The sequence below is a fragment of the Salmo salar genome, chromosome ssa29, assembly GCF_905237065.1.
Source record: "Salmo salar chromosome ssa29, Ssal_v3.1, whole genome shotgun sequence".
Classification (NCBI taxonomy): domain Eukaryota; kingdom Metazoa; phylum Chordata; class Actinopteri; order Salmoniformes; family Salmonidae; genus Salmo; species Salmo salar.
In genome coordinates this window covers 24,596,745-24,668,833 of record NC_059470.1, presented here as the reverse complement: position 1 = coordinate 24,668,833, position 72,089 = coordinate 24,596,745, and the positions used below count along the sequence as shown (strand labels likewise).

The window sequence follows — 72,089 nt, the reverse complement described above, 5'->3', positions numbered from 1 at the left end:
CGGCAGTGTTGATTTACAAGCTTTTCACGTTTTCATGTAATCTTAATCAACCACAACTTCTCAAATGAATGGAATGTGTAGTCTAGGATCGCCCATCCCTCCTCCTGGAGAGCAACCCTCCTGCAAGCTTTCTTTCCAACCCTTAGCTAGCACACCTGATTCTACGGCTCATTAGTACCTAGATTAGCTGAACGAGGTGTGTTACAATGGGGTTGAATCAAAAGCATGCCTACACACTAGCCCTCCAGTAGGAGGCATGGCCAATTTGATCCTGAAGAAAACAAACCTTCTCAGCTGACTTTTGTGTTAGACAACATTTGTCTTGCTAGGCCACCGCTGGGATGAAGTATTGCAGAGAAACGTCTTCGTGCAGCAGAATCAAATGAATGATCCTCTTGTGGACAATATCTGGTGGGAATAATAGATTGCTCATCAGTGCTCACCACTGTAGCTCAGTTGGTAGTGCATGGCGCTTGCAACGCCAGGGTTGTGGGTTCGATTCCCACGGGGGGCCAGTATGTAAAAATATAATCAAAATGTATGCACTCTACTGTAAGTCGCTCTGGATAAGAGCGTCTGCTAAATGACTAAAATGTAAAATGTAAAATGATCTCAATCATGGAGTTTACAGTGGATCTTATGACACAGTCTAAGATATTTTTTCCCTCTCACACAATTCAATTCATGTCCACATCACTACTCATAATATAGTGATGAATCTGATAAAGCATCACAGAAGATGATGTAACCGTAACTCACTGGTACAGTCAAGGCTCTCTGTCTGTCATCAGATGGTATAATCCAATCTTCACCGACCCTGGTCCTAAAGAGATACATGGCGTGCAGATCTTGTGCGGCAAATATGTTACTTTAGGGTTGGAACAAAAGTCTGCATCACCTTGTGGGTCTTTGGGACCAGGGTTGGTGACGTTGAAATTAGAGGAGCTGATTGGTCAATATGGTTAATATTAGTAAAAAGTCAATGAGAGTTGACTCACTGCACATGGCCTTGCTAGGGTTGACCTGCTGGCCCATGAGGAACTGTTGCAGCTTGCGGATGTCCACGCGGGTGTGGGCCATGACCTCAGGGTCCCTGCTCTGACTGCGCCCCTGGGAACCATCGTCACCTGAGGAGGGCCAAAAGAGACGAGACTGAAATTAGTTTGTTGCCATGGCTAACATTAGGTTTTTCAAAAAGGTTTTGCTACGGTGTGCCTTAATGCACACAACACAAGTAAAGGGGATGCACCTACCCCAGGGAGGATTTCCCAGATCTTTGAAGTGGGTGGTGACAGACACCAGGTCAGTTTCAATCTTCAGGTTCATCTCTCCATTCAGGTTGGCCTCCATCACCTAGGACAGAGGGCAACGTGACTTTGTATTGAAAGCTAATAATCCAATCAACAAACAGCTCTATTTTACGTTACTTTAAAGGACATTGTGACATACCGGTGACTTCCAAACAATGTTTTACTTTTCTTTTTTCCTTTTTTATATTAAACCTACACTGAAGATATTATAACAAATATATCATAGTATGTTGGGGGCATGTGTAAAATTATCTGAGCTCATAGTAAACGGTCTCTTACCAGAAAGTTAGAGAGATTCTTCATTCGATCCACAACATTTTTCATAGTTTTCAGTGGAGGCAAATATATGCTCACCTGCAAAGCATTTAGATATAGTTATCATTACAACAAATTAAATAACAGTACACTTGAAGTTTTAAACTGGCATTACTTAGAGGACTTGCCTGGATGCCAGTCTGGTTCTGCTTTAGAGTCGGCTACGGCAGAACGAGACTGGGATTCAGGTTAGAGCGGCTCTGGTACTCACGTCAAAGTCTGGCATTCTGGGCTCTTTGAAGTCGTGCCAAAGCCTTCTGGGTATCACATCCACCGGGATGTCATGGGTGACAACACGACTGACGCTGGAAAGTGTTGGCTAACAAGGAAGAAGAAGAGGGCAGGGAAAGATAAAAATTCTGACGTATCCAAACTTATAGCCAGCCAGCTAGGCGGATGAGCTGCCTCTATGAAGTTTGGTTCCGCTCAAAGTTATTTCCTACCTGGAGAAACTTTCTTTGCCACTGTTGGGTTCTGAGAATATGAAAATAAACGTATTCATGTCACTGCTGGAGTGCTGAGGGTTAGAGGGTCTATACCAGAAGTGAATGGTTATAAGAGGAAGGTATATAGAGTGTGCTATTAAGCTTTGAATGTGTTGAGTGCAGGGAAGAGATTACATGTGGCAGGCATTGATAAGGGGAGAGAGCCATGGATTAGTGATGGAAAGGGGTTGAGGTCAGGTCAGCTTAAGGGAGAAATAAAACTTTATGGCCGTATAACTAGTGTCCTGCCTAGCAGTAAAGAACGATGTTTGTACAGATGAGTAGGAGGTTAAACGGTTAAATATCAGTGCTCGTGTGAAAATGTTTTTGTCTAATGCAGCCGTATTGGTCCTCTGGGAAGAATAAACTTGGTTAAGCTTTCATAATGTCCGTTGAGTGTTTTACTCTGAGAATTAGAACCTAACACCACGAACGTCTTGCTTTTAGGGGGGTTAAGACAGTTTCATTTATAGGTGTTAAACGTTAACCTGTTTGTTAGAAAAGTGTTATATACTGACTGACTGCTTGACATGTCAAAGTAGTCACTTACAAACATGGACAATATAGTCAACAGAATTACACATCATAATCAACACAGCCCAGTGAGTGTTGATAGTTTTCCCTTGAAGCAGACACACTGGATATAATTGCTGTAGCTCTTACCAGTTCTGCAACGAGAGTGAGACAAGGACAGTGCTTCTTGGTCAGTTTGATCTTCACACACTTGGCATTCTGAGAGGTTCTCAGAGCCCTGGAAAGGTTCTCGGGGGTCACCTCTAGGCAGATCTCATTAGCGTCGGGCGCCACACCTTCCAGCTGATACTCATCAAAGAAGTTGGCCTGGTCAAATACAAAACAAATAGAGAATGGCTTGTTGGATAAGTATAGAGCAGACACCAGTGAACACAAGTGTCTCTACAAGCCAGAATGTTGAATAAAATTATATTTAGACTTACTTTACCGGTTGTCCATGCTGTTAGTTTTGCTGTTAGGGGGTGGAGATGGGGTATCCACAGGAAAATGTATACCCGACTTTTTGCGTCGCCAGTAGGTTCTGTGGTTTGAATTTGCAATCTTCTGACATATTGCACATCATGCTCAATATGTAAACAATAGCCAAATTTAACCAAACGTAGTTGACCAAAGCACATTTCCTCGCAATCAGCTGGAAGTGGTTGAGAAATTTGCCAGCTAATTGCGTGGGACAACGTTCGGTCTATGGTTACGCTCAGCCATATTGTGCAAGTGTTTGTCACGTGCGATAAACCGATATACAGACCAGCAGGTTGATAACGCTTCCCTGTGGATATTTTGTCCCAGATTACCTCCAACATAAGGACAAAATCGTCAGACAACCGGTCAAGTAAGTTAAAATGAAGTTATCACCATTTCAACATTCTGACTTGTAATGATTGGAGAATAAACTGGATGAGCTCTGTTCAAGACTATGCTACCAACTGGATATTAAAAACTGTAATATCTTATGTTTCACCGAGTCACCTAAAACCCTCACAAACTTTTACAGATGCACAATTGAGAGCATCCTGTCGGGCTGTATCACCGCTTGGTATGGCAACTGCACCGTCCGCAACCGCAGGGCTCTCCAGAGGGTGGTGCGGTCTGCCCAACGCATCACCGGGGGCAAACTACCTGCCCTCCAGGACACCTACAGCAGCCGCTGTCACAGGAAGGCCAAAAAAATCATCAAGGACAATAACCACCCGAGCCACTGCCTGTTCACCCCGCTATCATCCAGAAGGCGAGGTCAGTACAGGCGCGGACTGAGAAACCTTGGACCGAGTGACTGAAAAACAGCTTCTATCTCAAGGCCATCAGACTGTTAAATAGCCACCACAAGCACATAGAGGCTGCTGCCTATATACATCAACTTGAAATCACTGGCCACTTTAATAAAAGGAACACTAGTCACTTTTATTATGTTTACATATCTTGCATTACTCATCTCATATGTTTATACTCTATACCACCACAAACCGATGCTGGCACTAGGACCGCACTCAACGAGCTGTATAAGTTCATTGGCAAACAAGAAAATGTTCATTCAGTGGCGGAGCTCCTAGTGGCAGGGGACATTGAGGCATGCATGAGAGCAACACCGTTGTGTGATCACGCTCTCCGTAGCTGATGTGAGTAAGACCTTTAAACAAGTCAACATTCACAAGGCGGCAGGGATTAACAGGACATGTATTCAGAGCATACGCTGACCAACTGGCAAGTGTCTTCACTGACATTTTCAACCTGTCCCTGACTGAGTCTGTAATACCTACATGTTTCAAGCAGACCACCATAGTCCCTGTGCCCAAAAACACCAAGGTAACCTGCCTAAATGACTACCGACCTGTAGCACTCACGTCTGTAACCATGAAGTGCTTTGAAAGGCTGGACATGGCTCACATCAACACCATCATCCCAGATACCCGAGACCCACTCCAATTCGCATACCGACCCAACAGATGACGCAATTTCTATTGCACTCCACACTGCCCTTTCCCACCTGGACAAAAATAACCTGTCCCTGACAGACAGTACCAGTCAAAAGTTTGGACACACCTACTCAATCAAGGGTTTTTCTTTAGTTTTATTATTTTCTACATTGTAGAATAATAGTGAAGACATCAAAACGATTAATTAACACATATGGAACCCACTTTGCCTTGATGACAGGTTTGCACACTCTTGGCATTCTCTTAACCTGCTTCATGAGGAATGCTTTTCCAACAGGCTTGAAGGAGTTCCCACATGTGCTAAGAACCTTTTGGCTGCTTTTCCTTCCCTCTGCAGTCCAACTCATCCCAAACCATCTCAATTGGGTTGAGGTCGGGTGATTGTGGAGGCCAAGTCATCTCATACAGCACCATCACTCTCCTCCTTGGTCAAATAGCCCTTACATAGGCTGGAGGTGTGTTTTGGGTCGTTGTCCTGTTAAAAAAGCAATAATAGTCCCACTAAGCGCAAACCAGCCTTGCTGGTTAAGTGTGCCTTGAATTCTAAATAAATCAGTGTCACCAGCAAAGCACCCCCACACCATCACATCTCTTCCATGCTTCACGGTGGGAACAATACAGGCGGAGATCCGTTTACCTACTCTTGAGTCTTACAACAAAAATCTAAAATTTTAACTCATCAGACCAAAGGACAGATTTCCACCGGTATAATGTCCATTGCTCGTCTCTTCCACCTAGTCTCTTCTTATTATTGGTGTCCTTCAGTAGTGGTTTCTTTGCAGCAATTCGACCATGAAGGCCTGATTCACGCAGTCTCCTCAGAACAGTTGATGTTGAGATGTATCTGTTACTTGAACTCAGTTAAGCATTTATTTGAGCTGCAATTTCTGAGGCTGGTAACTCTAATGTACTTATCCTCTGCGGCAGAGGTAACTCTGTCTTTCTTTCCTGTGGCGGTCCACATCATCGTGCTTGATGGTTTTTGCAGTGTAGACAGTGTAGACATTGTTAATGTTGTAAATGACTATTGTAGCTGGATATTTTTTATGAAATATCTACATAGGCGTACAGAAGCTCATTATCAGCAAACATCACTCCTGTGTTCCAATGGCTTGTTGTGTTAGCTAATCCAAGTTTATCATTTTAAAAGGCTAATTGATCATTAGAAAACCCTTTTGCAATTATGTTAGCACAGCTGAAAACTGTTGTTCTGATTAAAGACGCAATAAAACTGTCCTTCTTTAGACTAGTTGATTATCTGGAGCATCAGCATTTGTGGGTTCGATTACAGGCTCAAAATGGCCAGAAACAAAGAAATGTCTTCTGAAATTCGCCAGTCTATTCTTGTTCTAAGAAATTAAGGCTATTCCATGGAAGAAATTGCCAAGAAACTGAAGACCTCATACAACGCTGTGTACTACTCCCTTCACAGAACAGCGCAAACTGGCTCTAACCAGAGCAAGAGGACAAGTACATTATTGTGTCTAGTTTGAGAGACACATACCTCACAAGTCCTCAACTGGCAGCTGCATTAAATAGTACCTGCAAAACACCAGTCTCAACGTCAACAGTTAAGAGGCGACTCTGGGATGCTGGCCTTCTAGGCAGAGTTGCAAAGAAAAAGCCATATCTCAGACTGGCCAATAAAAATAAAAGATTAAGATGGGCAAAAGAACAGACACTGGACATAGGAACTCTGCCTAGAAGGCCAGCATCCAGGAGACTGAAAAGATTTGGCATGGCACCTCAGATCCTCAAAAGGTTCTACAGCTGCACCATGGAGAGCATCCTGACTGGTTGCATCACTGCCTGGTATGGCAACTGCTCGGCCTCCGACCGCAAAGCGCTAGAAAGGGTAGTGCGTACAGCCCAGTACATCACTGGGGCCAAGCTTCCTACCATCCAGGACCTCTATGCCAGACGGTGTCAGAGGAAGGCCCTAAAAAAAAGACTCCAGACACCCTAGTCATAGACTGTTCTCTCTGCTACCACACGGGAAGCGAGACCAGAGCACCAAGTCTAGGTCCAAAAGGTTTCTTAACAGCTTCTACCTCCAAGCCATAAGATTGCTGAACAGCTAATCATTAATTGCATTAATTGACCCTCTGCCCCTTTTTTACATTGCTGCTACTCGCTGTTTATTATCTATGCATGGTCATTACCCCAACCTACAAGTACAATTACCATGACTAACCTGTACCCCTGCACATTGACTTGGTACCGGTACCCCCTGTATATAGCCTTGTTATTGTTATTTTATTGTTACTCTTGTATTTATATTTTTACTTTAGTTTATTTAGTAAATACTTTCTTAACTCTTTATTTTTCTTAAAACTGTATTGTTGGTTAAGGGCTTGTAAGGAAGCATTTCACGGTAAGGTTGTATTTGGAGTATGTGACAAATACAATTTCATTTGATTGGGACTGTTCTGGAATGCCAAGCCTACATGTTAGAGACAAGACTAAGTATTTCACAGTCGGATAAGAGGTTATTTCCATATAATGGAAACAGACAGACTGGCCTCTCCCTGGAGTTTCTGTTCTGCTCCCTTCACATGCCAAATTTAAAATAGTGGGCAACAGTGTCCAATTCATAATCCATAGGCCTACATGTAACAATTGAGAGTATTAAAAACATAATTGTGTGAGCTATCGAAGTACAACTCATTGGTAGAAAGACATATTGTATTGCATGGGTATGTACCTGAGATAATTCACACCACATGCCGACTCCTCCGCTGGCTACCTTACCAGACAGTACAAAATATAGGTTGTTTGGAGTAAGTCGCAGGATGCATGTCTTCGTTAGTTTAGAGATGGTATTCACCACACCTGATGGGGAGAAATCAAAGGTAAAACGCTACCAAGTGTTGCATGTTCGACTCGCAAGGGTACAAAAAAAAAGTATGAAATGTATGCATTCACTACTGTAAGTCGCTCTGGATAAGAGCGTCTGCTAAATGACTAAAATGTAAATGTAAATGCAAGAGAAAATTCACGAGGGGTTCTGTCCATCTCTAACCCTGTCTGGACCTTAAGCATAGAAGTTGCCTGTTTACCTCTTGGTCGGTTCAGGGTTCAATTGATAAACATGCAATCTCTCGAGTCGCGAGGTCATCTTCCAAATATCGTCTCGTTGAGCAAAGGATTTTTTATTGTTGCTGCATTTAACTAATGTTAACCCTTTCCCCAACCTGAACACAATTACCCTTACCTGCTACGTTAATTCACCTAACCTACTGCATAAGTATTCTATCACGAAAAGTCCATTCTGACAAAGGCTGTATCCCATATAACCAAAACCGAGTCAGAGAAGTTTGGTCATGGTATATCCTCTTTGGCAAAGTTGTGTTCTATCAGTCACAGATAGAACGATGAGGTTTAAAGTTAGTTATACAAATCTTTGTATCAGTGTCTTTCGGCTAGTTTAGTACACACTTTGCAGACAGCACCCGCACCAACCATATATTTTCTCTTGCAAGTGAAACACGCTTGTTAGCAAGTAACAGTAGTTGGTATAATTGTTCAACTTTATGTGAAGCCTAGAGAAGGACTTTGCTCAAATTGTTAGTCTAGCTGCTAACGTTATTAGCTAGCTAGCAATGAATGCTTAATACTAGTTAGCTACACAAGAGCAACATTACAGTATTAACGTTAGACTTACGTGTGAAATGGTTGAGGCAACCAACATCAATCATTTTTGCTCGGAACTTCATGTTCAATTTTATTTTAACTGACAAAAATTTAATATTTTTTTCAGGGAGTAGCTTCGAGCAAAAAGTGTTGTTGTGACGTTCAATTTGGCCCGCGCGCCAATGGTACATCCCTGTTATACTTTCCCTGGGAAACAAGTATTTTGCCTTTTCAGTTCCTATTTCATTTGGCTGCATTGAGACGTTTCTTCTTCGATGAGGTTTAACGGCGGTTGGCATCCAATAAATGTTGCACTACTGCCATCAACTAGACTGGAGTAAGTCCCTTATACTTTGCTTGGGGAAAAAAAATAATTAAAAACCCACCACCCTACTCCACTAAATCTATCTAGTCTTATCTTAGGCCAACAGCCTGAAAGGACGGGACACCACCACTCAACATACAATGTAACTCTTCTGACGTCAAATCTCGTACACCAAAATTTTCTGCGAGTTGCAGTACAGTTGATAACCATTGCTGTAAACACTAAAAATCCAATCTTACTGAAGCATATATCACTTGTTAGCCTATCCCTCTGTACTGGTTCAGATCTACTACTCACACCACTCCTCTCAGGATCCCTCCTCCTTCACCCATCTTCCTCTACTTCGTCACTATCTCAGCATATTACAAATTCTGCACTACTCTAACCCTGGTAACCTCAACTTGCCTCTCACCAGACATTTCTGATCCCCAGCCCCTTGAGCACCCCTACAATTAGCACATGCCGCTTCTTTCCTAAATGCTACACATACAGTTGAAGTCAGAAGTTTACATACACCTTAGCCAAATACATTTAAACTCCGTTTTTCACAATTCCTGACATTTAATTGTAGCAAAAATTCCCTGTCTTAGGTCAGTTAGGATCACCACTTTATTTTAAGAATGTGAAATGTCAGAATAATAGTAGAGAGAATTATTTCTTCCAGCTTTTATTTCTTTCATCACATTCCCAGTGGGTCAGAAGTTTACATACACTCAATTACTATTTGATAGCATTGCCTTTAAATTGTTTAACTTGGGTCAAACATTTTGGGTAGCCACAAGCTTCCCATAATAAGTTGGGTGAATTTTGGGCCATTCCTCCTGACAGAGCTGGTGTAACTGAGTCAGGTTTGTAGGCCTCCTTGCTTACACACACTTTTTCAGTTCTGCCCACAAATTTTCTATAGGGTTGAGGTCAGGGCTTTGTGATGGCCACTCCAATACCTTGACTTTGTTGTCCTTAAGCCATTTTGCCACAACTTTGGAAGTATGCTTGGGGTCATTGTCCATTTGGAAGACCCATTTGCGACCAAGCTTTAACTTCCTGACTGATGTCTTGAGATGTTGGTACAATATATCCACATCATTTTCCCTCTTCATGATGCCATCTATTTTGTGAAGTGCACCAGTCCCTCCAGCAGCAAAGCACTCCCACAACATGATGCTGCCACCCCCGTGCTTCACGGTTGGGATGGTGTTCTTCATCTTGTAAGTGTAAGTGTCGGTTCCGTCCCTCTCTTCGCCCCAACCCGGGCTCGAACCAGGGACCCTTGCACACATCAACAACTGACACCCCACGAAGCATCGTTACCCATCGCGCCAAAAAAGCCGCGGCCCTTGCAACGCAAGGGGAAACCCTACTTCAAGTCTCAGAGCGAGTGACGTCACTGATTGAAACGCTATTAGTGCGCACCACCGCTAACTAACTAGCCATTTCACATCGGTTACATAAGCGTCCCCCTTTTTCCTCCAAACATAACGATGGCCTTTATGTTCAAACAGTTCTATTTTTGTTTCATCAGACCAGAGGACATTTCTCCAAAAAGTATGATCTTTGTCCTCATGTGCAGTTGCAAACTGTAGTCTGGCTTTTTTTATGGCGGTTTTGAAGCAGTGGCTTCTTCCTTGCTGAGTGGCCTTTCAGGTTATGTCGTTATAGGACTCGTTTTACTGTGGATATAGATACTTTTGTACCTGTTTCCTCCAGCATCTTCACAAGGTCCTCTGCTGTTGTTCTGGGATTGATTTGCACTTTTCTCACCAAAGTACGTTCATCTCTAGGAGACAGAACGCGTCTCCTTCCTGAGTGGTATGACGGCTGCGTGGTCCCATGGTGTTTATACTTGCGTACTATTGTTTGTACAGATGAACGTGGTACCTTCAGGCGTTTGGAATTGCTCCCAAGGATGAACCAGACTTGTGGAGGTCTACAATTTATTTCTGAGGTCTTGGCTGATTTCTTTTGAGTTTTCCATGATGTCAAGCAAAGAGGCACTGAGTTTGAAGGTATGCCTTGAAATACATCCATAGGTACACCTCCAATTGACTCAAATTATTTCAATTAGCCTATCAGAAGCTTCTAAAGCCATGACATTTCCTGGAATTTTCTAAGCTGTTTAAAGGCACAGTCAATTTAGTATGTGTAAACTTCTGACCCACTGGAATTGTGATACAATGAATTACAAGTGAAATAATCTGTCTGTAAACAATTGTTGGAAAAATGACTTGTGTCATGCAGAAAGTAGATGTCCTAACCGACTTGCCAAAACTATAGTTTGTTAACAAGAAATTTGTGGAGTGGTTGAAAACGAGTTTTAATGATTCCAACCTAAGTGTATGTAAACTTCTGACTTCAACTGTACCTTTGTCTCATGCCCTTCTGCACACTTCTCACACCTAGGAACCTCCCTCCTACACACAGCTGCCACATGCCTATAAGCTTGACACCTGTAACAACTAAATGTATTCAGTACAAAAGCTTGTACTTTTCACCTTTATTTAACTAGGCAAGTCAGTTAAGAACAAATTCTTATTTTCAATGACGGCCTAGGAACAGTGGGTTTACTGTCTTGTTCAGGGGCAGAATGACAGATTTTTTACCTTGTTAGCTCAGGGATTTGATCTTGCAACCTTTTGGTTACTAGTCCAACGCTCTAACCACTAGGCTACCTGCCGCCCCTTGATGACTTGATAACTGATATATCCTAACATCACTTTGTCGGGCAAAGACTCAACATCAGAACTCAAAAGAATAGAGAATGACCTTTTTGTTTCTCCACTCGCCACCCTGTCTATGGCGCAGGGTCGCACCAAACAACGAGCATCACAAACACCGGGAATCTTCCTCTTCATTGGTCGCTAAGCAAAATGTTGTTTTTATTTTATACTAGGCTACTTTTCCTTAGGTATAGGCTGTAATACTTATAATATAACTTTCATTTATGGACATGTATAGAAATATTAAAGCATTCAAAAACATTGCATAAGAATTAATAATGCTACATAAAATGAAATGTAATGATCTATAACGCATTTATAAAAGCTTACAATGTCTTATTCTTCAAATCAAATCAAATTGTATTCGTCACATGCTTCGTAAACAGCAGGTGTGGACTAAGAGTTAAATGCTTACTTAACCACCCTTCCCAACAATGCCGAGAAAAATCGTTATCATATCATTCATATTAAATGGTCAATTTCATGCTTTCTTGCATATGGAATGAGATAGATCGTACCCTTCCTCTCCCTTCCTCTCTCTCTCCTCTTTTCTCCCTCCCTCCTTCCCACCGTCCATCTGAAAGGATGCAAGGAAGCGCAGAAGTCATTTTAACAACGAGATGTGCAGGAAAGCCCATGTGGAGGTTTGATCAGAGGAGCCAGACTTGAGGAGGTGTTGCGGAGTTCGAAGTTTCAAACACGGGCCGACAATCTTGCGTGACGACAGACTCGTGAACTATGAAGGAACTTGCACTCGCGTGCTTTCAGTGAATTTGGATAATTATGGTTTGCCACAGACATTCCTCACCCAGCTGAGATATCATTGAATGCATCGGAATCGTGTGTGTGGGATCTTTATTCACGACGTGATGGATACAAATTCTTTGGCTGTGTTGAAACTCTTACTTGTTGGAATTTTGGGTGAGTATTCTATGGTATTTTATTAGCATATTATGTAGTCTAGGATAGTTTTCTAGATGATTAAAATAAACTATTTCTTAATGATTTAATAGTCTATTTTTTAGCATGTTGCGTCTGTTTTAAATGGGTTCATATCATGGAATAAATTAATGAAAAATGCATTATAATAATTCTCAGATCCTTTTGATTGAAATCTGCTGTCATTGTTCATTCTGTAGCCAATAAGACATTTTAGTTGCATGACCTATCATCTTTAAAAAGGCTGATAATAAATATGAAATAAAATGGATGTTGATCAATCACTTCATGAATTTCATAGAATTTCATAATATATTTGATCAAATATAGTTAATAGCCAACCTAACACCATCTGTCTCTTGACCCTGGTAGATATGTAAAAGACTGTAGGCCAATGATAAAATGCCATTAGAATTCATTAAACAATATAATAACCTCCATACCAGTATGCTGTTCAGAAAATATTTCTTTAAAGGAAAATTCCACCCAAAAATGATATTTTGGTATTTGTTTCATTAGTCCATTGTTGATATAGTCCCAAAATGTTTTGCATGTCAGCAATCAAGTTTTGAAGATATATGACTTTCATAATGCAGAAATACAGCCGGTAGGATAGATTTTGCATCAAAGGATGTTCCGTTTTACATCATATGATGCAAAATGCATCCTGCCGGCTGTATTTCTGTATTTTGAAAGTCATATATCTTGAATTTTCCTTTAACGGATGATGACGATGGATGTCGATTGAAAGGGCCTAATGCAGCCTATACGATTGTCTATAATGACAAGCAATCATTAATATCTTTCAGTTACCACAAATTCATGTTTATATTTGTAACATATGTTACAAAGATAAACTTTGTTGTCCCGGTGTTGAGATTAATTCTTCTTTGGGGAGGATTTTGTTCTGGTTCTCTCATCAGGGGGAGACTTGGACAGGAACCCACCTCCATATACCCAATAGCTTATATTCAAAGCTGAGGCCCAACGATTATGGGTCAGGGATATAGTAAAGTCCCCAAAACTGTCCAGAACTCTCCTGGATACCTGCCATGTAGACTATGTACCGCAAAACAGCCGATGTACAGTGGAAAATGCAAAGGCAGGTTTTGAGGTTTACAACCCAAATGGGACCTCTTACATGCATGCATGATATCCTCAAAAGCTGCATGAGTCCAACTGTATGGGGCACAGGGGGACTATGATTTATATGTTGTATTTATGAAAGATTATGTCATTACATCAGTGCTGCAGCACAATTAGCATTGCTCCACTGAGTAATGTCTGTTTACTTGAATTAGCAGATAATAATGGTTAGGCTATAAAGGGGCATCGAAATTCCGAAACCAAGGAAAAAGCCTTAGGCTCTTCAGTTCTGCAGGTTGTGGCTCCGGTATTTGCATGAGCAGTGTCTTCCTCCTTGAGTTGGCACTCAATCAATAGCGCTGCTCTGTTAATGGGTCACCGCCTCCGATAATGTAATAGTGCTGATGAGCGAAACCCTCAGTTGGAACCCAGGCCTTTGGCTTGGCTTCCCACTGTCACAGCAAGAGGGCAGAGTTGGAACAGTGTTGTGGCTCAGCCAAGGATAGTGTAGAATGCTCTTTGTGTGTGTGTGTGTGTGTGTGTGTGTGTGTGTGTGTGTGTGTGTGTGTGTGTGTGTGTGTGTGTGTGTGTGTGTGTGTGTATATATGTTGTGTGTGGTGTGGTGTGTGTGTATGTGTGTGTGTGTGTGTGTGTGTGTTGTGTGTGTGTGTGTGTGTGTGTGTGTGTGTGTGTGTGTGTGTGTGTGTGTGTGTGTGTGCCGTGGCTTTCTTCTCACACTCCTGAGGATAAGCAAGTAACACATAATGTCCTATCTCTCACAATAAGCCAACATGTTTAGCATTATTATTCTCTGCTTACTGGTTCAGTCAGTAGTTTGAATATGTGGGCCAGGAATAAATCCAGGTTTCGTTTGCATGTGTCTGTGTGATGTGGAAGTGGGGTACGCTCACTTGGATTGTGTGGCCGTCTGGAAGAGAGTACTCTGTGTGAATTGAAACTGAGGTGAACCCTCATTGCCATTTTTCATACCTCAATAGGGGTTTTAAGTACACTGTAAAAACAAATCCTGTTGTTTTTACAGTAACTTACTGGCAGCAAATTACCTGTAAATTACTGTAAAAAAGGTACAGCCTGTTACCATAAATTCCAAATAAATGTTGGTTTAACAGTACATTAATGTAAACTTTACAGTAATGTAAATCAAATCAAATGTTATTTGTCACATGCGCTGAAAACAACTTGTGTAGACTTTACTGTGAAATGCTCACTTACGAGTACGTGGAGTGTAAATATAGACTAGTGAGTGTGCGTAGGGTCAGTGCAAGATAAGAGTCAGTGCAGATAGTTTTGGTACCATTAATTGACTATTTAGCAGTCTGGCTATTTAGCAGTGTTATGGCTTGTGGTAGAAGGCATGTACTGTTAAATCAAAGTTTATTTGGAATTTACGGTAACATACTGTACATATTTGTACAGTAACTTACAGGTAACTGGCTGTCAGTAAGTTACCGTAAAAACAACAGGACGTTTTTTTAACAGTGTACTGAAATGGAGTGCTGTGTACGTTTTCTGTGCCTGACTCTAAATGGGGTGGCCATACCTGTGTCCTCTGTCTCACTCACTCGCACATGCATGCGCACACGCACACACACACACACACACACTTTCTTCTCTTTGTCTCCCTTCCTATCACTCTTATACACAGCAGGTCACAGAGCCACTTTGGCAATGATCATTGGCACTAAGACAGATTTTCTAAATGAGCGTGGCTGACAAAAATTGTGACTTTCCATTAATTAACTCTTGTGCTGTGACTTACTAAGGCGGACACAGATCACACCTAATCTTGGCAAGGGTCATTGGCACTAAGACAGATTTTCTAAGTGAGCATGGCTGACAAAAATGGTGATTTTCCATTAATTAACTCTTGTGCTGTGACTTACTAAGGCGGACACAGATCATGCCTAATCTTGGACTAAGAAGACATTTCGGAAGAGAGAACCGCCATTGAACTTGTTTTTTTAAGTCTAGGTCTAGGCTTAATCTGTGTCTGGAAATGAATGTGTTAGAAATAAGATTCAGTGGTGTAAAGTACTTAAGTACAAATAATTTAAAGTACAAAGTAGTTTTTTTTTACAATTCATATTTTTGACAACTTTTACTTTTACTTCACTACATTCCTAAAGAAAATAACGTTATTTTTACTCCATACATTTTCCCTGACACCCAAAAGTACTTGTTACATTTTGAATGCTTAGCAGGACAGGAAAATGGTCGCTATCACTCACTTATCAAGAGAACATCCCTGGTCATCCATACTACCTTTGATCTGGCGTACTCGCTAAACACACGTCTGAGTGTTGGCTATCCGTATAAAAAAAATCTTTAAAATGCTGCCGTCTGGTTTGCTTAATGTAAGACATTTGAAATGATTTATACTTGTGCTTTTACTTTTTACTTTTACAGTTGTATGGGGAGACAGATATCGATGCTGGTTCTCATGGAAACCATAGCCTTGCCAGTTTAACTGTTTGAAATCTCCCTAAACGACTTTCTTTTGACTTCCGGGTCCCTTGTACGTCAATACTTCTGCTGGATTTAAAGCATTGTCATTGTGTTGTGTCGCCATGCAACTGCTAGAATGCCAATGGTATTTGATTTTTTTAAATTTATTTAAGTTCATGTGCTAATAGACTGCCTTGCAATACCAGTGTTGTTTAAAAAAAGATATCTTCCAAACATATTATGTGTGGTATTTGGAGAGAACTGAAGGCAGAAGGAGGCTGGAGGATATTTTTTCCTTTTTCATGAATGGAATAGTTGACTTGAAGCAGTGACCTTCAACTAAATGCCTCAGTGACTTTTCCCCACTGTATTTTCTGTTTGGTTTTCTCTCCCCCATATTGGAATGAGTTTAAATTTCAAGGGCTTTTATTGAGTGGCTCAGAGGCTTCCGCTCGTTTACCACGTTGTCATTTTAAGATTCTTTATCTGTAACCAACAGTCTGCCTTGGTAATATTGACTGATCATGGTGATGTTGTCACACACCCATTGTATTTTCAGTTAACAAAAGGGAAGCGTTCCCATTTGGTTGTGAGATGACATTATCTAATCCTGTCTGAATATTATTGGAATGGTGTCAGGTATGATGCTCCAGAAACATCCTCAGCACGTTCAAGCAACATTTCCATGGCTTTTTGAGAATGATTGTCGCTGCAATGTTTTTTCAAATGGGACATTCTCAGAACAATTCCATCCTAGACAATTAGATGTTTGTCACGTCCTGACCAATATAAGTTGTTATTTTCTATGGTAGAGTGGTCAGGGCATGACAGGGGGTGTTTTTGTGTTTGTTCTGTTTTCTATTTCTATGTTGTAGTTCTAGTTTGTCTATTTCTAGGTTGGGGTTTATTGGGTTGACCTTCAATTGGAGGCAGCTGGTCCTCGTTGCCTCTGATTGGAGGTCATATTTAGTAGGGGTGTTTCTGCATGTTGTTTGTGGGTTATTGTCTTTTGAGTAGTGTGTTGTACTCTCTGCGTCACGGTTTGTTCGGTTGTATTTTCTAGTATTGCATTCAGTTTCACTTTTAATAAATATGTGGAACTACGGAAACGCTGCATCTCGGTCTGCTCCATCGAACAGCCATGACAACGTTAGAGGAAAATTATCATTATGTGAACCCAAACATGTTTTTAAGCTTAAACAGAGAAAATACACCTCAGATATTTGGTCAGGTATCTGTGTTTACATGTGTCCCATTGTCTACACTCCCCACAATAACTTTCCTCTCCAAACAGGAATGGGTTAATGCTATAGCCTCTCTGGAATGTCCCTCCTTGCTTGGAGTGACCATCCCTCACATGATTTTAATTCAGGCTTTCTCTTTCCCCGGCTATGCAGCGTTTATTTCGGTCCCTTTTCAACATGGCCATTCATGACAACCCCTTCCTGCTTTTGTTTGCGAAGTCCAGAGAGCCTCTCTCTGTCTTCAACATCCATGTCAATCCTCAGTCGCCTTTTCCACTCCACTTTCTCATCCAATCCCCCTGGCCCAGTATCACGATCCCACTTTGAACCTTACCCTATGACTTCGGATTGAGGCTGTGGTTGCCAATCCACAACATCCACGTAATCTTGAGCCTTTGTCCACTTAGTGGTTCATTCCCTCAGTCAAAGCAGAAGTCAGGCACAAGGTACAATGTAGGGTCCTAATTTGAGCCAGTTTGCTACAGCAGGAATATAATCTTGCAGCAACAGGAAATGGTCATTATTATGTGGATTATCAATAACTGACAAGGGTTGATACGTTTTCCGTAAGGAAAAATCTAATCAAAGTGGAAATTACAAACTTCATAAGCCTTTATAAACCTCATGCACTACAAGTTTTACATTTGCAATGCAGGAACGTTTTCCTGCAACAGGGTGATCAAATTAAGATCCTAAATCTGTAGTCTAATACTTCAGAACCTCTTGGGGCTAAATGGAAGACGTGTTAGCAATTAAGAATAATTTCATAATATGTACTTTTGTTCATTATTTAGGCGAATGACTGGGGAATTCTAGGGCATTTTGTGGTGTTAAATCATTAGATGTTATCACGTCTGCCCAGTTTCATTTAAGTAAAGTTGATTGAGTTGACTTAAAAGATCACGCCCACCATGCTCAGAGGTACATTTTCTATTTGGATTGATGCCTGTCTTCCACCAAGGCGTAGTGGCCTGATTGAAATGTGAATTATGTTGTCCAAGGGATTTGATATGTGTGATAAAAATAATCAAAGGGCTTTGATCAAAGCATTCATGATGAAGCCTGTTTATTGTGTATAAATCATCTAAGAAGATGATCATAACATCGATGTTGGTCATTAATGTTGGAAATGTATGTTTTACTGGTCATCTTGAATTAGTTATCTACTCTTTTTGCAGCAATAGGTTTTGTACCTATGTAATTAGCGGGCAAAACTGGCTGCAATGATGTCTTAAGATTTCATGGTCAGGTTGTATACTGGTTTTAAAAGGACAACCAAAATAGGATTTATTTCCTATGACATCTTGATGTCATCTTTACCTTGTCTTAACAGAGACCAGTTTGTTGTAATCTCGTTATGTGGCAAATAACCAGCACGATTTTAAAATCACAGCAGAGGTAATTTCAACGTTCTCTTACCAAGCTGAAATGATGGAATCCAGCCCTCCAATTCTCCCAAGTGCAAATCAATAAATAAGACAGGTCTGGGAACATTGCTACACTACTACGGTAGCTTATCATTCTTTTATACCATTACTGCTCTCAACAAAATAGTGTGACAATGAAAAATGTGCTTTTAAAAGTATGTGACTTTAGACACTGTGACTTTAGGCATGGAACAGGACTTAAGTCAATTGACTGCCTCTATTGGGCTGTATGGGAGCATAAGTGTCACGGTTGTCGTAAGGATTGGACCAAAATGCAGCGGGAATATGTATACTCATCTTCTTTTTATTTGAAGAAGGAGAAACAACTAAATACGTATACAAAAAAAGAACAAACCGAAACAGTCCTGTCAGGTGCAACAAACACTATACAAGGAACAACTGCCCACAAAATCCCATAGAAAAACACCCCTCTTAAATAGGACCTTCAATTAGAAGCAACTACGAGCAGCCGCTTCCAATTGAAGGTCAACCCAACAAACACCACATAGAAATACACATACTAGAACTAACATAGAAATATACTAACAAGAACATAACCCAACAAACCCCGAAACGCTCTAAACAAACACCCCTCTTAAATAAGAACATAACCTAACAAACCCCGAAACACTCTAAACAAACACGTCCTGACCAAACTACAATAACAAATAACCCCTTATACTGGTCAGGATGTGACAATAAGTTTAACTTGTGAGTAAATTATGCATAAAAAATGTCAATAGGATATTTGAGTTATGTGTGGGTATAGTATTTGGCTTAGTAAGACTGCAAAGTTGGCCACATAACAGAAGTAAAATGTATTGCAATAGCTATAGTACAGTACTAAAACATTTAATCTGGATTGATGCCATCTGCTTATTGTAATTTATTTGTTTTTCAACAAATCCCCCTTAATTTTCATCTAATGATTGAGAATAAATTGCAAGAGATATCAATCCTGGTCCACATAGAGAGTTTCTCTATCTATCCCAAATTGGCCAGCACTAAATGACAGCCTTTTTAACCTTTAGAGCACAACCTTAGTAGGAAGAGGTGTGTACTTCAATGAGTGACAGACAAGCTTCAAATAGATTGTAGAATGACATTGGGGAACCTTGGCCAGTCGAAGTTAGTATCACAACTACATCCTCCCATTGTTGCTGTGACACAGGGTGCATGCTAGTTTCTGCGCCTGTGGTGAGAGTCCATTTATTATAATCACAGTTAATGACAGCAATTTGGACAATGGCAAATTTGAGAGCAGACTATTTCAGTTACCTGCACTAATGGCCTCTTATATTTTTGATGAAGGCTTCGAGGACTGAAACGTCAATATTATCAACCAAAGTGAATCGATAAACGTCCCGGTTTGTTAAACAAGTGACAGTGGTACCTTTATCCTCTCCATTTTTGCTCTGTATTTTTTGCACCCAGACAACCTGTACTCAAATATGATCTCATTTGAAACAAACACCCCCTTTTGCAATTTGACTTCAATGAGCTCATTCTATGACATAATTTATTAATTGAGGAATTGCAAATTACCTCAGACCATCAGAGTGGTTTGAATGTAATGTAAGATGCAATGCAATGTATGATGAGAACCATGTACTTGGATTAGAACTGCATCATGAACATGACAAGTCAAACATCCCCCCTCTCAATCTCTCTCTCTCTCTCTCTCTCTCTCTCCACTATATGACACCTCCCCATGCATCCCAGCAGATCATTTGCCTTCATTGATATTTTCGTCTCCGTTGAACTGTTTGTTTCAAGTTAGCAGCCGCAGCGCTCGAGCAACTTCAAAGTACCACCTCAACTTGAAATTAATAGAAACGCCATAGGTCAACATTAGCATTGATGATGTTTAGCACCAACAGAAGCATACAGTGAGTTGAGATCAAGCCGAAGAGCTTTGCTCTCTGCAAAGAGACAGCAATACTGCCAAGGGAACAGGGACCTGTAGCGTTGTCCTTTTTTTGACAGCTAAGGCTATACTTGAGAGGCTGAGTAAGTCTCCTTGCTCCAGTTGTGAAGTGGACTCCAGTGCCCGGCGAAGCATGACGTCTTGACACCTGCAGATAGATGACCTTGGACTGCTATCGAACAGAGTACAGACTGGTTATTTTCTGATTACATTCGGTGTCTGGCCCTGTGTTAACCTCTAGCAGCCTCAAGGAAATTACTGGGAGATTAGAAGTATCACATCTGAGAAATTAGGACTTTTATTTAAGCCTGGTTCTGGGCTCCGAGAAGTTTGTCCCATTAAGCGTTCCTTGGCTAATTTCAAAGAAGCTATCAAGAAGGATATAGCACATTGGTGTCAGACATATGGCCCATGGGTAGTTTGAGTAAAAACAAAAATCTCTATGTAATAATAATCGATATACTTTAAAATGACTAAAACCAAATTGAAACTGTGTAAAAATGAGAATGGACCTACATTCTTCACTGTGTCCAGCTCGCTAATATTCACAGTAATGAAAGCTATACAGTGGATACAGGACTATGTCTTGCCAATTTTGATGGTAAGGAAACATAAAAAGGTTCAATGCGGCCCTCTGACCTCATTGAAGACCGAATGCGGCCCTCGGGGCAAAATTAGTTTGACACCACTAATGTAGTGGAACATATCATACTGACAACATGTTACCCCCCTGGAAGAGGAATGGGCCTGCCATGCCAAAACAGGAAAGGGCCTTCCCCAAACTGTTGCCACAAAGTTGGAAGCACAGAATTGTCTAGAATGTCATTGTATGCTGTAGCATTAAGATTTCCCTTCACTGGAACTACGGGGTCTTGCATGAACCATGGAAAACAGCCCTAGACCATTATTCCTCCTCCAACAAACTGTATAGTTGGCACTATGCATTGGGGCAAGTAGCGTTCTCCTGGCATCCGCCAAACCCAGATTCGTCCGCTGGACTGCCAGATAGTGAAGCGTGATTCATCACTCCAGAGAACGCGTTTCCACTGCTCCAGAGTCCAATGGCGGCGAGCTTTACACCACTCCAGCCAACGCTTGGCATTGTGCATGGTGATCTTAGGCTTGTGTGCGGCTGTTCCACCATGGAAACCCATTTTATGAAGCTCCCGACGAACAGTCCTTGTGCTGACGTTGCTTCCCGAGGCAGTTTGGACCTTGGGTGTGAGTGTTGCAACCGAGGACAGACGATTTTTACGCACCACATGCTTCAGTACTTGCCGGTCCTGTTCTGTGAGCTTGTGTGCCTACCACTTCGCAGCTGAGCCGTTGTTGCTCCTAGACATTTCCACTTCACAATAACAGCACTTACAGTTGACCGGGGCAGCTCTAGCAGGGCAGAAATTTGACGAAATGACTTGTTGGAAAGGTGGCATCCTATGACGGTGCCACGTTGAAAGTCATTGAGCTCTTCAGTAAGGCCATTCGACTGCCAATGTTTGTCTATGGAGATTTCATGGCTGTGTGCTCGATTTTATACGCCTATCAGCAACGGGTGTGGCTAAAATAGCCAAATCCAAAAATGTGAAGGGGTGTCCACATACTTTTGTATATATAGTGTATCTTGTTTACTGTCTACATTAGCCCCGCTACGTACTCCATTTTTGCAGGTAGCTACATTTTTCACCCTACTGTATCACACTCAGCGTAAAGTGTATTTCTGTGTATAGAATATTTATACAACAGACAAGTTGGCAATTCAGGAACATGGCAACGCTACAAGGTGAAGCCTTTTTGTATCTTTGTATTTCATGCTTCAGTCGACGTTCTCTACCGACAAGTTCTTAATTGTTTCAACCACAGGACTATATTAGGCATATGGAGGGGTGAGGTGGGGGCATGCGGGGAGGTGTTGACAGTCACAGCATTGTTCCCATATGAAGATAAAACCCAATGAGAAGTGTTATGCTTGATGGCCCTGCACTTGGCACAATGCTATGCTTCTATTTTTATTTTCAGAACCTAGCATGTTGGTTCTATAGCTTCCCTAATAGACTTATACAAAATGGATTATGTGGTTGCTAGGAAGCGACTAATTCAAATACTGTCTCTTCAATTTGAAACAGCATTTTCTTTTTTCTTTTTAGGCTCCAGAAGAACGTTTATTTTCGAGTCAGGATGCAAGTGAATTTCTCAGCTTTCTGAATGATATCCTTGTAGTGTGGAAGAGAGACTGACAAGGGTTTACTAGCTCCAGTCTTATAAAAGCTGTGTTTTAATTTCTCTATTTAATGGATGGATTTGGCCCTTTGACTCACTGCTGTGCAAATGTAAACCAGGAATATTACTCAAGAGACGCCTCATTGGTTAATGTGAGACTTCAGATTTCTAGTTCTCATAAACCCTGTCATCCTATTGCCAAGTGAGAGGGAACAAGGCTGTAGTAAAAATGAAGGCACCCAAAGCAGCAGCAGACAGACACCACGCTGTCTTTATCAAACTCACGCAACGGACGACAGCCTCAACTCAGATATGCATTCAGCAGGTCATAAAGCTAGTGATCCAACTGTAAACGGAAGTTAACTTTTTAGGGCTTAATGAAGCCTTCATAAACCCTTTATAAGTCCTATATAGATGTTTCAGACATCATTCATAAGCAGATATGAGATTCTATAGCTATGCAGTACAACGTGGCAAAAGGGTTATGCCACATTTGGCAAAGCACCAGACGTAAGGACCTTTTATATCACCCTTTATATAGTATGACTTGTCCTAATGATTTGTGTATCATCTATTGAGTGCTTATGAATGCTCTATAAAGACGTTATAACTTGTTCTTTTAAAGTGGCACTGTAAGAGAGGCGGCAGGTAGCCTAATGGTTAGAGCGTTGGACTAGTAACCAAACTTTTTATACTTAAGTATATTTAAAACCAAATACTTTTAGACTTTTACTCAAGTAGTATTTTACTGGTTGACTTATATTTTTACTTCAGTCGTTTTCTATTGTGTCATCAGTGTGTTATCAGTTTATCAGTTTGTCATCAGTTTGTCATCAGTGTGTTATCAGTTTGTTATCAGTTTGTCATCAGTTTGTCATAAGTGTGTTATCAGTGTGTTATCAGTTTGTTATCAGTGTGTTATCAGTTTGTTATCAGTGTGTTATCAGTTTGTCATCAGTGTGTTATCAGTGTGTTATCAGTTTGTCATCTGTGTGTTATCAGTGTGTTATCAGTTTGTCATCTGTGTGTTATCAGTGTGTTATCAGTGTGTTATCAGTGTGTTATCAGTTTGTCATCAGTGTGTTATCAGTTTGTCATCAGTGTGTCATCAGTGTGTTATCAGTTTCAGTGTGTTATCAGTTTGTCATCAGTTTGTCATCAGTTTGTCATCAGTTTGTCATCAGTGTGTTATCAGTTTGTCATCAGTGTGTTATCAGTTTGTCATCAGTTTGTCATCTGTGTGTTATCAGTTTGTCATCAGTGTGTTATCAGTTTGTCATCAGTTTGTCATCTGTGTGTTATCAGTTTGTCATCAGTGTGTTATCAGTTTGTTATCAGTTTGTCATCAGTGTGTTATCAGTTTGTCATCAGTGTGTCATCAGTTTGTTATCAGTTTGTTATCAGTGTGTTATCAGTTTGTTATCAGTTTGTCATCAGTGTGTTATCAGTTTGTTATCAGTTTGTTATCAGTTTGTCATCAGTGTGTTATCAGTTTGTCATCAGTGTGTTATCAGTTTGTCATCAGTGTGTTATCAGTTTGTTATCAGTTTGTCATCAGTGTGTTATCAGTTTGTTATCAGTTTGTCATCAGTGTGTTATAAGTTTCAGTGTGTTATCAGTGTGTTATCAGTTTGTTATCAGTTTGTCATCAGTGTGTTATAAGTTTCAGTGTGTTATCAGTGTGTTAACAGTTTCAGTTTGTTATCAGTGTGTTAAAAGTTTCAGTTTGTTATCAGTGTGTTATCAGTTTCAGTTTGTTATCCGTGTGTTATTTGTGTTTCCCTTCCAGACTTTTCATACGAGATGCAAAGGCCCCCATAGCAATTTCCAGACCCGCTGGAAACTAAAACTGTCAATTGAAACCCATAATAGCCAAACTCTTTCAGCTGGGGAGAAAGTGAGCCGTGAGCCACCTATACAATCGTGGGGGAACACTGTGTGGGTATAAGGGAAGCTGAATGCCTTTGTGTCTGGGATGTACATAGTATTGAAGGTTTGTCAGGAGAGGGGGGGACTGATTTGTGAAAACACTCATTGTGACGACCCTGTATTTGTGTCATGCCCCGATACCATTTGAACGTATCACACGTAGCGATCACAGACCCCTCTGCTTTGAACACATATCCTGCGGGAGGAAATTGCTAAATTTAACGTAGTTATCCCCCGGGTGAGACTGAACTAAACAGCATAGTTTTTGTAATCGCAGATCAAGTAAAAACAACTGTGGGTTCACTCAGAATGCTTACACTGTATTTGTGGTTTTGAGTCAATGTCCAACAATGACGAAGAGCCCCCTCGGGGTGGGGGCACAGGTTCAGCCGAGAGGACGACAGGTGTCCTAAGAGACAGAAGCCCTTAACCAACAATGCTTTAAGAAGTTAAGAAAAAATATATATATGTGTTAAGTAAAAATATATAAGTAAAACATTTCAAATAAAAGTAACAAATAATTAAACAGCAGCAGTAAAATAACAAGGGAGGCTATAAACAGGGGGTACCGGTACAGAGTCAATGTGCGGGGGCACCTGTTAGTTGAGGTAATTGAGGTGATATGTACATGTAGGTACTATGCATAGATTATAAACAGAGAGTAGCAGCAGCGTAAAAGAGGGGTCTGGGAAGCCATTTGATTAGCTGTTCAGGAGCCTTATGGCTTGGGGGTAGAAGCTGTTAAGAAGCCGTTTGGACCTAGACTTGGTGCTCCGGTACCGCTTGCCGTGTGGTAGCAGAGAGAACAGTCTATGACTAGGGTGGCTGGAGTCTTTCACAATTTTTAGGGCCTTCCTCTGACACTGCCTGATATAGAGGTCCTGGATGGCAGGAAGCTTGTCCCCAGTGATGTACTGGGATATACGCACTACCCTCTGTAGTGCCTTGTGGTCAGAGGCCGACCAGTTGCCATAGCAGGCAGTGATGCAACCAGTCAGGATGCTCTCGATGGTGCAGCTGTAGAACCTTTTGAGGATCTGAGGACCCATGCCAAATCTTTTCAGTCTCCTGAGGGGGAATAGGCTTTGTCGTGCCCTCTTCACAACTGTCTTGGTGTGTTTGGACCATGATAGTTTGTTGGTGATGTGGAGACCAAGGAACTTGAAGCTCTCAACCTGTTCCACTACAGCCCCGTCAATGAGAATGTGGGCGTGCTTGGTCCTCCTTTTCCTGTTGTCCACGATCATCTCCGTTGTCTTGATCACACTGAGGGAGAGTTTGTTGTCCTGGCACCACATGACCAGGTCTCTGACCTCCCTATAGGCTGTCTCATCGCTGTCGGTGATCAGGCCTACCACTTGATGATAGTGTTGGAGTCGTGCATGGCCATGCAGTCATGGTCCTCCCCCCTGAATTTAGTGTGCACTTGTGCATGACAACAGCAGCAGCAGCAGCAGCAGCAACAACATCCGACATCAGACAGCTTGCCATTGTTCCAGAAAACTCTTTAATGAATTTGTTCTTCTCGCCATCATTTACTCAATTAGCGATTCTCACACAACTGTTTCATAAACTGTGAATTCATGTTTCTTTATTTTTTTGTCAGCCAGGATGTGTTTAGAATGGGAAAGGTAAGGGCCAGCTGGTCAGAATTGTCAGTTTTATGTTAAAGGTTCTATATATGTTTCAGTTGTGTTTTGACAACAACGTTTAAAACTGCAATATGTAGCTTTTTCGGCAACCCGACCAAATTCATGTAGAAAATTGTGTTCTAGATCTGTCATTTTCATTGAAAGCAAGTCTAAGAAGCAGTACATCTGTTCTATTTGCACTTTTTCTATGCTTCCCATTCTTAAGTTTTGTTTTTGCATCTTTTACTTTCGGTTTTGCACACTACCTTCAAACAGCTGAAAATACAATATTTTGGGTAACTGAAAATATATTTCAGAGTGATATAGATGGTACAATGGTTCTCTACACTATACATTTAAATTAGGCAAGCTATTCGAATTTTAGTAACTAGGAAATGGCAGTGATTTCTGCATATTGCATCTTTAATGTTGGTCCCAAAAAAGTCATGATTCAATGAGACTGTTGTCATGACTACTAACACTGTTTCAAGTCTCTGTGTGATTTTGTCTTTGACAGTGAACTCTTGGATGACTAGAGGATTGTCAGGTAAGTAACCTCATCTCCTTCTGAAGACATGAAACACTGTGGAACACAGCTTACAAATGCTGTACTTTTTATGTTTTTATAAGAAGTCATTTTAACCCCGTGATAACAATAATAGTTCAAATTGACAAAATTCAGATTTCCTGACTTCTGACAAACCCTGTGCCAGAAGTATATTCACTTCTGGGTTGTGCTCATGAGACAATGGAAAGAAAACTGACTAAAACAGGGAGGGACTATCTGGACATACATTTTCGTTTTCAGTTGCAGAACTTTTTCTGTTGCTTGACCTAATGAACACGACCCTAATGTTACTGTGGAACATTGAAGGTCATGTTTCTTTCTGTAATTTGGACCTTTTTATGTCCTGCAGCCACCGAGAATATCAATGTTGAGTCTATACCACGAAGGCCTAGTGTGGCTCTGTGCAACGAGACCCAGCTGCTGTGGGAGATGGAGGTGTGTGGAGAGGGTTTCAAGCGAGAGATGGCTTATGTGGATCCCCAGAACTGGTGCAACTTAACACACTTCATCAGGTAAAAGACTCCCCTGCCATATCTTGCCCTTTCAGTCTTATCAGAACAAGCCAGTGTCCTATCAATTCACTGACCCATTTCTTAAAGGCACTCAGTATAATTTCTGAATAAATGTGTGTGAGAAGGGAAAGGTGGGATTAGTTCCAGCCAGAAAAACATGCGTAGCCCCACTCTACCTGTTGGTAAACGTTTTGCTTTTGGAGGCAGTCTAAGATTTGGATCTTAAAGCCAAAATAAAACCTATTTCCACTAAAATGATAATTTCAGCACAATAATTATTGTACAACATCTTGGGGAAGCTCAGAACAGTTTTCCTACTTAAAAAGTTGTCTTAAGAAACCTACTGTAGGATAAATCAAAGAATACTCCATTGCAGTGTAGGTAGTCTAGTAAAATAAAAAAAATGTGTCCACTCTGTGTGTGAATGCATACATCTGGCTGTTTGTGTATGAACAGGCGATTGGCATCCAAATGCTAGTTGGCATTGCAGATCCAGGGGGCTGTTTGCCTGGCTGGGCCTGCCCAGTGATAATTTCCCCCTCACCAATGAGTGGCACCTGTGCCTGCTGGCTGACCCAGTATGGTTCTCTAACACCCTTGAACCGTCCACACACACAGATAAACACACACATGGACACACACATCCACAGGCATACTCACATACCCATACAGTATTCAGACCCCCTGACCTTTTCCACATTTTGTTATGTTTACAGCCTTATTCTAAAATAGATGAAATTGTTTCCCCCCCTCATCAATCTACACACAATGCCCCATAATGACAAAACAAAAACAGGTTTTTAGACATTTTTGCAAATGTAATTTAAAAAAATACAAAAATGAAAGTGTTCAGACCCTTTACTCAGAACGTTTTTAAAGCGCCTTTGACAGCGATTACAGCCTCAAATCTTCTTGGGTATGACACTAAAAGCTTGGCACACCTGTATTTGGGGAGTTTGTCCCATTTTTCTCTGCAGATCCTCTCAAGCTCAGGTTGGATGGGTACTGTTGCTCTACAGCTATTTTCATGTCTCTCCAGAGAGCAGGTTATCATCAAGGATCTCTGTACTTTGCTCCGTTCATCTTTCCCTCGATCCTGACTAGTCTTCCAGTCCCTGACTCTGAAAAACTTCTCCACAACATGATGCTGCCACCACCATGCTTCACCGTAGGGAAACGCTGTACCAGGTTTCCTCCAGCCGTGACGCTTGGCATTCAGGCCAAAGAGTTCAATCTTGGTTTCATCAGACCAGAGAATATTGTTTTTCATGGTCTGAGAGTCTTTTAGGTGCCTTTAGGCAAACTCCAAGTGGGCTGTCATGTGCCTTTTGCTGAGGAGTGGCTTCCATCTGGCCACTCTACCATAAAGGCCTGATTGGTAGAGGGCTGCAGAGATGGTTGTCCTTCTGGAAGTTTCTCCCATTCCCACAGAGGAACTCTGGAGCTCTGTGAGAGTGACCATCGGGTTCTTGGTCACCTCCCTGACTAATTCTTCTCTGCGATTGCTCAGTTTGGCCAGGCAGCCAGCTCTAGGAAGAGTCTTGGTGGTTCCAAACTTCTTCCATTTAAGAATGCTGGAGGCCACTGTGTTCTTGGGGACCTTCAATGCTGCAGACATTTTTTGGTACCCTTCCCCAGATCTGTGCCTCAACACAATCCTGTCTTGGAGCTCTACAGGACAATGCCTTCGACCTCATGGCTTGGTTTTTGCTCTGATAAGTATTGTCAACTGTAGGACCTTATATAGACAGGTGTGTGCCTTTCCAAATCATGTCCAGTCAATTGAATTTACCACAGGTGGACTCCAATCAACTTCTAGAAATATCTCATGGATGATCAATGGAAACATACTGCACCTGAGCTCAATTTCAAGTCTCATAGCAAAGGGTCTGAATACTTATGTAAATAAGGTATTTCTGTGTTTATTTTTAATATATTTGCAAAAATGTCGAAAAACCTGTTTTCGCTTTGACATTATGGGGTATTGTGTGTAGATTGATGAGGAAAAAATGTATTTAATACGTTTTAGAATAAGGCTGTAACGTAACAAAATGTGGAAGAAGTCAAGGGGTCTGAATACTTTCTGAATGCACTGTATATGCCAAATCAACACTAGAAAAATGTCCCTCTGTGAATTTCAGTGTTTTGTAAATAAATAATTGTGCTGGGGATTCAGAGGCCTAGCATAGATTTTTTGCCCTACTGGATCCGATTAAGCCTCAATAAAACTCAGCATGAATGACAGAGAATGCAATAGGGAGTCATTCAGGGGTGTGATAACCAGCCTAATCTGATAAAGAGATGGATGATGTTGTATCAGGCCATCAAGTTGGATTAGATGCCATCATAGAATAGCCTATCTCTTTTCAAAACATAATATCAAATAGGTATCTCCTGGCATAGCTCAGAGTATAGTCTAATGAGTAATACAGTGAGGGCTTTCGAAAGATGGCCACTTGTGTTGCAATTTCAGTTGGCTACATTTATGAAAGAATTGAGCCATTGACCAAAGACAAAAACATTTATTTCTCTCCTTAATATGTGCTATTTGAGGATTCAAGACATTCATTTTTATAGTAAATATACTGCAAAAAAAATAAAGGGAACACTTAAACAACACATCCTAGATCTGAATGAAATAAATAATCTTATTAAATACTTTTTTCTTTACATAGTTGAATGTGCTGACAACAAAATCACACAAAAATAATCAATGGAAATCCAATTTATCAACCCATGGAGGTCTGGATTTGGAGTCACGCTCAAAATTAAAGTGGAAAACCACACTACAGGCTGATCCAACTTTGATGTAATGTCCTTAAAACAAGTCAAAATGAGGCTCAGTAGTGTGTGTGGCCTCCACGTGCCTGTATGACCTCCCTACAACGCCTGGGCATGCTCCTGATGAGGTGGCGGATGGTCTCCTGAGGGATCTCCTCCCAGACCTGGACTAAAGCATCCGCCAACTCCTGGACAGTCTGTGGTGCAACGTGGCGTTGGTGGATGGAGCGAGACATGATGTCCCAGATGTGCTCAATTGGATTCAGGTCTGGGGAATGGGCGGGCCAGTCCATAGCATCAATGCCTTCCTCTTGCAGGAACTGCTGACACACTCCAGCCACATGAGGTCTAGCATTGTGTTGCATTAGGAGGAACCCAGGGCCAACCGCACCAGCATATGGTCTCACAAGGGGTCTGAGGATCTCATCTCGGTTCCTAATGGCAGTCAGGCTACCTCTGGCGAGCACATGGAGGAGAAAGAAAGAAATGCCACCCCACACCATGACTGACCCACCGCCAAACCGGTCATGCTGGAGGATGTTGCAGGCAGCAGAACGTTCTCCACGGCGTCTCCAGACTCTGTCACGTCTGTCACGTGCTCAGTGTGAACCTACTTTCATCTGTGAAGAGCACAGGGCGCCAGTGGCGAATTTGCCAATCTTGGTGTTCTCTGGCAAATGCCAAACGTCCTGCACGGTGTTGGGCTGTAAGCACAACCCCCACCTGTGGACGTCGGGCCCTCATACCACCCTCATGGAGTCTGTTTCTGACCATTTGAGCAGACACATGCACATTTGTGGCCTGCTGGAGGTCATTTTGCAGGGCTCTGGCAGTGCTTCTCCTGCTCCTCCATGCACAAAGGCGGAGGTAGCGGTCCTGCTGCTGGGTTGTTGCCCTCCTACGGCATCCTCCACGTCTCCTGATGTACTGGCCGTCTCCTGGTAGCGCCTCCATGCTCTGGACACTACGCTGACAGACACAGCAAACCTTCTTACCACAGCTCGCATTGATGTGCCATCCTGGATGAGCTGCACTACCTGAGCCACTTGTGTGGGTTGTAGACTCTGTCTCATGCTACCACTAGAGTGAAAGCACCGCCAGCATTCAAAAGTGACCAAAACATCAGCCAGGAAGCATAGGAACTGAGAAGTGGTCTGTGGTCACCACCTGCAGAACCACTCCTTTATTGGGGGTGTCTTGCTAATTGCCTATAATTTCCACCTGTTGTCTATTCCATTTGCACAACAGCATGTGAAATGTATTGTCAATCAGTGTTGCTTCCTAAGTGGACAGTTTGATTTCACAGAAGTGTGATTGACTTGGAGTTACATTGTGTTGTTTAAGTGTTCCCTTTATTTTTTTGAGCAGTGTATAATATGTCCAGATATAGTACCAGTCAAAAGTTTGGACACACCTAATCATTCCAAGAGTGTGCAAAGCTGTCATCAAGACAAAGGGTGGCTACTTTGAAGACTCTCAAATATAGAATATATTTTGATTTGTTTAACACTTCTTTGGTTAATACATGATTCCATATGTGTTACTTCATAGTTTTGTTGTCTTCACTATTATTCTACAATGTAGAAAATAGTAAAAATAAAGAAAAACCCTGAAATGAGTAGGTGTGTCCAAACTTTTGACTATTACTTTAGCTTCCATCTAGGTACCTCTCTATTACCAACTGGCCAGATGTTTATGTGAGAGACAAATTATCTTTACAGGGTGTAACAGCCATTTCCACCAACCCTTCCCTCCTCCTCTGTACCTTGTACAATACCTCATATTATGTCCAGTAGCTCGTATTGTCAAGACATTGCTTAAGTTTTCTCTAATCAAGACATCCGTTACCAAACATACCAGCTTGAAAATGATATTTACAGTGCTTGTTAACTGAAACGGCTGTCGTGAGAGAGAGTAGACCAAGGTGCAGCGGAGTTAGTGTTCATCATTGAATATTTAATAGACGAAAGAACACTATACAAAAATAAGAAAACCGACAGCCAAACAGTCCTGTCAGGTGCAAAACACTAACAGAAACAATTACCCACAAAACCCCAACGGAAAAACAGGCACTTATGTGTGACTCCCAATCAGCAACAACACTCTACAGCTGTGCCTGATTGGAAGCCACACGGCCAAAATCAACAAAACAAACCAACATAGAAAAAGAGCATAGAACGCCCACCCAATGTAACACCCTGGCCTAACCAAAATAAAGAACAAAAAACCCCTCTCTATGGCCAGGGCGTTACATTAACATGTTATTCATGAGACATGTGTTCTCATGGACATCCCCAGTGAATCTGTGGCACTCTGTTTAGAGAGAGAGAAAGAAATAGAATGAGAGAAAGTGAAGGACCATGTCAGCGAGGTGTCAGTATATGTTAGATGGAACTCTTTCCAAAATGCACGGCCATCTACACATGTAAGATCTTCATTTGATCAGTTTCTCAGAGCAGTATCCTGCAGCAACAGGAAATGTGAATTATTGTGTGGATTGTAATTAATGGACATTTTTGTAGGGGTTGATAGATTTTTTGTTTGGGCAAATCAAGTCTGACATTTTTAAGGGGAAATTACAGACTTTGACTTTTTAAACCTTGAATACGCCAAGATTTTGCATTTCCTGAAACAACAAGGTGATCAAATTAAGATCCTAAATCTGTATATTGATTCAAATGAGCAAATCTGAATCTCACCACGGGTACACAGTCAAGAGAATGGGACAGCCGAGGAGGCATGGACTAACTGCAGAACATCAGCAGAGACTGAATGCCAGGCACGGTGCCATCCACTGCTAATGAATATTAACACAGGTACGTTATCAACAGCAGGCCTAGGGACAATATCATCAGCAGGCTTGGTCTGCTTTCTAACTAACAGATGCTCCTCCAAGGTCAACAGTGCATGTTAGAGTGCCCCAAATGGCCATTTGCAAACGCAATGAGAATTTACTGTCTGTGTAATTTAGTAGAACAGAAAATGTGGTAATTGCAGTACCAGTCACAGAGGACATACTGAGAGGAGAGTTGGAAATATAATCAATTCACCACAACTTGAAGGGAACCGTTTTTTTTCTCTCCAGGTCCCAGGTTGATCCCTTGGGATTGCTAGTGTATACCACTTGAATGAAGAAGTAAAATGCAATTTTTGTCAACTCCGCAAAACATAAACTCTGTCAGATTTTTGTCTAACGTCAACTCCGTCAGAGTGCTGAAAGATCTGATAGAATGGTTATGTTTCTATTGGGATTTTCAAATGAATAATTTTCCATATTTTACAAAATGTTTTTATTACAATTACATTTTTAGAGGCAAAAATATTTGAATCACTGTTCTGCAACATATGCTTAAACAATTGAATTATTTGCTGTGCTAGACCTAAGGGATAATGTTCGCTTTATAAATGTTGTTTCATGTACTAAATCTAGAAACACATGCCAAAATGCTAACGAAATTAGCCCTGGACCATTTAATAGTGGTCTAAAACAAAACAAAAAGAAGTTTGGAGATTTGTATTACATATTTGAATAATGTAATGTTATAATTAAACAATCAAGGCCTTTAAACACTTGTTGGACAATACTTGTAAAAATGAAATGCCTTTTAGGATGTCTGATGGAGTTTACATAAATCCAGCAAAACTGCGCTATGCCACTGTCCCTTGGGTCGGAAGAAAATTACCTCAACAACCATAATCCAAAACAATCCAGCAAAAATCCATCTTGGATGACATAAATTTGGTGTAAAGCCTATGCATTTCACTGTACCATTTACACCCTGTATCCTGTGGACGTGACCAATAAACTTTGATTTGATTTATGTCCTCTCCTCCCCCAAGTATGCCTGTCTGTACATATCCTTTATTACATTTTTTAAGAGCAGTGCAGACTATGATGAATTTTTCAGCAGCATAGCTTCTTCTGACAACCTAATGGACTCATTGACTCTAAACAATCAGATATAATGATCTTTTGTTATGTTTCTGACAAGCTGGACTCAAAACACTTTAAAACAGGATCCCATTGGACAATCAACACTTTATAAAGTCTTTTTAGAACACTCATAAAGTCTTCATAAGCAATACATGGATACTTCAGAAATTATTTATAAGCAATATTATCCCGCATAAACGGTTATATAAAAAGGTCCTAGCGTGTTGTTTGCTGATGAATGATTTCTGAAGCATTTTATAAAGAGTATGAGGCTTCATTAAAAACATTTTTTCCTTGCCCTGAAAGTATTGTTTGTGGCCCAAAGAGACAGTGATCCGCTATTCAGATATGTTTCAAAAGCCACTGCTAACATAAGCTACTTAAACTGACCCAAAAGGCTTTTTACAAGTCTTTGCCATTTCTGAAGAATATTTGTGCAGGCAATGTTTGGCAGTGAAGTTGACCTGTAATGTTGGCATTGTGGGTTGGTTTTGTTTTGCTATTGGGAAGCTTTGAATTTTCCTTACATGAAAAATACATCTGAGAAAACATTTAGAATATGCCTCAGCTCTTCTCGCGCACCAAATGTACAGCTGCTGGAAATAATGTAGTTTTTCCAGTTATTACTTTATCTGAAGCACAGCAGATTTTAAAAACAAATTTGCCAACGCTACAGAAGGCTAGTAAAGGCCCAGTGCACAACTTTTGTGTAATAAAAAAATATATATTTATATATATTATATATATCGTTTTTGAATTCACATTTTTCAGGGGGTGCTGCAGCACCCTCAGCACCACTACTTCTCCCAAGTGGCGCAGCGGTCTAAGGCACTGCATCTCAGTGCTAGAGGCGTCACTACAGACCCTGGATCGATTCCAGGCTGTATCACATCTGGCAGGGCATTCGGAGTCCCATAGGGCGGCTCATAATTGGCCCAGCGTTGTCTGGGTAGCCCATCATTGTAAATAAGAATTTGTTCTTAACGAGCTTGCCTTGTTAAATAAAGGTTAAATAAAAATAAATATGACTTCATTCGTCTAAAATGTACCCTTGTTAACCTAGAGTTGATGTCCGTGCCCCCGCATAAATCTAATTAGCATAATAAAAAAAATCCCCATCAAAATCTGTTTAAGCTAGATATATCTGTTTTATTTGCATGGCTGCGTCTCAATCCACCACATCCACCGATGTCGCCCTTCCGCATCTGCAGTGAAAGGTAGCAGAGCTAGAGCTGTGTTTGTCAGACCATGAGACATCCTGAAAATTGGTTGTCTCATGAAAACGTCTGTAGGGTCCGAATGGTTTAGCCTACAAACTATTTTGACCCCTCTATGGAAAGATGAGACTCTCACAAACATGATGGTGTTGCTCTAGGACGCCCCCAAGCCTCACAAGAATAGTCTGAAGCCGGGTACCAGTTTAAAAAATGAATGGAAGCATAGATGGAGATAGTTTTGTGCCTAAGACAAGGGGTTAAATAGAAAGTGGAGTGGAGTCGCAATTCAACGGCTCAGACACAAGAGGTATGTGGCAGGATCTACAGTCAATCACGGACTACAAAAGAAAAATCAGCCCCGTCGCAGATCACGATGTCTTGCTCCCAGACAGACTGAACAAGTTTTTTGCTCGCTTTGAGGACAATACAGTGCCACTAACACAGCCCGCTACCAAAACCTGCGGGCTCTCCTTCACTGCAGCCAACGTGAGTAAAACATTTAAACGTGTTAACCCTCGCAAGGCTGCAGGCCCAGACAGCATCCCCGGCCGCGTCCTCAGAGCATGCTGGCTGGTGTGTTTACAGACATATTCAATCAATCCTTATCCCAGTCTGCTGTCCCCACATGCTTCAAGAGGGCCACCATTGTTCCTGTTCCCAAGAAAGCTAAGGTAACTGAGCTAAATAACTACCGCCCTGTAGCACTCACTTCCGTCATCATGAAGTGCTTTGAGAGACTAGTCAAGGACCATATCACCTCCACCCTACCTGACACCCTAGACCCACTCCAATTTGCTTACCGACCCAATAGGTCCACAGACGACGCAATTGCCATCACACTGCACACTGTCCTAACCCATCTGGACAAGAGGAATACCTATGTAAGAATGCTGTTTATCGATTACAGCTCAGCAATTAACACCATAGTACCCTCCAAACTCGTCATTAAGCTCGAGACCCTGGGTCTCGACCCCGCCCTGTGCAACTGGGTCGTGGACTTCCTGACGGGCCGCCCCCAGGTGGTGAGGGTAGGTAACAACATCTCAACCCCGCTGATCCTCAACACTGGGTACCCACAAGGGTGCGTTCTCAGCCCTCTTCTGTACTCCCTGTTCACCCACGACTGCGTGGCCATGCACGCATCCAACTCAATCATCAGGTTTGCAGACGACACTACAGTGGTGGGCTTGATTACCAACAACGACGAGACGGCCTACAGGGAGGAGGTGAGGGCCCTCGGAGTGTGGTGTCAGGAAAATAACCTCGCACTCAATGTCAACAAAACAAAAGAGATGATCGTGGACTTCAGGAAACAGCACAGGGAGCAGCCTCCTATCTACATTGACGGGACAGTAGTGGAGAGGGTGGAGAGTTTTAAGTTCCTCGGCGTACACATCACGGAAAAACTGAAATGGTCCACCCACACAGACAGCGTGGTGAAGAAGGCACAGCAGCGCCTCTTCAACCTCAGGAGGCTGAAGAAATTCGGCTTGTCACCAAAAACACTCACAAACTTTTACAGATGCACAATCGAGAGCATCCTGTCGGGCTGTATCACCGCCTGGTACGGCAGCTGCTCCGCCCATAACCGGAAGGCTCTCCAGAGGGTAGTGAGGTCTACACAACGCATCACCGGGTGCAAACTACCTGCCCTCCAGGACACCTACACCACCCGATGTCACAGGAAGGCCAAAAAGATCATCAAGGACAGCAACCACCCGAGCGACTGCCTGTTCACCCCGCTAACATCCAGAAGGCGAGGTCAGTACAGGTGCATCAAAGCTGGAACCGAGAGACTGAAAAACAGCTTATATCTCACGGCCATCAGACTGTTAAATAGCCATCATTGAGTGGCTGCTGCCAACATACTGACTCAACTCAAGCCACTTTAATGATGGGAAAATTGATGTAATCAATTTATCACTTGCCACTTTATATTATTTATATTAGATAATGTTTACATAACCTACATTATTCATCTTATATGTATATACTGTACGCCATACCATCTACTGCATCTTGCCATCTTGATGTAATGTATCACTAGTCACTTTAAACAATGCCACTTTATATAATGTTTTCATAACCTACATTACTCATCTCATATGTATATACTTTACTCTATACCATCTACTGCATCTTGCCATCCTGATGTAATGTATCACTAGCCACCTTAAACAATGCTGCTTTATATGTTTTCATACCCTACAATACTCATCTCATATGTATATACTGTACTCTGCACCATCTACTACATCTTGCCTATGCCGTTCGGCCATCACTCATTTATATATTTTTATGTACATATTCGTATTCATTCCTTTACACTTGTGTGTACAAGGTAGTTGTTGTGGAATTGGTAGATTACTTGTTAGATATTACTGCATGGTCGGAACTAGAAGCACAAGCATTTCGCTACACTTGCATTAACACCTGCTAACCATGTGTATGTGACAAATACATTTGATTTGATTTGATTTGACATGTAAAAAAAAGTATTCTATATACATAGGACAGACACTTCAGAACAAACTTCCTTCAGATTATTATTTTTCACTGTCTGTTTATCCATGTATGAAGCTGTTATTAAATGTGTTTCTATGAGCTAATAGAAGTAAGGTCAAATTCAACGTGTCATCCGCCCAGAAATTTGTATATAGTTTTGATACCTTAAGTGGTCCTAAAATTCCAAACCAAATAGCAAAATGATCTTTGGTATGACCAGTTTAAAACAATTCCATATGTTAGCTTAGTAGAACCCATTCCCCCAGCTTGGACTCTTAAGGATTTTCAAGAGACAATCAGCTTTTATAAGAATGTATTTGTCCTTTTAATGATGGGTAAGCTTTTGCCGGTTTTAAATGATAAAAGAAAATAACACAGCACGCAGCTAAATATAAATGGTAGCTTCACGTATTCCATCACTTTTAAGTCTGGGGTCAACATCTTGTACCATCGTTTTTTACAATAATATACAAGCCCAAAAGCTATTCCAGAGTTACCATACAATTAATCCATTAATTTACAGCAGCCTCCCTTATGTCGTATGGAGACACAGTCTACACGCTTGACCAAGACTCATTCGATTTGCAGCACTTAGGCGGAGGTTATCTGAAAGCAATGATGAGGATTGGCTGACGTCAAACCACACCGCTAGTATGAAAGGCATAGGAGGGGAAAATGGCACTTTGGTCTTGACTAGTTTGACTTAATGTGGTCTGATAGGATCTGTTTTGCTAGGTAAGCATCATGTTACCCAGAATGCTATTATATCAACTCTAATCACCCATTTAGCTCCTAACTGTGTACTGTAACAAGCCTGGGAAGTGCAGGTAATTTGTGTCATACTGGAATAAAAACTGTGTGTGTTATAATGGGTTGCTTTTAGTGCAGTTTATAGGGCATAGTACATACAGAAATGCACCCTAATGAGGCAGCCTGTGTCCAACTCGTAGCTAATGATGTAAACTTGATGAGGAGGACACACATGGCATATGGCTACTCCAACAGTTTCCAAAGTGACATAAAAACATTGGTCCTAGTTTGAACAAAAACAATGTTACAAGGGCTTTATAACACATTCATAAAGCATTCATAAGCACTACATAGATTCTTCAAAAACCATCTATTTAACTGTGTCCATATAAATTAGGACATCCTTAAGCAGTGCTTAAGAAGGCTTTATGAATGCTCTATAAATTGTGGTTCATTTAAATGGAAATAAGTTAATTGTTTTGCCCCACAGTTAGCCATGATGATTAGCTAGCAAGCCAAAATGGTTTACAGTTACTGTAGCTAGCAATCACTTATACACTATTTTGCTAGCTACAGTAGCGCTACCGTGCCTCCAAAAATAACGTCTTCAAAAATTGTGTGTTTACATTTTACCATTGTGACGCACATCCATTCATATCGATTTTCTATGCATATTATGACAAAAGAGGCATGCCTCTTTCTTTATAGATTCACACCGGGCTGAAAAAGTTTTTTGCAGAGTAAGAATTTTAGGGATAAACCCTCCCTGTTTATCCGTTTAGACACATCCTATGTGTAAGGTTCTGTATTTATTTTCTTAGTCAACCTTGTGTTCTGTTTCTTTGTGTTCTTGAACCTAGTCCTGTCTTTCATTTTTGTTCATTGACTTCACCTGGATAAGTTACTCACCTGGTCTCATCAGCTCCTTATTTAGTTCAGTTCATTCTGTTTGTGCCTTTGTGAGGTATTGTTCGTTTTGACTCTGCTAAGACTTTTACTAGTTCGTTTGTGAGAACCAGTTATAGCCTTCAGTCCTAGTTTTATTTCACCTACCTGTTTATGACCATTGCCTGCCTGTGACCACGATTCCTGCCTTCTGCGAAGGCAAAATAAACACCTGTCACGCTCTGCTGGTGAATCCACGCCTTTTTCTCCCTGATTATTAATTGCACTAAGTAGCTGTGCGTAAGGTAACAGCTAAGATGCTAAATCTGCTAAGTAGACCCCTTATCTCTTCTCCCCTGAAATAGAAAATAAATACGGAGATGCAGAGAACATGATTTTCAGTCTAATCCATGGCCCCAGATTCCCTGCCTTCTGATTTGCTAAACACTTTGTGTTCCTCGATCATCTGGGCCAGGTATTGGCCAACCCTCCTCCTGGATAGCTACTTTTGTTCCAGCCCTGCCCCAACATCTGAATCTACTGATCAGCTGCTCAGGGGCTGTTAGAGCAGGGCTGGAACAAAAGCCTACTGTACATGCCCAGGAGGAGGGTTGGCCAATCCCTGCTCTAGGCCGGGAGTACCAGAGCCATATATTTACACCTCTATGGCTCTGGTGAGTACTAGCCCTTTCTCAACCTGACTGTTTATTTTAAACATTTGTGTTTCTCTGCTCTCTCCGCAGTGAGTACCACGTCTTCTCGCTGTGCACAGAGACCAACGCCGGGCGCATCAACTGCTACTGGCCCAATCCGCTGGTGGAGAACTACATCATCCGCATCCACAAGCACTTCTTCTCCAACTGCACCCTGGAGAGGGTGATCCTGGTGGACCCACCGGACGACACACTCACCATCCTCATCCTCATCCCCGTCTTCCTCACCCTGGCTATGATCGCACTGGTGGTGTGGTGCAGTAAGCGCAGCGACATCCTGGCTTAAGATGTTGGTTTGTTTGGTTCCCATGTGACTGTGCAATGTGGCTGTCCAGAGACCCATGAACTTCTTTGAATGAAAATACTTTATTGATCCCCAGAGGGGAAATTGGGTTAGACAGGTAGCCTGGGAAGACAGGTAGGGAACCTACAAAGGGAACTTTTGTTTGTTCATTGTGTCATTTCAGGATTATGGTGGATTGAATGGACCAAAAGAAGCTACTTAACGCCTTTGAGGGAGATGCATCCTAAATCCATTTTGCTAGCTTGAGACGGTCCAAGCCCTTTTGAGAGATATACAAGGACTCAAGGCACAGAGCTACAAGACATTCAGGATTGTTGATCCTTGGTGTGAAAAGGGACAGAGGCCCAGGGACTGCCTCAACATCATCACCTATCAGACGCTGTTTAAGCTTGTGGGTATATATTCTGGTGAAGAGTCTTCTCAATGGGAGAACACGGACAAGTTGACACCTGAACATGTAGAATACTTTTCTGTACCAGTTCCGTCTACTGTAAAGACCCTGAATTTTCCTTCCTTTATCGCCTGCCATTCTTTCTCAACGGCAGTGTTCCTGGCACCATGGCCTTCTTCACGCTTCCTCGTCTGTTATGTGTTGTCACTATCAGTTCAAGCTGCAAAGACGGATACAACAATTTCTTTCCAAAACAATCTGATTTTTTATCTAACCCTGATTTAACTTACCTTAACCACACCCCTAACCATATGCCAAACCAACACCTTCATTTAAGACCAATGCTAATTTTCATGTTCATGATATAGGCAATTCTGACTTTGAAGCTTGGCCATAGAATGGGAACAAGCCCTATATGTGTCGCTTAGACTAGAGAACTTGGTTTGTTTCTTGAAGTGAAATGGTTGTTTGACTTCATTATTTATCTTGTCTCTGGGTTGTCATTGCAATGCCCCAAAAGTTGTTATCACTGATTGCACTGCTCATGTGGTGAAACCTCAGCAGGAATTCTGCTCACTCTAATTGTAGTTTAATCGTTCTGGGAGGTATGGGCGGTAGGAACATAAATCACTGTCAAGATTACGGACTCGTTTTGAGAGAATTTCGTTGTGCCAGAAAACTTTTGGTATTGAGGAGCTATTGAATTATTTACTGTAATGCTATTTAATGTTTTAATTAAATGACTTAGAATTAGTCAATGCTTTGGTTATTAATCAACATGTCCATAGTGCAATGTCATTTGCCACTTTTTGTCCTCTGCCGTTTCGAAACCATTCCTACCTCTACTTCAAACTACATCCATCTCGATGTATCTCCAATTCAACTGAAACATCCTTAGTACGGTGGTCATAGCAAAATAATATTTTTTTGACATTTCAGTGTGTAAATGTAGTTAAACAGTCAAATCTGCAAAAAAATATGTTCTGACATTTAGGTTAATTTTCAACGTAAAACTCAACATTGCTGTATGATACATTACCATATGGGCAAAGCTACTAACAAGGCCGTATGAACATTTCAGAAGGGATTGGGGGGGATGTTCATATTCCTCATCAGTGGTGTAAAGTACATAAGTAAAAATACTTTAAAGTACTACTTCGGTTTTTTTGTGTATCTGTACTTTACTATTTATATTTGACAACTTTTACATTTACTTCACTAAAATAATGTACTTTTTACTCCATACGTTTTCCCTAACACCCAAAAGTACTCGTTACATGTTGAGTGCTTAGCAGGACAGAAAAATGGTCAAATTCACGTACTTATCAAGCAAACACGTGGTCATCCCTACTGCCTCTGATCTGGCAGACTCACTAAACACATGCATTGTTTGTAAATTATTTGTGTTGGAGTGTACCCCTGGCTATCTGTACATTGTAAAAACAAGAAAATGGTGCCATCTGCTTTGCTTAATAGAAGGAATATGACATTTTTACTTTTGGTACTTAAGTATATTTTACTAATTCCATTTACTTTTGATACTTAAGTATATTTAGAACCAAATACTTTTAGACTTTTACTTTAGTATTTTACTGGGTGACTTTCACTTTACTTGAGTAACTTTCTATTAAGGTATCTATACTTTTACTCAAGACAATTGGGTACTTTGTCTACCACTGTTCAAAATATTCCAATTTAAGACAGTCACTTTATAAAATGGGGACTATTTCCCCATTATTATGCGATCAAAACAAACATATGAATCTAAAGATGTTGACATTCAGCTCTGATCATCAGGATGTCAAACGGAGTGATATACACTGAGTGTAAAAAACATTAGGAACACCTTCTCGTTCCATGACATAGACTGACCAGGTGAATCCAGGGGTACGCCATGATCTCTTATTTATGTCACTTGTTAAATCCACTTCTGTCCGAGTAGATGAAGGGGAGGAGACAGGTTAAAGAACGATTTTGAAGCCTTTAGACAATTGAGACATGAATTGTGTATGTGTGCCATTCAGATGGTGAATGGGCAAGACAAAGTTTTAAGTGCCTTTGAACAGGGTATGGTAGTAAGTGCCAGGCACACTGGTTTGAGTGTGTCAACAACTGCAACGGTGCTGGGTTTTTCATGCTCAACAGTTTCCCATTGTGTATCAAGAATGGACCACCACCCTGTCGTAACTCTCCTGTGACGATCTGAAGGATCAAGTTACAGTGGGTCCGCTATACAGCGTGCTCTCTCTCGTAGAGGGAGAGAGCGGAAAGTCGGCTGTTTTATGGCGGTCGTAAAATACGCTGCCGCTATGCTCTGTGGTGTTTAAGATTGGAATGTAAACTGTGGAACACAGAGAGATACTTGGACATCAAAAGTTTGAATAGTTAAACAATATTTATATTTTTGAGAATGTGGGAATGGTCCATGGCAGTAGGACAAGATAACGGTATCTACAGTGAGGGAAAAAAGTATTTGATCCCCTGCTGATTTTGTACGTTTGCCCACTGACAAAGAAATGATCAGTCTATAATTTTAATGGTAGGTTTAATTGAACAGTGAGAGACAGAATAACAACAAAAACAATCCAGAAAAACGCATGTCAAAAATGTTATAAATTGATTTGCATTTTAATGAGGGAAATAAGTATTTGACCCCCTCTCAATCAGAAAGATTTCTGGCTCCCAGGTGTCTTTTATACAGGTAACGAGCTGTTATTCTGTCTCTCACTGTTCAAATAAACCTACCATTAAAATTATAGACTGATCATTTCTTTGTCAGTGGGCAAAAGTACAAAATCAGCAGGGGATCAAATACTTTTTTCCCTCACTGTATGGAAGTGCACATTCCTCAGTTATTAGTTTTCTACCTGAATGTTGTATAAAATGAATGAGTGAATATGAAACTATTTGTGAAAAGATGTAATGTTGTGTCAGCCTTCTAAATGACAAAATGTCTCTTCATATAAAAGGGTTTAACCAAGTCGGTGGCCATGCCCACGTGACCAGACATCTCATTAGGCATCTTCCACAGAGTATAAAACCCACTTCCGACAAAATGTACATAAGATCAGAAAAAATGAAGCCGTAGCTATGTTGAAATGGTTGGCAATTTAAACTAGAGTCAAGATAACGGCGGGATTAGGTCCCCACGTTGGAATGGCTGTCACTCGAGACCAAAACATGCCGGGTGAAGCTGTTGTGTGAAGTGGTTCAAACTACAACTCTACCAAAGGACAAGATCAGAAAACATGAAACGGTAGCTACATGTTGAAATGGTTGGCAACTCTACAAGAGTTAAAAACGCAGGGATGAGGTCCCAACATTGAAATGGCGAATAAACCTACAAACTAAAGAACAATTATTCAGACTGCAGCTGTTTAAATACTTTAGTCTGGTAAAGGCATCCGATCCTAAGAACATTCCCGAATGGTACTCTGAAGTATCCATTCTAACAACCTACGACTTTAATCTCTGGTGGACAAATCAGAGACTCTGTTGACTGACTATCCAGCAGACTGACCGGCAATCGCAGAGAGGGACAACAAAGGCAGACACTCGTAAATATGTAAATTGCAATTTATTTTCAAATGAGCGGTTGTTCATGTTCAAAGTATTAGCAATTTCTATGAGTGTAGTAATCCTCTGAGTTTCCCGCTCTTGAGTGGTCCCTACCCCCTTTCCTTTGTCTACCAAGCCATCATATCGGTTTCGTCCGCTAGGGACTTTTTCTTTGTATCATGTAGTAACCGATGTATGAACTATTTGTGTGTGTGTTTATGTAATTCTGTGATTGATTAAGGTAGTTAGTAAATAAATAAATAATTAAGCCAATTTGTATATCGCTGATTCATGATCTAGGCTAGGATTCGTGCAGATATCCAAGGGTTTGCAATGTTCAGTAATGAGACTGATGAGGTAAAATTCATTAATAAGCGACTGTTTTGATAAGATATGAAAATATCTGAAGAGTTATATTCGGGAAATTGAAACTCTATAAACAACATGTTCCCATGGTGCCTGGACTTCCTAATTAATTAAAGTTACATGATTAGTTCAATCACGTAATTAAATCCCACATATAGAATTGATTTGATAATATACAGTCTTCACATTTAATGATAAGCAACGACACGACAACCCAAAGAACATCCAGCCACAACTGAGGGAACCATTGAAGTCAACATGGGCCAACATCCCTGTGGAACACTTTTGACACCTGGTAAAGTCCATGCCCCAACAAGTTGAGGCTGTTCTGAGGGCAAAAGGGGGTGGAACGCAATATTAGGAAGGCGTTCCTAATGTTTTGTACATTCAGTGTACAATGAGAAATTATTATTATCATCATTTTGAGGGATAAACATAGAGGGACAAGACAAGCATGATTTATATGGCAAAAAACAGCCCGGCATTGTATGAGGGTTTAAGACGCAAACAAAAAGACAATAGTTCATGCCCTCAAGGATGACTTGCCAGTGCCTCTGCAGCACAAAAGTTGGACTGCAGGAAGGATGTACAATTGTTTCCCAGAGCCGGCGAAGAATTAAAGGAAATGGGCTGGCTATGATTTTAACTAAAAGAGGTACAGGAAGTGCAAAGAGTGCCATACTTCCTCATACATGCATTGTTATGACTGGGTCCGCCAAATGGCACTGTTCAGCTCTGAGAGTTTGCCTGTCTCCACCCACCCTCCTTGAGACCCCCACCCCCACTCCACCCTCCAGTCGTTGATTACAATGTGTAGAAAATATGAATGGTCACAGTATGAAAGGTTACAGTAATGATTCATGAAAATGTCAAGTTACACGTGTGTTCCATAAAGAGAGAGAACCACAGGGAGGAAGAGAGTCCAAAAGCTGCCAACTGCGGGAAAAAAAACGTGTGTGTGCGTGTAAGCACCCTATTCCCACGGAGTCCCTGTAACATGCAAGACTCCTTGAGGCCCCCAACAGACTCACTCACAACAGAGGCTTTTCTCTCTCGCTCCTCCCCTTTCCCACACTAACTTGCTCCAGTGCACATGACCTAAACAGGACATCCCCTCCCCTAACCCCTCTCACCCCCTCACCCTTACCCTCCCCTATCCTTCAGCAGCAGTCAAGTGGTCTGTAGTATTTAATCTGTCACTGATAAGCATGCTACAGACACAAACATGGCTTACAAACCTGCAAATCATCCTCTCAGGCACACTGGCCAGTCCACAGGGAGTCTCCAGAGCTCATTTCATAATGTAATTCATGAGCAGGACTTTTTTTGTTGGTTTGTTACCACAGCCCGCTCCACTCGGCAGCTGGACTTATTCATGTGGTTTTTGCAACGACTTGCATCATTTTATGATTTTGTTTGTAATGATATCCAATTGAATCATCCCAGCAAGTCTTTGGAATGTGCTCTCCCCCCCCCCCCCCCAGAGTTAGCAGTGAGTCAAAAGTCCTGACGTTCGAATTAGATCTTTTCCTCCTTCTCTGTGATTTATTAACACACATTGTAGGAGTACTTACATAATTTATTAAATCCTCCGCTGGCACACAGCTCTCAATGATTTGTGTAATTCATTTCTACAGTACTGAATTTTAGTCTCTGGATTGCTTTGATCATCAAGTTTTATATCTAGCGTTACATAAAGTTGCCCTCATGCCATGCAATTACTCTAATTTAATACACCTACATAGATCTCAGAAAATAATTACTTAACTGCACATATGGCAAATGTAGATAATGTATAGCTATAAAACAATTACTAAATTGTGTAGTGAGAGAAACTGGCCTAATATGAGTTTAGACTCGTATAGTTACTTTGAAGTTATATTCCATGTAGATGCATGGTATATGTGGGTAACTGTGGTGTACATTTGTATTTTGGGTGTTCCATCCTGACAGTACCGGTACAAAAGGAGCATTTTCTAAAAGCTGAATGCCCTCGAGCACTACCTTACTGTTTACCCAGCGCATTCCAATCTGCTGCGTGAGTTCACACAGAAGCTAAGCCCATGCTATTTTTTTGTTGCGTGGACGCAGAGACCGCAGCTTTCCCTAGCAGAACACACTGACGATTTGTTATCGCTAAACTTCAGACTTCATGAATTTGGGGTTGTGGTGAAATATACAGTAGCTTGTATCCACTGTCCCATATGTCAAATATGAATGTAGCCAGCTGCGCAACTGTGGCATTTGATAGTCTTTTTCTTATGTAGGGCCTACTGACAGACGCTTTAATTGACAAAAAATAGACGTGTGAACTTTCAGTTTAATCAGATAGCTAGCCGCTGGAAAGTGAGATGAATTGCTGACATATTTTAACCAATGATGTGTATAAACCCTGGATTGCTGATGTTATGTAATGGCCAATGAGAGGCTTTGAATCCATCGGCCGCCACATTGGTACTCCTCAGAAGGAGTAGTCCTCTATAGGAATGAATGGAATTATACAGTATTTCAATAAAATGTCTCAAGGACAAAATTACATGTATTTAAGTATTTATGTAAGGCATCTAGGTGTAGCAGGTAAGGCGGAGTCAGGCGCAGGACACAGAGATGAGTAATACATGTAACTTTACTCAAAACAACAAATATATTCCAAGAAGGAAAATAACCAAGCTCACAAACACAGTCCAACTTACAATGAACAAACACGCACAAAACCATGGGGAAACCAGAGGGTTAAATAAGGAACATATAAATATGGGAATGGAAACCAGGTGTGTACAATGAAGACAAAACAAATGGAAAATGAAAACTGGATCGGTGGCGGCTAGAAAACCGGTGACGTCGACCGCCGAACAAGGACAGGGACCAACTTCGGCGGAAGTCGTGACAATTTATTTGTTGTAGTGGGGACAGTTAAGTTGGTAGGATAGTAGGGGGTAACTGCCCCCCCCCGTAATTTACATGAAGACCACAAGATGTCACCAAATTATTTTCCCAACAGTTTCCCTGGCTGTCACTGTTCTTGTTGAACAAAACGATTGTGGTAAGTTTAGCATTTTTTTTTTACATTATATAAAAGTTGTAGATGTATATTTTTAAAAAATTATATAAGTAGGAACCCTAAATAATCCACTTGTTTAGAGAGAAAAACAACAAAAAATCCCTTAAAAAAAAAAAAAACATTTCATGAAATAAAAAATAAAAAGTGTAAACTGTAGCCATTTCCCTCTATAGTTTATTTGCCTAAGCATGACCTTCATCCACATACCAATTTGTTTTCCGAACGTTGCTTTTTTGTGTCAGCAATTAGGCATTGTTCTTAGGGGGACTAGTTGCCCCCTAGTACCCTACTGTTATGCTCAGCTCACAAAAAATAATTTAGAAGTATGTGTTAAGGTGTCTGAAATAGAATATACTTTTAAGAAATGAATGTAAGCATAAATACATTTATTTCTATAGCTTCCAAAATCTTTTTTTACAACGGAGTACCAAAGTGGCTTCAAAACAGCGGCCCAATAGTCATCTAGGGTTAATACATATCATTGGTTTCAACCGTTCTCACTTGCATTCAAAATGGTATACAACATAAAAAGAAATACAAAAGGTAGAGGAATACGAAAGTAAGGTGTACCCGAATATATATTTTTTCCAGCCCTTCTTAAATGAACAGGTGCAAACCTTGCAACAGTGCAATCTTCCCACTGCAGTACACGCTTAGTAAATGATTCCCCATGTTGACAGAGACGTATGAGACAGCAGGTGAGGATAGAATACCCCCCTGGGTCGCATCCCTCCATTACCGCCCTATAGAAATCTCATGAAAGTGTGTTACCAAGTGACCGTGGAGTAAATTGGCTTGGCCATTACACCAGCTAGTCTACCTGCACAGTAAGCCATACTAGTTCCCGAAGCAATAAGCTCCCTAGTTTCTTTGAAGACCATCTCACCTGTTTTTATTGTTTGATGATGGTTCAAGTAACCATAGAGAACACTGAGGCAGCTGTACACAATCCAAGTGTGGTCATAAAAGCAGGCCTCTCGCTAGTAAGGTAGCCTAGTGGTTAGAGCATTGGGCTAGTAACTGAAAGGTTGCAAGTTCGAATCCCCGAGCTGACAAGGTACAAATCTGTCGTTCTGCTCCTGAACAAGGCAGTTAACCCACTGTTCCTAGGCCGTCATTGAAAATAAGAATTTGTTCTGAACTGACTTGCCTAGTTAAATAAATATAAAAAATGGAGAGTAAGGACAGTCGATTGTGGAAACTGATCTTTTCCTGGAGATTTCCAGAGACGCAGGATGACAGGGACGATTCTTACAGACACGGGCGAGGAGTTTTCCATTGAGAGCATTGGGATCGAGGGGTGAATCAAGTGGAACAGTGTCCAGGCCCAACTGGTTAATGACATCTCGGTCCACGAAGCTCTCGTCAGTGCCCAAATCGATGAGAGCAGACAGAGAAAGAGCCTGGCTCTGCCGCACAAGGTTGCCTTCAAGCAGGGGTCTGGGGGAAGATGGGCAGGCGATTTGGCTCAACAGTATATCCCCCACTACTGCCAAGCCCCCTCTTTTGCTGGACGCAGGGAACAAGGAGACAAAGTGATCATCCTGGCCACAGTATAGGCAGCTCCTAGCGCCGATTCGTCGTTGCCGCTCCCCTGGAGAGAGACGGACCCGGCCGAGCTGCATGGGTTCAGGATCTGGCCGAGCCTGGGGATGGGATGCAGTCGGAGAAGGAGACAGTTGTCGATGTGGATAGCGAGAGAGATGAGTTCATCAAGTCCATCAGGCTCATCCCTGGACACCAACTCGTCATTGAGGGTCTCAGTGAGTGCGTTCCGGAATGCTCCCTGAAGGGCCTCCTCATTCCAGCCGCTCTCAGCAGTGAGGGTGCAAAACTCACATGCCATCTCAGCAACCTTATGGGGACCTTGACGGAGGGACAGGAGTCATTTAGGGGCATCCTTACTGCAGACCGGGTGGTCGAAGACTTTCTTCATCTCCTCTGTGAATCTGGAGTAGGAGCTGCAGATAGGGGACTGTCTCTCCAACACTGCTGTGGCCCAGGAAAACGCTGCTCCACAGAGGCAGCCAATCAGAAAGGACATCTTGGCCTGTTCGCTAGCATAAGAGTAGGGCTGTTGCTCAAATACTAGTGAACATAGTACAAAAATGCTCTGCAAGCTCTGAGGTTGCCATCGTAAGGAGAAGGACTAGGAACTGGTTGTGAGCTCTGGGCAAGGGGTCGGCCCTGTAGGTCAGACAGGCTCTGAAAACTCCTTGATGTGCTCTGGAAGGGTCTTCAGGGCTTGGTCATGTTGCTCGAGCAGGGCGCCTTGGCCGATGAAAGTTTGGTGGAGAGTAGCAGTCTGCTGGGTTCAGCTCTTAGACCAGATCGTACTGTTACACGGAGTGGAACCCAAGAGCAGACGATAAAGTAACCAAGGTATTTATTGGAACACAGGGGGAAGATGGGGTGCAGGTCAGGGGAAGCTCGGGCGGGTTACTGAAGACCAGGTGCGGAGGCTGAGGCTGGAGCGAGAGGGGTTGAGACAGGGTAAGCAGGTCAGGGGGGCAATCCAAGGGAGTAGTAGAGTGGGGAATCCAGGACAGAGTAGCAGGATGACGAGACGTGGGACAGGAGACAGGGACCAGAGTCAGAGCGGGCAGAACTGTAGTGGAGAGGAAAACAGCATCGGGCAGGGAAACAAGCACAACAGGATCTGAATAGTAACAAATAGCTAGAAGCGTAGACTGACTGAGCAGAGATTACGATCTGGCAGTGTGGAAGTGCCAGGGCAGAGTATTTGTAGAAGTCTTGATTATGGAACAGGTTGCAGCCGGTGAGGATCTGCTCTGACTCCAGGACACCTGTCTCCGCCCACACAATCACACACACACACACACACACACACACAGAGAGAGAGGAAGGGGGAGAGAGTACTGGGGGAGTGGCAGCAGGTCAAGGAGACACAGGCTGAGCAGTAGAGGGCGTTGCAGGAGCAGATGTGACACATTCAACAAGTTTATATTGTATGAGAGAATTAATCTTGTGTGCTACGATTGGCCAGCTCAAAGTCAACAAACCTGTAATAGGTACTTTACTGAGCATGAGCTTGACATTTACCACGGCAATAGTCTGGAATTTCATAAACGGTCAATGGCTTAGGCGGGAAAGCCTGACCGTGAAATATCTGTCATCACCCTCTCCATGTTTTCATTTTAAACCAAACAAGCCAAAAAAATGGCAAGACTGGCTGTACTGTACACTACATTGCTTAGGGATGTTATAATATTTATTTTATTGTTGTTACAAATGTCACTGAATGGTTTAGGGGACTGGTTTAACATTTGGCTGTTCAGGTTTTCTAGAGAGCCCCCTGCTCTTGATCCAGGTTGATTTGAGCGAAGTGGCATGAAACCACAGGGGTGCAGGTCGGAGCCCTGGTGAGCTCACAGAGACCTGTACTTCAAGGAGACGGAATGTTTCAGTGACACACTTAATTCTTCTTCTCAGGAATCTCCAAAGTACCACAGTAAACTCACCACACCACAGCCATGTATACTGCGGAGCAAGAGGTGGACCTGGAGATGCTGCCAGCTATTGTTGACACTTTCTAAACCAAGGAACATCTCATACCATTCTTCCTTTCATAGTCCCTAATGATGGTTTTGTTCTGCCTGACTGGCTTTTCCTCTGGCACTGGTTGAGCAAGCTTCAGCTCATTGGTCAATCACTGTGTCCGTAACCATTTCTTACCTGTGTCCTCATGACCAGGTTCACACAGCAGCCTGGTGTTATCCTGTCACCTTGCTTTGACACTCATTCCAAGGCCACACTCTTCAAGGTCTGTCTGGTGCCATTCTTTTCTCTGAATAGAAAGCGTTGCAGCAGGTGGGTATTGTACTAGGTTAAAAGCACAGCACACATGCTATCATTAACCAAGCTACCAAACCAGGTTATGTTTATCATAAAAAACTTGCTCTGTGGGTCAGGGTGGGGGGAGTTTGCTGTTGTACTTCGTAGAGACTAAGGTTAATATCTGTTGCAGGTAAGGCTACCGGAGAAAAACACACACACACACACACACACACGGCCAAAAGTATGTGGACACCACTTCAAATTAGTGGATTTGGCCATTTCAGCCACACTCGTTGCTGACAGGTGTATAAAAATCGAGCACACAGCCATGCAATCTCCATAAACAAACATTGGCAGTAGAATGGCCCGTACTGAAGAGCTAAGTGACTTTCAACGGGCACCGTCATAGGATGCCACCTTTCCAACAAGTCAGTTCGTCAAATGTCTGCCCTGCTGTTATTGTGAAGTGGGAACGTATAGGAGCAACAACGGCTCAGCTGCGATGTGGTAGGTCACACAAGCTCACAGAATGGGACCGGCGAGTGCTGAAATGCGTAGCATGTAAAAAAAGTCTGTCCTCGGTTGCATCACTCCAAACTGCCTCTGGAAGCAATGTCAGTACAAGAACTGTTCGTCCGGAGCTTCGTGAAATGGGTTTCCATGACCGAGCATCCGCACACAAGCCTAAGATTACCATGTACAATGCTAAGCGTAGGCTGGAGTGGTGTAAAGCTCACCTCCATTGAACTCTGGATCAGTGGAAACGCGTTCTCTGGACTGATGACTCACGCTTCATCATCTGGCAGTCTGAAGGACGAATCCGGGTTTGGCCGATGCCAGAAGAACGCTACCTGCCCCAATGCATAGTAACAACTGTATAGTTTGGTGGAGGAGGAATAATGGTCTGCAGCTGTTTTTCATGGTTTGGGCTAGGCCCCTTAGTTCCAGTGAAAGGAGATCTTAACGCTACGGCATACAATGACATCCTAGACGATTCTGTGCTTCCAACTTTGTGGCAACCGTTTGTGGAAGGCCCTTTCCTGTTTCGTCGACTGCAAGCCAGGACTAATCGCCCAACATCAGTGCCCGACCTCACTAATGCTCGTGGCTGAATGGACGCAAGTCCCCGCAGCAATGTTCCAACATCTATTGGAAAGCCTCCCCAGAAGAATGGAGGCTTTTATAGCAGCAAAGGGGGAACCAACTAGATACTAATGCCATGATTTTGGAATGAGCTGTTCGACGAGCAGGTGTCCACATACTTTTGATCATGTAGTGTGTGTATTTAAACAGTACCAGTCAAAAGTTTGGACACACCTACTCATTCCATGGTTTTTCTTAATTTTTTACTATTTTCTGCATTGTAGAATAATAGTGAAGACATCAACACTATAAAATAACACATGGAATCATGTAGCAACCAAACAAGTGTAAAACAAGTCAAATATATTTTATATTTGAGATTCTTCAAAGTAGCCACACTTTGCCTTGAAAGTTTCTTCAAGTGCAGGTGCAAAAACCATCAAGCGCTATGATGAAACTGGCTCTCATGAGGACTGCCAGAGGTAAGGAAGACGCAGAGTCACCTATGCTGCAGAGGATTTTTTATTTATTTATTTAATTTTTTATTTAACTAGGCAAGTCAGTTAAGAACAAATTCTTATTTACAATGACCGCCTTCCAAAAGGCAAAAGGCCTCCTGCGGGGACGGGTGCCCGGGATTAAAATAAATAAATAAATAAATAAATAAATACAATATAAATATAGGACAAAACACACATCACAATAAGAGAGAACACAACACTACATAAAGAGAGACCTAAGACAACAACATAGCAAGGCAGCAACACATGACAACACAGGATGGTAGCATCACAACATAACAACATGGTAGCAGCACAAAACATGGTACAAACATTATTGGGCACAGTCAACAGCACAAAAGGTCAAGAAGGCAGAGACAACAATACATCACACAAAGCAGCCACAGCTGTCAGTAAGAGTGTCCATGGTTGAGTTTTTGAATGAAGAGATTGAGATAAAACTGTCTAGTTTGAGTGTTTGTTGCAGGTCGTTCCAGTCGCTAGCTGCAGCGAACTGAAAAGAGGAGCAACCCAGTGATGTGTGTGCTTTGGGGACCTTTAACAGAATGTGACTGGCAGAATGTGTGTTGTATGTGGAGGATGAGGGCTGCAGTAGATGTCTCAGATTGGGGGGAGTGAGGCCTAAGAGGGTTTTATAAATAAGCATCAACCAGTGGGCCTTCCGACGGGTATACAGAGATGACCAGTTTACAGAGGAGTATAGAGGGCAGTGATATGTCTTATAAGGAGCATTGGTGTAAAATCTGATGGCCGAATGGTAAAGAACATCTAGCCACTCGAGAGCACCCTTACCTGCCGATCTATAAATTAAATGTCTCTAATCTAGCATGGGTAGGATGGTCATCTGAATCAGGCTTAGTTTGACAGCTGGTGTGAAAGAGGAGCGATTACGTTACAGGAAACCCAGTTTAGATTTAACTTCAGCCTGCAACTTTGATATGGGCTGAGAGAAGGAAAGTGCACCATCTAGCCATACTCCCAAGTACTTGTATGAGGTGACTACCTCAAGCTCTAAACCCTCAGAAGTAGTAATCACACCTGTGGGAAGAGGGGCTACCAAACTACATGACCTTTGTTTTGGAGGTGATCAGAAAAGGATTAAGGGCAGAGAAAGCTAGTTGGAAACTAAGAAAGCTTTGTTGTCGAGCATTTAACACAAAATCCAGGGTGGGGCCAGCTGAGTATAAGACTGTATCATCTGCATATAAATGGATGAGAGAGCTTCCTACTCCCTGAGCTATGTTGTTGATGTAAATTGAGAAGAATGTGGGGCCTAGGATTGAGCCCTGGGGTACTCCCTTGGTGACAGGCATTGGCTGAGACAGCAGATTTTCTGACTTTATACACTGCACTCTTTGAGAGAGGTAGTTAGCAAACCAGGCCAAAGACCCCTCAGAGACACCAATACTCCTTAGCTGGCCCACAAGAATGGAATGGTCTACGGTATCAAAAGCTTTGGCCAAGTCAATAAAACAGCAGCACAATATTGCTTAGAATCAAGAGCAATGGTGACATCATTGAGGACTTTTAAGGTTGCAGTTACACATCCATCTCCTGAGTGGAAACCAGATTGCATACCCGAGAGAATACTAGCCGGAACCAATGGGATGCTAGAGTGGGGGGCGTTCCTGCAGATGAATGAATGCCCACATCCAGGAACTCCCCGAATAAGCGGGCCGCAATCAGACACTATTGTCCGGCTGGGATTTCGTCTCAACAGGGCCAGGTTTTCTGATAGCGACGGAATTTAGGCGTAACGTTGCATCATTCCTACAACAGCCGAAAATGTAACAACCGTTTCCCAAGCACCACGCTGACTTGCCTAGTTATATACAGGTACAAAAATGAGAGAATGGTCGCTAAGTGCGTCGTTGGAGCATTTGTTGATACTGATAGGATAGAAAGTGAGCGCTGCTCTCAGATCAGCTTCCTCCATTCAAATCATTCCTAAACATAATTATTTCACAATACTGACGACGGATCAGCTTCTAGAGATATTACCACATACGGCTGCAAATATTAAGGTGGCTTATTCTAATGCTTACTCAATAAAAATGACAAATCACCGATTTGGTGGCACATTGCATACGTTTGTAAGTCGCTCTGGATAAGAGCGTCTGCTAAATGACTTAAATGTAATGTAAATGTACTATAGACATCAAGAAAGCCAGTCAGTTGATTATTGACAAGTTTTTCCAACACGTTTGATAAACAGGGCAAAATAGAAATAGGCCTATAATAGTTAGGATCAGCTTGATCTCCCCCTTTAAATAAAGGACGAACCGTGGCTGCCTTCCAAGCAATGGGAACCTCCCCAGAAAGGAGAGACAGGTTAGGCTTGGCGATGATAGGGGCAGCAACCTTAAAGAGGAAAGGGTCTAAACCACCCAGATGTTTTTTGGGGGTCAAGTTTAAGGAGCTCTTTTAGCACCTCAGACTCAGTGAGAAACTTTGTAGCGGGGCAGGGGAAAAGGAGGGAGAAGCATCAGGATAGTCGCATTAGAAGGGGTGGGAAATGAGGAAATGTTGGACTGGCAAGGAGGCATGGCTGAGTCAAATAGGAACCCTGACTTAATGAAGTGGTTATTAAAGAGCTCAGCCATGTGCTTCTTGTCAGTAACAACCACATCATCAACATTAAGGGACATGGGCAGCTGTGAGTAGGAGCATTTATTCTCCAGATCTTTAACCGTTTTCCAGAACTTCTTGGGGTTAGACCCACAGAGAGAGAACTGCTCCTTAAAGTAACTAACTTTGGCCTTCCGGATAGCCTGAGTGCACTTATTTCTCATTTGCCTGAACAATAGCCAGTCAGCTTGAGTATGCGTGTGCTGAGCCTTTCGACAAATGCAATTCTTGTGGTGGAGTAACTCTGCAAGATCACGGTCGAACCAGGGGCTGAACCTGTTTTTAATTCTCAGTTTCTTTATGGGGGCGTGTTTGTTAACAATACCACTGAAAATATCAAAAAAGAAGGTCCAATCATCTTCGACAGAGGGGCTCAAGCTGATTCTATGCCATTTTGCAGAGGCCAGTTCACAAAGGAAGGCTTGCTCATTAAAGCCTTTAAAAATGATAAACTTGGATTAGCTAACACAACGTGCCGTTGGAACACAGGAGTGATGGTTGCTGATAATGGCCCTCTGTAAGCCTATGTAGATATTCCACAAAAAAATCTGCCGTTTACAGCTACAATAGTCATTTACAACATTAACAATGTTTACACTATATTTCTGATCAATTTGCTGTTATATTAATGGACCAAAAAATGTGCTCATCTTTCAAAAACAAGGACATTTCTAAGTGAGCCCAAACTTTTGAATGGTAGTGTATATATATATATATATATATATACAGTTGAAGTGGGAAGTTTACATACACTTAGGTTGGAGTCATTAAAACTCGTTTTTCAACCACTCCACAAATTTCTTGTTAACAAACTATAGTTTTGGCAAGTCGTTTAGGACATCTACATTGTGCATGACACAAGTAATTTTTTCCAACAATTGTTTACAGACATATTATTTTCACTAATAATTCACTGTATCACAATTCCAGTTGGTCAGAAGTTTACATACACTAAGTTGACTGTGCCTTTAAACAGCTTGGAACATTCCAGAAAATTATGTCATGGCTTTAGAAGCTTCTGATAGGCTAATTGACATCATTTGAGTCAATTGGAGGTGTACCTGTAGATGTATTTCAAGGCCTACCTTCAAACTCAGTGCCTCTTTGCTTGACATCATGGGAAAATCAAAAGAAATCAGCCTAGATCTCAGAAAACAAATTGTACACTTCCACAAGTTTGGTTCATCCCTGGGAGCAATTTCCAAACACCTGAAGGTACCACGTTCATCTGTACAAACAATAGTACGCAAGTATAAACACCATGGGACCACACAGCCATCATACCGCTCAGGAAGGAGACGTGTTCTGTCTCCTAGAGATGAAAATACTGTCACATCCTGACCATAGAAGCTTTTATTTTCTATGGTAGAGTAGATCAGGGCGTGACGGGGTTGTGTCTAGTTTAGATTTTCTATGTTGTCATGTTCTTGTTTCTGCATTTCTATGTTTTTTTGGGGGATGATCTCCAATTAGAGGCAGCTGGTCATCGTTGTCTCTAATTGGAGATCATACTTAAGTAGTTGTTTTTCCCACCTGGGTTTGTGGGAGATTGTTTTGGAGTTAGTGTATGTTGCACCTCTTCGTCACAGTTTGTTATTTTTGTTCATTAGTTTATTTGTATATCTTGCATAGTTTCACAATGAAAATAAAATGTGGAATGATACGCACGCTGCACTTTGGTCCCATTCTTCAGACAGCCGTGACAAATACTTTGGTGTGAAAAGTACAAATCAATCCCAGAACAACAGCAAAGGACCTTGTGAAGATGCTGGAAGGAACAGGTACAAAAGTATCTATATCCACAGTAAAACGAGTCCTATATCGACATAACTTGTCACGACTTCTGCCGAAGTCGATGCCCCTCCTTGCTCGGGTGGTGTTCGTTCGGCGGTCGAAGTCACTGGTCTTCTAGCCATCATTGATCAGTTTTTCATTTTCCATTGGTCTTGTCTTGTTTTCCTACACACCTGTTTCCAATCCCATTAATTACATGTTGTATTTAACCCTCTGTTTCCCCTCATGTCCTTGTCGGTGATTGTTTTTGTGATGTTATGTTACGTGTGTTTTGTATCGGTGTGCGACGGGTATATGTTACCCATGTTATTTTGTACGTTGGGTTTGGAGTTTGTTTTTTAATTAAATATTCCAGATTTAACCAATTTGGTTTCTCCTGCGCCTGACTTCCCTGCCACCTACATACACGAATATGACATAACTTGAAAGGCCGCTCAGCAAGGAAGAAACCACTGCTCCAAAATCGTCATAAAAAAGCCAGACGACTACGGTTTGCAACTGCACATGGGGACAAAGATCTGCTTTTTGGAGAATTGTCCTCTGGTCTGATGAAACAAAAATAGATCTGTGTGGCCATAATGACCATCGTTATGTTTGGAGGAAAAAGGGGGAAGCTTGCAAGCCGAAGAACACCATCCCAACTGTGAAGCACGGGGGTGGCAGCATCATGTTGTGGGGGTGCTTTGCTGCAGGAGGGACTGGTGCACTTCACAAAATAGATGGCATCATGAGGAAAGAAAATTATGTGGATATATTGAAGCAACATGTTAAGACATCAGTCAGGAAGTTAAAGCTTGGTCACAAATGGGTCTTTCAAATGGACAATGACCCCAAGCATACTTCCAAAGTTGTGGCAAAATGGCTTAAGGACAACAAAGTCAAGGTATTGGAGTGGCCATCACAAAGCCCTGACTTCAATCCTATTGAAAATTTGTGCGCAGATCTGGAAAAACGTGTGCTAGCAAGGAGGCCTACACACCTGACTCAGTTACACCAGCTCTGTCAGGAGGAATGAGCCAAAATTCACCCAACTTATTGTGGGAAGCTTGTGGAAGGCTACCCGAAACGTTTGAACCAAGTTAAACAATTTAAAGGCAATGCTACCAAATACTAATTGAGTGCATGTGAACTTCTGACCCACTGGGAATGTGATGAAAGAAATAAAAGCTAAAATAAGTCACTCTACTATTATGACATTTCACATTCTTAAAATAAAGTGGTGATCCTAATTGACCTAAAACAGGGAATTTTTATTAGGATTAAACGTCAGGAATTGTGAAAAACTCAGTTTATGTATTTGGCTAAGGTGTATGTAAACTTCTGACTTCAACTGTATATAAACAGTATATTTCATAGGTCATGCAAATAAAAATATAGTACAATGAAATAAATATTACATCATGTATTTCCCCAAAAAGTTTTATTTTCAATGAAAAAGGAAATAGCCATAGGATTAGCATTACCACCTTCCGGAGACACCTGAAACCCCACCTCTTTAAGGAATACCTAGGATAGGATAAAGTAATCCTTCTAACCCCCCCCCCCCCCCTTAAAAGATTTAGATGCACTATTGTAAAGTGGTTGTTCCACTGGATATCATAAGGTGAATGCACCATTTTGTAAGTCGCTCTGGATAAGAGCGTCTGCTAAATGACTTAAATGTAATGTAAATGTAATTAGTGCCAGGTCCAAATGGTATTTGCAACAATGGACCTCTTTGACTGACGCAGTGCGTCTTCTAAAATCACTACGCCTGGACAGGGAGATCTACTATACTGACAGCTTTATGCATTTATCGAAGCGTCCACCATTACCCTCATAACTGGCACACAGCACCCGTGGTATCCCTGCATCTATTCTCCAGTGATCGTGATTGATGCCGCCTTTATCACAAAAGCCATTTCGGACGTTCTCTCTGGGGTTATGTTATAAATCTGCTGTTCTGTGTAAGGGAAGGCTGTTGTGCAGTCCCAGTTGCCTTCAGGAGGAATGAATCTCTCCAGCAGTTGTATGTGGAAGGGCCACGATTTGATTTGCATTCACTTGTCAATGGTAATCACTGGTTTCCCTCATATCTGACGGCAACTTCATTGGCCACTTTATCAACGTTGAGTGGAAAACCGGGTTCAAGTAAGAGGAAAAAGCAATCCAGAGAAAAATGTATTTGTTTCTTAGAAATAGGTTTAAAGATTTATAGTATATCCTCACCCCCCCCCTTTAGAAATGGGAAGATTCCGTCTTTGTGTGCGAAGATAACACATTAATTAAATGTAACAAGTCAAATCACATTTTATTTGTCAACTTACAGTGAAATGCTTACTTACAAGCCCTTAACCAACAATGCAGTTTCAAGAAAATCCCTTAAAAAAGTAAGAGATAAGAATAACAAATAATTAAAGAGCAGCAGTAAATAACAAAAGCGGGGCTATATACAGGTGGTACTATCTGCTCTTCCACCCACACATAATACCCCTTGCACGTAATCCCTGTAGATATGTGCTCAATTTAGTTTTTTTATTTTATTAACGCTGAATCATATATATTCACATTTGTTAATTTGGATCAAAATGTGTTCTTACAGTCATGCTGTTGGTGGAATAGCAGATGGCTAGCTCGACAAGTATTTCATGTAATAGAATATTGCTTCAAACACTTGGAGTATATTCAAAAACCAGACAAAACGTTTTAAAATGAAATGTAAAGCTCCTCAGTCAAGCATGTTCAGGAAATCATGAATACAAATGTGTTTTCAGGAGACAAAATGTTCTGGTCATATGTGCTGTATAATCCTTTTGGTTTGGACTAGATAGAAATGGTGAATTATTTTCAGTTTCTCTAATACAGTTTTAATTTGTGTGTGTGTGATCTTTATGGAAACTCACCCCTCGCTAGTATGGATTGTTTAATTTAGATTTATTTATCATGCACAATCTTCTGTGTTGTGCATATATTATAATACAATTATAACATTTTAAAATCGGGGACACACCCATTTAACATCTGCATACATTATTGACCAATATCATGAGCACACAAACTGTGTGAACAACGTTTACTCGTAGTTAAATTATTGTCACGCCCTGATCTATTTCACCTGTCCTTGTGCTTGTCTCCACCTCCTCCAGGTGTCGCTCATCTTCCCCACTCATCCTCTGGGTATTTATACCTGTGTTTTCTGTTGCCAGTTTCTCTTGTTTGTTCAAGCCTACCAGCGGTTTGTGTCTCAGCTCCTGCTTTTTCCAGTTTCTCGTCCTCCTGGTTTTTGACCCTTGCCTGTCCTGACCCTGTACCTGCCTGACTACTCTGCCTGCCCCTGCCCCTGAGCCTGCCTGCCGTCCTGTACCTTTGCTCCACCTCTGGCTTACCGACCTCTGCCTGACCTGAGCCTGCCTGCCGTCCTGTACCTTGGCCTCTACTCTGGATTATTGACCCCTGCCTGCCTTGACCTGTCGTTTGCCTGCCCGGTTGTTACATTAAACATTGTTACTTCACACAGTCTGCACTTGGGTCTTACCTTGATTCCTGATAATTATAGCTGGAAACTGAATGGAAATTCAGTGGAATCTGTATTGGGATGACGTAACATCTTGACCTTGACAAGTCAACATCGAGATAACATGATAAGAATATAGAAAAAACATTGTAGTAGGCAATGTCACACATGCATATTAACTCACAGTATATACACTTCTGTTTGGTACCAAGTCTGATTCTGGCCAGATCCCTCTTCCTATCCATCTTCTTGGACACTGAGGTGGAGATAAACACTATCCCCAATGGCATTGCAGTCAGTGGCAACCACCGCAGTCATCTGTCACCCATATCCCCACAACATGTCACACTAGGCTCACACCGTGGCCTGGATGCCATTCTGTATCCTCTAAGAAAGAACGAGCTGTCCGGCTGCTCTTTGACAGCCAAGCGAGAGCATCACTCAAGTCTCCACCAGACAGGCACATACATTAAACAGTGTCAATACTTCATCAAGCTGCCATAGTGTCGTTTCAGAAAGGGCGTGTTCTATAATTCGAGATCTTAGCTTCTGTGTTTGTATATTTTGACAGGGAAGTCTTTAAAATTGCTCATAAGACATTGTACAGAGTTGTTTGGCAAAGTTTGTTGTAATGATTTTCTTGTACAGTGAGTTTGCGTGCAAAATAGTCAGACTGAGGCGGACTGGGACAAAAATTCAGCCTGGCATTTTAGCCACACCAGCCCCCTTTACCACATCTTGTTGTGTATTAGATTTAGATATTTTTTTCACTGGCCTACACACACTATCCCATTATGTCAAAGTGGAATTATGTTTTTAGAATATTTTACAAATTAATTAACAATGAAAGCAGAAACTTCTTTGATGGCATGCCTAAAAAAGCTAAGGAGTAAGAATGTGCTTATCAAGTTAGACAATAAGTTGGATCAACAACATTGTAGTTACTCCACAATACTAACCTAAACAATAGAGTGAAAAGGAAGCCTGTACCGAATAAAAATATTTGGTTTGCAACAAAGCACTAAAGTAAAAATGTGACAAAGCAATGCAATTTTGTCCTGAATACAAAGTGTTTTGTTGTGGGCAAATCCAATACAACAGATTACTGATTACCACTCTCAATATGTTCAAGCATAGTGGGGGCTGCATCATGTTATGGGTAAGCTTGTAATTGTTAAGGGCCAGGGAATTTTTCAGGATAAAACATAAACAGAATGGAGCTAAGCACAGGCAAAAGCCTAGAAGAAAACCTGGTTCAGTCTGCTTCCACCAGACACTGGGAGATGACTGCACCTTTCAGCAGGACAATAACCTAAAACACATGGACAAATCTACACTGGAGTTGCTTACCAGGAAGACAGTGAATGTTCCTGAGTGGCCTTGTTACCGTTTTGACTTAAATCTACTTGAAAATCTATGGCAAGACCTGAAAATGGTTGTCGAGAAATGATCAACAACCAATTTGACAGAGCTTGAAGAATTTTGGAAAGAATAATGGCAAATATTGTACAATCAAGGTGTGCAAAGCTCTTAGAGACTTACTCCAGAAAGACTCTCAGCTGTAATCGCTGGCAAAGGTGCTTCTACAAAGTAGAAGGGGTGGGAATACTTACTGTATGTAAATTCGATATTTCTGTATTACATTTACATTGAATTTGCTAATATATCTGAAAACATACTTTCACTTTGTCATTTTCACTTGCAATATAGCCTAACAAGTTGTTGGATTGGCTTTTATAACACATAGGTAAGGTAAGGCAATAGATATCTTTTGGGCTCCCGAGTGGCACAGCGGTCTAAGGCACTGCATCTCAGTGCAAGAGGTGTCACTATAGTACCTGGATCGAATCCAGGCTGTATCACAACCAGCCGTAATTGGGAGTCCCATAGGGCGACACAATTGGCCCTGCGTCGTCCGGGTTTGGCCAGAGTAGGCCGTCATTGTAAATAAGAATTTGTTCTTAACTGACTTGCCTATTTAAAGAAATAAAAAATACATGTATAGGCTTACAGTGCTTTTTTATTAAACACAAGTTATAATTTATTACAATAAAACATTGAAGGAATGCATAAATGCTAAATAATCTGTTAAAGGTGACGTTACATATCCACCACCTTTCATGACTTCCGCCGAAGTCGGTCCCTCTCCTTGTTCGGGCGGTGTTCGGCTGTCAACGTCACTGGCCTTCTAGCCATCGCCGGTCCACTTTTCAATTTCCATTTGTTTTGTCTTACACACCTGGTTTCAATTCCCCAATTACTTGTTCATTATTTAACCCTCTGTTCCCCCATGTTTGTTTGTAATTGTTCATTGTAAATCGGTCCGTTATTGTGGGCTCTCTATATTGCTTGGTATTTGTGTATTTTGAGTAAAATATGTTGATTACTCATATCTGCTGTCCTGCGCCTGACTCTCTACACCAGCTACACACAGGACCATTACACCACCATTGGAGTCTGGAAAGTCCAGCCTAAAATGTAATTCACTCATCGGAGGGCACATTACTGCTTGGCAGAAGGATACGCATACACAGCACTGTCAAACGAAAAACAATGCTGAAAATCTGTCCGCATCCACAGAAACTAGTCCCATCTCTCTATGACAAACAATACAGGAAAACAGAGAGAGAGGAAAAGAGACTGACAGATGTACTGCCAGCTACTTCATGTTTTGGCTGCATATCACAGGAGGTTGGTGGCAACCTAATTGGGGAGAACAGTCTTGTGGTAATGACTGGAGCAGAATCAGTGGAATGGTATCAAATGCATCAAACACATGGTTTCCAGGCGTTTGATGCCATTCCATTTGCTCTGTTCCGTTCTCCCCTCAGCAGCCTCCACTGCTGTATATGTAGCCTAATATTGAACACAGCGACGTGGGCACGGGGAACACATGACATGCTCTACAATTTACGAGGTATTATACACCAATGGTCATCTACAGTATAATAACTGAACAGCTAGTTTTCTGTTTTCCCCTCCCCACTCACAGACAGTCTGAGCAAAATTCTTGCTAAAGTAATTATTATAATACAAAAAGCTTTGTTAAATAACATTAAAATGTGGCACTTAATTAATTGGTCGTATGGCGAATACAGCCATACAGCCAGTTAATTTGTAACTAAGTGATCTAGTTCATCAGCAATCTGGTAAGGCTAAGCAGTAACATACAGTGCATTCGGAAAGTATTCAGACCCCTCGACTTTTTCCACATTTTGTTACGTTACAGCATTCTAAAATGGATTAAAGATTTTTTTTCATTTATATAATTCTTCCTAAAATGGCCCATTCCAATAGAAAAACAGTGCTCAGCTTATTCAAATTTCTCTTCGCTAAGAAGCAATTTGTTTCCTTTTGACCATTTTAATTGAAAACAATCACAGTAAGATACTTAATTGTATTGGATCTAAAGGCCACTTAGGAACATTCAATGTCGTCTTAGTAAGAAACTCCAGTGTATATTTGGGCTTGTGTTTTAGTTTATTGCTGAAAGGTGAATTTGTCTCCCAGTGTCTGTTGGAAAGCAGACTGAACCAGGTTTATTTTGCCTGTGCTTAACTCTACTCCGTTTTCTTAAAAACTCTCAGGTCCTTGGCGATGACAAGCACACCGATGACATGATTCAGCCACCACCATGCTTGAAAATATGAAGAGTGGTAGTTAGTGATGTGTTGGATTTGCACCAAACATAACGCTTTGTAGTCAGGACATAAAGTTAATTTCTTTGCCACATTATTTGCAGTTTTACTTTAGTGCCTTGATGCAAACATATTGCATGCATATTTTTGAATATTTTTAGTCTGTACAGGCTTCCTTTTCACTCTGTCATTTAGGTTAGTATTGTGGAGTAACTACAATGTTATTGATCCAGCCTGAATGTTCTCCTATCACAGCTATTAAATTCTATAATTGTTTTAAAGTCACGATTGGCCTCATTGTGAAATCCCTGAGCGGTTTACTTCCTCTCTGGCAACTGAACTAGGAAGGATGCCTGTATCTTTGTAGTGACTGTGTGTATTGATGATTACAATTTTAGACAGGTAACTAGTAACTGTAATGGATTCCATTAAGAAATTAACATATCCAACCATGCCAACAAAGAGAAACGAGAGCTTGTGTTGCAGTCTGAGACAGAATTTACAGATTTGCCAGGAATGATTTTCTCTACTCTCCAAGAGATGAAAGGGGGACACAATTCTCTGATCCTCCCTTCCTTGAGACTGTTGTTATTCACTGATACCACATTCCCACTGAATTCAAATGGTGCTTGAATACAACTCTGCCTTTTAGAGGGCTTACTTTGGCAGTCACAATCACCCCTGCCGAGTCTGATATCGAACATTTATGCAGATATTCTCGATCACAAAGGAACGGAAAATCCTAAACGAGATGGGAAAGTTTAACAACATTGTGCTTGAAGGCACAATCTGCAACTCAACAAAGAGATGAATCTGCTTGGGCAGGCTGACAGCATTTTTTCTTTCGTCTGTAATTCTAATTCCATTTTCCACCGTTAGAAAGTTTGGTTGAGCTCACGGAAAACAATGCAGATGCTATACCTTGTTTGAGATTAGGGGGTCAGTCAATATACACTGAGTGTACAAAACATTAAGAACACCAGATTTTTCCATGACACAGACTGACCAGGTGAATACAGGTGAAAGCTATGATCCCTTACTGATGTCACTTGTTAAATCAACTTCAATCAGTGTAGATGAAGGGAAGGAGACAGGTTAAAGAAGGATTTTTAAACCTTGAGACATGATGGATTGTGTATGTGTACCATTCAAAGGGTGAATGGGAAAAATAAAAGATTTAAGTGCCTTTGAACGGGGTATGGTAGTAGTTGCCAGGTGCACCAATTTGTCTCAAGAACTACAATGCTGCTGGGTTTTTCACGCTCAACAGTTTCCTGTGTTTGTCAAGAATGGTCCACCGCCCAAAGGACATCCAGCCAACTTGACACAACTGTGGGAAGCATTGGAGTCAACATGGGCCGCTTTAGAAACCTTGTAAAGTCCATGCCCCAACAAAATGAGGTTGTTCTGAGGGCAAAAGATTAGGATATTAGGAAGGTGTTCTTAATGTTTTGTACACTCAGTGTATGTTCAACAGTTTAACGATTTAATCTGATCAAACAGACTCAGTTATAAAAATATATATACACATCCAACTTTGGCCTTGCCTATTATAAAGTGTGCACGGACATTTTGCTCGATTTTATGGACAAATCTCATTCTGTAACAAGCAAATCCTTTCTCCTATTGTCCGTCGTAGTTTCACAAAAGTCCTTTAATGCATTGCTATGATGACGTCAGCGACTGAGGGGGAAATCACTTTCTTGACCTGCATTTTAAAAGCGTCACACAGCTGAAAGAGTTCTGTTGCAGTGAAATTCACAGGGAAGTGTTGCAAGTGACCGGAAAACGTTCTTCCTTTGCATCCGGAGATGGGTGAAATAAGAATGGAAAAATATGAGGGAGGGCCAGAAGCATAAACATGTTCTCTGTAAACGATCCTCATTTGGAGAACTTCCATGTGTAAATGACGATGTGTATGTTAGTCGCATGATGCAGTTTCCTAAGTCCCAGGCACTTAGATTATTATTGACCTTTGACCTCATAACCACTTGTGTGTCCATCCCTTATTCCCAGTTCACCATGAGCAAAGGGAGGCTGTTTCAAAGGCCAATCCTGAGTGTGAGTAAAAAACAAATTGCTTCTTAAGTCCCTACCTCTGTAAAATATGTCAAATACTTTCAAATAGTTGAGGTGTGCTAGATGTAGCTTGCCCAATACAATGAAAGTATTGGAATAGTCTCAAAAGTGCAAATTCTGCCCACCCTGCATACCGGTCAAGATAAACCAAGTGCACCACGAGTATTTGAAAGTATTTTACATGTATTTGACCAAAGTGTGCATTAGAGGATAGTTCTCTCTTACACAGAATGAGCTATATCAAATGGAGTGATTATTTTCTGAAAAATAAACACAACATGCAACAATTTTACAGACTTAAGAAAATCAGTCAATTGAAATAAATTCATTACTGCCTAATCTATGGATTTCACATGACCGTGAATGCAGATATGCATCTGTTGGGCACAGATACCTTTAAAAAAAAAAGGTAGGGCATGGATCAGAAAACCAGTCAGTATCTAGTGTGACCACCATGTGCCTCATGCAGCGTGACACATCTCCTTCGCATAGAGTTGATCAGGCTGTTGATTGTGGCCTGTGGAATGTTGTCTGACTCCTCTTCAATGGCTGTGCTGGATGTTGGTCGGAACTGGAACACGCTGTCATACATGTCGATCCAGAGCATCCCAAACTTGCTCAATGGGTGAGTATGTAGGCCATTTTCAGCTTCCAGGAATTGTGTACAGATCCTTGCGACATGAGGTGGTGCATTATTATGCTTCAACATGAGGTGACGGATGAATGGCACGACAATTTGTGTTCCTATTTGCATTTATTAAGGATCCAACAAAATAGCGCCACAGCTGGTCGCGAGGGTTTCTGACGTACTGCTGCTGTTCTCAAGTAGGTTCACCCCTAATGGGCTATCTCCCACAACAGCAATCCCACACCAAGCCCAGCACAGGCTAGCCCACACCAAGCCCTGCACAGGCTAGCCCACACCAAGCCCTGCACAGGCTAGCCCACACCAAGCCCAGCACAGGCTAGCCCACACCAAGCCCAGCACAGGCTAGCCCACACCAAGCCCAGCACAGGCTAGCCCACACCAAGCCCTGAACAGGCTAGCCCATTATTTGTCAGATATAACCTTCAAGTTCTAATTTTGCAAGTTATTTTTGTGCAAGTGTTACTGAGTGTTGATCCAGTTTAAGTGTTCTGTTGTGTGACATCAACCAAAAATACTTAATTAAGTGCATGTGACATATGAGAAACAATTAAGTTATATACAGTACCAGTCAAAAGTTTGGACACCTACTCATTCAAGGGTTTTTCTTTATTTGTACTATTTTATACTTTGTAGAATAATAGTGAAGACATCAGAACTATGAAGTAACACACATGGAATAATGTAGTAACCAAAAAAAGTGTTGAAATAAATCAAAATATATTTTAGATTCTTCAAAGTAGCCAGCGTGCAAAGCTGTCATCAAGGCAGAGGGTGGCTACTTCGAAGAATCTCAAATATATTTTGATTTGTTTAACACTTTTTTGGTTACTACATTATTCCATATGTGTTATTTCACAGTTTTGATATATTCATTATTATTCTACAATGTAGAAAATAGTAAAAAATAAAGAAAAACCCTTGAATGAGTAGGTTTGTCCAAACTTTTGACTGATACTGTAGTTTGTAATAGCAATAAGTCACCTCTGGGGTTTAGCCATGGTATATTGGCTATACACCACAAACCCCTGATGTGCCTTAGTGATATTATAAACTGGTTACCAATGTAATGTGGAAGTGATGAGCAAAGGCATATTGACCCAATGTGGGCAGCCTACATGGGTCCAAAGTTTTAACCCGCATTGGGCCCACATCGTGCCAATGTGGGCATGTTTGCTGGGAAAAGATGGCCTTATGTCAGACAAAATGAGGGCTGCGCTCACCAGATATGGGCTGCCTACACTGGGACACACTTGGCCAATGCATTGGGGGCCAATGTGGAGCCGAAGAGCAAAGGCGCGTCGGCCCAATGTGGGCAGCCTACGTGGGTACAATATTTTACCCCTCTCGTGAAAGGAGGTCATGTAAACTTTACAGTGTTCTAGGTGTCAGTCAAAGCTGACGGACGGATTGCATCGATATTTAAGCGTGACTTCTGCCAACCTAGGTTGGACATCAGCTTGGTCATAGAGTGTTTGGTTTGTGTAATTTAAAACCATCTTTTGTGTCTATAACTATTTCGGTCCAATACCAGAGGAAATGGGCTACACTAAATGAGAAGCTTGTCTCTTTGGGGACGTCTGGAAATTGATGGAATTTTCCCCTGGACCTCCCTTTCTGACCTTCTCCGTCATAGCAGCCCTGGGGAGGGAGCTGTGTGTTTGTGTGTGTCCAAATGTGTGTGTGTGTGTGCATACGACCATATGTGTGTTTGCATGTGTGACGTGTATGTGTTTATTTAAGCAGCCACAACCCATGCTTGGTCCCTACTAAGCGTTCCTCACTAAGCCCAGGGACGGGCCTCTGCGATGTGAGACAAAGTCTCTGATAGCTTGCCCCTCCTGGGGCCTGCCCCCACAGAGCAGCGCTCACATGGTGCCTAATCTTTATCGTCAAACAACAATCCTTTTACAAAGTTAAACAATTATATTTTTCATTACTTTTCATCCCTCCCACCTTTAAATGAAAAGATAAGGTCCAGTAGAGTGACATATGGACCCTCTAACGCCATGTGATCCCTTCAATGCAGCTGAACTAGTGGGGTTTGAATATAGGCTGTGCTTACTATGCCCTTTGTGTGGAGGTTAGGAGTAAACCAATCCATACAACTAATTGAAACGCTGTGAGAGCCTCCTTCGCTCCAACACCTGGTGGAAATTGGGTTGTGGGCACATTAATTGCAAAAAGAGGGACAAAAGATCTGTGCTGAGAAAACAGCAAGGCCATTTGCCACAATGACTACTCTACACACATATTTTTGGCAAGCTTGCTTTTTGTAAAACTTCTTAATTAACTTTGCTATGGATTTCGTGTGTAGTAGCCTACTACTTGGGGTGTTGATGTTGAGTAAATCATCAAATTTCTTTATTTTGTGTTGTTATTGTGAAATAAGTGGATATGACAGTGTGGCATGGTTAGAATGTTGAGAAAAAATGTTTGGTAGGTGATCTAAGTGTCACGTCCTGACCATAGTAAGATGTTATTTTCTATGGTAGAGTAGGTCAGGGCGTGACAGGGGGTGTTTTTCTGTGTTTTTCTGTGTTTTGTATTGCTAGGTTTAGTTTCTAGTTTTTCTATTTCTGTTGTTGGTTTTTGGAACGATCTCCAATTAGAGGCAGCTGGTCCTCGTTGTCTATAATTGGAGATCATACTTAAGTAGGGTTTGTTTTTTTTCCACCTGTGTTTGTGGGTAGTTGCATTCTGTTTAGTCTCTATACCTGACAGAACTGTGAGCTGATCGTTTTCTGTTTGTTATTTTGTCTTTAGTGTTTGAGTTAATACATTTCATCATGAGCACTCAACACGCTGCGATTCGGTCCCCTCTCTACGACAGTCGTTACACTAAGCTTGTTTCACAAAGTCTCCATGAATTTGTGAAATGTATTCCTTTTTCTAAAACTTCTAATGGCATTACATAAGACATTGTGGGTGTATACAGTAGTCATCCCAAAGGCTCCTTAGAAACAGCCTCCTTGCAGCATGCCTGCAGATGTGCATGCATAATGTGATAATGATAATATCAAAATGTGACCATACTTTATCAGTCATATATCATCAGTGATGCTATTTAGGCCTATATAGCATTTGCGAAGTCATCAACAGCTATGGTTTCATTTCAATCAGGGTTCAATTAAAATAGATAATACATATAGGCCTAGGGTTTCAAGCTTTGGTGGATTTCAAATTGCATCTTACAAGTTAATAATTAATATGTTGGATTCACGTCTGCATCGCGACCTAAAATAAAGTCTTCTGCTTGGATAGTTCCATCTGTACCACTGACTTAGTCTGGCTTTAATCCTAGTTTGTCTACAAATTAATAATTGATATGTTGGCTTCATGTCTCCATCTCAACCAAAAATCTATGTTAAAGAATAGGACTAAATCAAATCATACTTTAAATGCGCTTTAAATAAAGTTTGATCTGATTTAGTCCAATTCTTTAACTTAGATTTTTGGTTGAGGCCAACATATAAATAATTAATTAACAAAGTTAGTGGCACAGAAGATACATTTCCTTTAAAATGTTGATATTTGGTTTCATTGTCAACCAAACACAATTCAATATTACTTTTGTAATACGGTAAATAGCCTAAAGTTAAGGCTACAGTATCTTACAAACTAATGTAACATTATTTATTCAACCTTAAAATGAGTAACACATCTATAGCCACATTTTGAGGTTGCTGTAACTATAAATGTGTTATGTAATATGTATAATCATTTATTTATTTTTTATTACATTTTAGTTATTTAGCAGACGCTCTTATCCAGAGCGACTTACAGTAGTGAATGCATACATTTTTTTTCTTCTCCGTACTGGTCCCCCGTGGGAATCGAACCCACAACCCTGGCGTTGCAAACACATGTCTTCATTTTTTTTAATCCCCTAACAATTTTCCATTATAATGTGTTTCTTGACAAACTTGATATTATCAAAACAAAATAATGCCAGTAAGATTAGCATTATGATGTCACACATGAGCATGTCCAAAACTAGATACAAGATGATACTTATATGGATTAAGATTCAGAGAAAATGTTTAGACATTTCTTTAACGTTGATCTGAGCTTTGATAAGGTGATAATGATTGGTTGATGTGACTCAGTGGTAAACGTCTCCCTCTCCCTCGTACCCATCCCTGACAGTTACCTCCCACACACACATACTGGTACCAACATGCCAAGCCTGATCTGGCCATTCCTCCTGATTACACACACGCACATGCATGGACGCACACACACACACACACACACAGATCTGCGGTGGAAAGACAGTGGGAGTGAGACAAAATGGATGAGATGAAAATAGAGAAAAAAAAGACAGAGCCGGATTCGATCAAACCTGCCTTGACAACATTAGCACAGTATCCGTTGACTCAACTCCTTCCCGAGCGCATGCATGTCTTGTGCTGACCACAAAATATCTACCTGTTTTTTTATTTAGTACCTTAAATCCAGGTACAGTGGCAAGAAAAAGTATGTGAACCCTTTGGAAATACATTTACATTTTAGTCATTTGGCAGACGCTCTTATCCAGAGTGACTTACAGTAGTGAATGCATACATTTCATTTCATGCATTTTTTTGTACTGGCCCCCCGTGGGAATCAAACCCACAACCCTGGCGTTGCACACACCATGCTGGCGTTGCAAACACCATGCTCTACCAACTGAGCCACAGGGAATACCTGTATTTCTGTATAAATTGGTCATAAAATTTGATCTGATCTTCATCTAGGTCACAACA

The 72,089-nt window shown here is 41.5% G+C and overlaps 2 protein-coding genes across 5 annotated transcripts in view; one reads left to right on the top strand and one right to left on the bottom strand.

Annotated features, from left to right (window-relative positions):
* hus1 (HUS1 checkpoint clamp component) overlaps positions 1 to 8,500 on the bottom strand; it is an 8,778-nt gene extending 278 nt beyond the window's left edge. The window contains exons 1-9 of one of the 3 annotated variants that reach the window (XM_045710532.1): positions 8,240 to 8,500; positions 7,280 to 7,407; positions 2,774 to 2,950; positions 1,837 to 1,944; positions 1,590 to 1,664; positions 1,254 to 1,353; positions 999 to 1,127; positions 760 to 868; positions 1 to 408 (exon numbers count right to left, since the gene is read on the bottom strand). The exon at positions 1 to 408 is cut by the window's left edge and continues 278 nt beyond it. In XM_045710532.1, coding sequence (XP_045566488.1) covers positions 768 to 868; positions 999 to 1,127; positions 1,254 to 1,353; positions 1,590 to 1,664; positions 1,837 to 1,944; positions 2,774 to 2,950; positions 7,280 to 7,407; positions 8,240 to 8,465 — 1,044 coding nt within the window. In that variant the 5' untranslated portion in view covers positions 8,466 to 8,500 and the 3' untranslated portion in view covers positions 1 to 408; positions 760 to 767. Of the gene's footprint in view, positions 409 to 759; positions 869 to 998; positions 1,128 to 1,253; positions 1,354 to 1,589; positions 1,665 to 1,836; positions 1,945 to 2,773; positions 2,951 to 3,066; positions 3,641 to 7,279; positions 7,408 to 8,239 lie in introns of those variants that run through there. The other 2 variants (XM_014181441.2, XM_045710533.1) reach the window with 2 other exon arrangements.
* Positions 8,501 to 11,766: 3,266 nt separating this feature from the next.
* On the top strand, positions 11,767 to 41,828 carry LOC106590383 (receptor activity-modifying protein 3). 2 transcript variants are annotated; one of them, XM_045710916.1, is made up of 4 exons: positions 11,767 to 12,171; positions 26,634 to 26,663; positions 27,034 to 27,196; positions 40,012 to 41,828. In XM_045710916.1, exons 1-4 carry the CDS (start codon positions 12,078 to 12,080, stop codon positions 40,265 to 40,267), a joined length of 543 nt encoding a protein of 180 aa, XP_045566872.1. In that variant the 5' UTR covers positions 11,767 to 12,077; the 3' UTR covers positions 40,268 to 41,828. The 2 variants fall into 2 exon arrangements, with proteins under 2 accessions (XP_045566872.1, XP_014036834.2); XM_014181359.2 differs by lacking the exon at positions 11,767 to 12,171 and having other exon boundaries at positions 25,803 to 26,663.
* Positions 41,829 to 72,089: the final 30,261 nt, after the last annotated feature.

What these genes read in the sequence shown, in the direction of transcription:
- LOC106590383 (XM_045710916.1), top strand. Translation starts at nt 12,078, where the DNA reads ATGCATCGGAATCGTGTGTGTGGGATCTTTATTCACGACGTGATGGAT. An exon ending in CTTACTTGTTGGAATTTTGG is followed by an intron (nt 12,172 to 26,633) that starts GTGAGTATTCTA and finishes TGTCTTTGACAG; the next exon opens with TGAACTCTTGGATGACTAGA. An exon ending in GATGACTAGAGGATTGTCAG is followed by an intron (nt 26,664 to 27,033) that starts GTAAGTAACCTC and finishes TATGTCCTGCAG; the next exon opens with CCACCGAGAATATCAATGTT.